The sequence below is a fragment of the Primulina eburnea genome, unplaced genomic scaffold (genome assembly GCF_022965805.1).
Source record: "Primulina eburnea isolate SZY01 unplaced genomic scaffold, ASM2296580v1 ctg561, whole genome shotgun sequence".
Taxonomy (NCBI): Eukaryota; Viridiplantae; Streptophyta; class Magnoliopsida; order Lamiales; family Gesneriaceae; genus Primulina; species Primulina eburnea.
The window spans coordinates 40498-110199 of record NW_027331349.1 but is presented as its reverse complement, the minus strand read 5'-3'; the positions used below and the strand labels follow the sequence as shown (position 1 = coordinate 110199).

Here is a 69702-nt window from a genome sequence, read left to right as displayed (position 1 = left end):
GCCAGGTTGTAGGCAATTCTCAGGTAGATTACTCCTACAATTTTTCCTGCGCGGAGCATTCTTGAGATAGTTCCAATTACTGAATCTTGTAGGTTCCCCATTCTTTTATCGCATATAGCAATATCAACGTGTGAATCTATTCCTTCTTAAAAGTAGCCTTTATCATAATCTAGATTGCTCCGATGTGAATCCAGGACATAGTCCGTGCTACTGCTATCTGGAGTTTTTGTAATTACTCCTTAATTTTTTCAGAAGAAATTAATTGCATTTCCATTCTATTTCCTGTAAGTTCCATTAGGATTGCCATTTCCCTTCTAAAAACTTTATAGATTAGATGATTCTTTCTGTTTCTTAGGCAAGGACTTCCTAAGAATTTTTTTACTTGTCTTGTAGAGAATCTTGATATATCTATAGACTAGAATTTTCTCTCATAATTTTTTGGACCATGTTATGTGATAGGATCGATTAACGTATCAAGAGTGTTTAGAAAGGGGGTTGAATAAACACTCACAATTAAAACTCATCTTTTCGAATTTTGAGTTCAGTTTGGTGACAAACTGATTTTCGGGAATCTTGGCTGGTCAATGACAATCAGTTAAACTAAAGTAGTTGCGGAAAGTAACTGACTGAAAGATAGGATACAAAACTGAAATAAAATACACAATGATTGTTTCTAGATGTTCGGAGATTTCAATTACTCCTACGTCACCCCTTCTATCTCAAGGATAGGATTTCCACTAAAAGACTTTGATCAAATACAAGATTTGTACTGACCCACTTCAGTTTGGAGTTATCACTGCCAAAAGCTGAAACTCTTAGTATTACAAAATGTTCTCAGTGCGTAACTGATCTTAGCACTATCGAATTTAACGATTATTACAAAGTGCTAATGAGCTCAAATTGTAGCCTTGACTGCTACGAATAAACCAAGTAAGAGTGAGCTAGGATTTTGGCAGAGTAACATCATGCTTTGAATAGAGTGATCTTCTTCTTATTCAGTTGTTCTTCTGTCATATTTATAAGCTTCCCTTACAACGGTAACTTGAGATATATTTGAATCTTTGTATCCGTTGATTGCCACTTCATTATTCCTTGGTCATTGTTTGCTTCATTTATTGTAATGCGGCGTCTTAACTGCTTTAGCCGAAATGCGTTGTTCTAAGCTGTATTGATTGAGGTTGCGGCTTTCATATTCAGTTACAGTCTCCACTTGTGCCTGGGACGGCCCCGGGCGCAACGTCCACGCCTGGTTGAGCCTCTCGTCTTAAGGCGGGAGGCGAGAGCCTTTGACAACTATGATTCAGACGAAGTAAAAATTCAAACAACTGAAAGATTCCCATAACATCAAAATCAAAAGCCCCAGTAGCTTTTCCTTGCTCCATTAGTATGAAGAATGAAAAAATGACTCATTCACATTTGAAACATGAAGGTTACAAGCATGAAATATATAAATAAACAACAACATGACATTAAGAAACTTGTATTTTTACATATTTGAAATTCACAAACGAACATGGACAACAAATATATAAAAAAGAAGGTTGGGCTTGCTTCGAACTTAGTCTAGGGCTCAATTACTAGAAACCCAAGGCTTAAGACCGAGCTTTCTAGCTGCGAATTAATCGTAAAATTCACCGGATAAGCTACGCGCAGAACGGAGCTCGTGCAATTACGGTTCAGGTTTGCCAAAATCGGTCTCAAATCAGACGATTCAAGTGGCAAACAGGGTCGTGAACTCTTGGGCTCAAGTTCACGGTGGTGGTTAAGCTTTGATGACGAGAATTCGGTGGGCATCACGGTGGTGGTGAAGCTTCGACGACGAGAAAATTAGTGGGCTAGGGATTGAGAAAAATGGGGATCAGTAATTTCCTCTTAGTGAATTAAAAAATGTGAAAAAGAAAGTGAAGGGGAAAAGAAAAATAGAGTATTCGCGATGAGCATCTAGAAGCATGGCGTAAACAAATTATTTGCAGCTAGCATCATAAGTATGCAGTGTTTTATTAAAACTATTCACGGCATGCATTAATAACACGTAAAAAGCGCCGGCGTGCATTTAATACACGTCTTTGTTTCTATAAGGTGTAACAATATTAACAGCACACGCTTCTACGCACGCCATAGAAAGTATTATCTGAAGCATGCCTTTAATGCACGCCGTTGATATCGCGCCACGAAAAACCATTTTTCTGTAGTGAATTTATTCTCCTTTTTTTTGAACACCAGATGGTGCCTTCAAGTAGCAAGAACATATGCTAACTATGAACTGACTCCGTCAATCTTTTCATGAAATTAGCTTGTACTTACTCCATCTTGGTGCAAATATGAAAGTTATTGGCTTGAATTTTCCCACCAATTTGAGTAACAGTAGCCACTTGAGACTTTTTAATATGCTCTAATTGAGTGAATATGTCAATCATTCCTCGAGATAAATCTGGCAGTTCTTTGAGCATCTTATCTTTAAAAGAGTCCAAAGCTTCCTAGTATTCAGATGGCTTCTTTTAATAACTGTGATGGAAGCAGAGATAGCTGTGAGGCTCGAATGAATCTGGTCCAAAGTGTTTTCATAAGATATATTCAGATCAAGAGAAGAAGTTTCTGTTCTAGGAAGTTTCTATGATACGGAAAGTGTCAAATCAGGATCCTGACTGCTTGAAGGACATGCCTGTTCAATCATCAAAAACCATAAGTTAGTATGACTAACTAATGCTTCAATATGAACCTCTTCAACCTTACTGATTTGCCCAGCATCAATTTCTGTAATATCTCGTTCAGCCATTGCAATTTCAACTACCTCCTGCTCTGTTCCTTGAAAAAATTCAGCTTCTTCAATTTCTACCATGAGTACATCCTCAGATAGGATGACTTTTACTTTAGAGATTACTGCATCAGTTTTTCAATTTCCTTGAGATGTAGATAGGAGTGTACTCAGAATAATTTCATCATCTCCATCAGTTTGTTTTTTTTGTACAATAGATTGTACAATTTCTTATACATTGGTCAAAGTGATTGCCTCAGGAAAGGAAAAGTGGCAATATCTAGCTGAATAGATAGTTTGACTTCTTTGGGAGCTGATTCAGTTGGGTTCTCAGAGACTGAGATGAAGATCCAACAACCTTCTTGTCCTTGGACTCCATTGGCTGAACAAATTATTATCATTTTCCCAAAATCATATTTTCATCTGTGGTATGACAAGATTCATATCAAGTTGATTGATCACTTGAATGTCATCAAAAGCTTTCGGACAGGTGAGATCATAGTTTGATCTTTTTTCAGCACAAACTATAGCCAACTTTTGAATCTTCAAAAGATCAATAAGGTACGCTTGGCGTTGAAGAGCTTCGGAGATGACCATAATCTCCGCCTGATTCAACACTAAACTCTCAAGTCTTATGTACTTTTCCAATACAACCTTCTTTTCCTATTTCTTTGCGAAGGTGACTGTCCGAAGCTCCGTCCATTCATCAAAAAATTTGATTTTTTTCTTCAGTAAATTCATTTACCTCGTCTATCAACAAGTCAATCTGCATCAGAACTGCTGATATAGATTCAGTTTCCTTAACCTCCACAACATTTTCTTTCCCTTTCCCTAAAGCTGTTGAGAGGGCAGAATCCAATCCCGATCTGGTTGATTATATTGGATCTCTATTATCAGTATTTTTGTTTCTATTGGAGAAGGAAGAGCTATTGGCATGCTTATTTCTTGGCGGAGCTGTCACAACTATCAGTTCCAATTTCTCTATTGGCTCTTCAGTAGCCTTGACTACTTGTACCTGAGAAATAGGTACAATCTTGATTGGTGTAGGCATTAGTCTGGTTTTTGTTATAATTGACTTCGAGGGGGTTGCCACTTAAGAATCACTGGATTGAAGAATTTGTTTCCTCTTTGGCTTAGGCACGGTGTCTTTACTGACATTCTTCTACATAGTTTTCTGCATTGTATCCATTTCATCTCCAATTTTTTCTTAATTGCCCACAGTCCTGCAGCAGCGATCTTCATTGCATGTACCTTAGGCCTACAAGCATAAGAGATAGTATGTTAGCTGTAGTGAGAGCCTTGAATTTATTTAGTGTCACATAATTGCTCAGCAAGGCTCCTGTATATTCAAACATCCGGCTCAAAGGGATGAAAAAACATGCTGATTGCTTCTCCTTTGAATAATTTCCTTCAGAATCTGAAACATAATGGACCGACCAGTTGATCTTCATTCTTGTGGCAATGGCTGTCATCGCCAATAACTTCTCGATGGTGAGGCATCAAAGGAACCTTCCTTTGCTAGAATAGTCTTGGAAACCACTTCAACCAGCAACTGATGCTCCAGCTTCAATTCATTCTTATTTCCCGATGGCTTTATTGGATCACTAGAAGCAAAGAATTCAACTTCATATCCTCAACTGCTTGCTGAGACACTTCAGAGACGTCAGTTAGTCCTTCAGAGGGCAATTGGAACAATGTTGAGAAGAAATATTGTTCAACCAACAAATTGTCTTCTCCCATAAGTATCAATATCTTCCAATTTTCCATAATTTTCCCTCTGACATAGAAACTCTTCAGATCAGCCACATAGATATTTAATGATGAACTAAGAAAAGTCTTGAGTCCAAATGAGTTGATCACTTTGAAAAGTTGAGTAATTTCAACATCTTCATGGAGTAAACCGATTCAAAATCGATTGCGAGTGCATTCATGATCTAGGAAGGAATTTTTGGTGCTGCCATTTATGAAATGAAATCTTGAATTCTGATGAAGAAACTCAGCTGATTAGTTCAACTGGACGATAGTGAAATAAGTTCAACTGAAGAGTAAACTGATTTCATCAGCCCAACTGAAGATCAGTTCAACTGACTAGTTCGAAGCATCTGTCAGAATCTTTCAGTTGTAGATGAAAACAAACTCTTTATGAGGATTCCAGCTATACACAAAGGTACAAAGTAATTGTCCAGTCAAAGGACAATAATGGACATTGCATCAGAGCATTAAAGACAAAAGGTTTCAGAAGGGCAGTTGGAAATTCGAGACACAAAGTCCAAGAAACGAATTCAAGATGCATCAGATACAATAATTGAGTCTCATTGTACGATCAGTTTTCCTGCCTATATAAAGAGAAGGTCAATGAAAACTCAACATACAGAGACAAGAAGCTTCAATGCAAATATGAGAGAAAAGAAAGGGCACACACATTGCACATCAGCTTTCAGAAGCAATCAGCCCAGAGAGAACTCTTCACAGTCATATAAGTTTAGATTAGAAGCTTATTTCCCTCATTGTGTGAGAACATATTTGTTCAATTTTCACACACAAAAACACTCTTTCCACCACTCAAATACAGTCTTGCACAAATACGTTAAACTTATGTATGTAGTATTTCACATAGACGTAAAAGAAGTCTTGGCTGGAAGGTGCTTCCTTCAGTCTAGACTAGGAGTTCAGTTAGGCAGTGGGTAGGTCCTAAGCTGAGTAGGTTTGTACAAGTATTTGTATAAATCAAAATCTTCTAGTGGATACTACCTGAGGTGGTAGAAGTGGTGACGTGAAGCAGTTGAAGTCTCCGAACATCCATAAACATATCTTGTTTATTTAATCGATTAACTGTTGTTTTCAAACAGTCTGGATCAGTTAGAGTATCCGTCAGTTTAGTTGTCACCATAAATGAATTGATGAATGCAAAACTAATCTACCTTTTTTTCAGTTATTCGGTTTACATAAGTTAAAATGTTTTCTAATATAGCAGTCTTCTTCATGAAGGATTACTTCGAGTTTCTTCTGCTTAGGTTTAAAACCAAACTCGATTTAATTCATCGATGTTAACATTCTTATAACACGAGCTATTGCAGCTCATTGGAGAATGTAGTGTTTGAAATGCCTTCGAAGGCACTAGCACACTCGATCCTTCAATTGGTATCAGAGCTAGTTGTTCTAAGAAGAACATTTGAATAAACTGTGTTTTAAAATTTATTAATTTAAAATAATGTTAAAATCTATTTAAAAGTATTTATACAATTTTCAAAAATATTTGAAAATATTTATATGTCGCTCTTTAGCAAAGAGTTGAGAGGATTGGTTCTGCAGCTAATGTTGTAGCCACTTCTCTAGATTCTTAGGTTTGGGGTTTTAATCAGCCTGCAGAGGACTGAGAATCATCTGCAAAGATGAACAGCTAAATTGCTCGATGAACAAGATTTCAGTTGCAAGCCTACCAGGTAAGCTGTTCTTCAGACGAAACTCATCCATGTTGGGATGTTGGTCGATTTATTCACCAGCTGAATTCCACGTGAGCCTAGTCAGAGTCTGCTCGACCAGTTGGGTAAGCACATGGGTTAAGTTCAAAGCAGTTTAACTTGTTTCTCTAGCAAATTGAACTCATGACCGATGCAGCATTTCAAGCAGTCAAGCAACTAGTTGATGTTATATCCAGTTCTGTCACATAAACCGACCGATATATGATGTTGTTTAAAATATGCTATTGTTGTAGCAAATTTTCTTTTTCAACTGATGTATGTACTCAGATGTATATACAAGGAAATCTATTTAAATAAACATGATGTTTATTCAGCTGTGTTTCGTTGTGACTGAATGGATATTTCTAGATTTCTTGTCTACGATGCTTGAATGATTATAACCTCTGAATCAATGATTAGCAAAGTATTTTTCAAATACGGGCTTTTACTCAGTCTCTGAAGGGGAGTTTTTCTTTTACCCTCAAACTGAAAAATCGTTTTTCAATCAGTTGTTAAAATTCAGTTGTTGAGAAGAATTCTTCCTTTTTCATCAACTGAAAAGTGTTTTATTAATTCTGTTTATTTTCAAAGAGGTTTTCAATTCAGTTTTGGAGAGGAAGTTTTTCTTTTATCATCTATCTCTAAATAGCTTTCAAAACTTCTTTAATTAAGTTCTTGAGGGAGATATTTTAATGATGTTTGAATGTACTAACCCTTAAACTGAATATATTGTGCTTAACTGCTCAAGTTTTGTAATCATAAAAAGGAGGAGATTGTTGGAACTTTTCAAGTTCTCAATCTTGATTTTGATGTTAACAAAACTTGTTAATTTGTGTTACTAATAATCTATCTTAATGTGTAGAAGCTAGTATCAGTCACGATCTGTTTACATCGCAAACTGAGGACTCAACTGATCGCACAAAATGAATCAGTCTAATTGTTAAGTCAATTGAGCCATCCAGCTGATTGTCCAGTTGATAGTTGGTTCAGCAGGAGAACCTCAAAAGCCTGGCTGGCCGAAGGATTGATCAACTGATGAAGAAACTCAGCTGATCAGTTCAACTGAACGAGAGTGAAATCAGTTCAACTGAAGAGTCAGCTGATTTCACCAGCCCAACTGAAGATCAGTTCAGCTGACTAGTTCGAAGCATCAGTCAGAATCTTTCAGCTGTAGATGAAGACAAACTCTTTATGAGGATTCCAGCTATACACATAGGTACAAAGTAATTGTCCAGTCAAAGGACAATAATGGACGTTGCATCAGAGCATTCAAGACAAAATGTTTCAGAAGAGCAGTTGGAAAGTCGAGACACAAAGTCCAAGAAACGAATTCGAGATGCAACGGATACAATAATTGAGTCTAAATGTACAATTTTCCCGCTTATATAAAGAGAAGATCAGTGAAGACTCAACATACAGAGACAAGAAGCTTCAACGCAAATACAAGAGAAAAGAAGGGCACACACATTGCACATCAGCTTTCAGAAGCAATCAGCCCAGAGAGAACTCTTCACAGCCATATCAGCTTAGATAAGAAGCTTATTTCCCTCAGTGTGTGAGAACATATTTGTTCAGTTCTCACACACACACACACAACACTCTCACCCCCACTCAATACAGTATTTCACAAAGACGTTAAACTTGTGTATATAGTATTTCTCACATAGACGTAAAAGAAGTGTTGGATGGAAGGTGTTGCCTTCAGTCTAAACTAGAAGTTCAGTTAGGCAGTAGGTAAGTCCTAAGCTGAGTGGGTTTTTACAAGTAGTTGTATAAATCAAAGTCTTCTAGTGGATCCTACCCGGGTTGGTAGAAGGGGTGATGTAGGAGCAGTTAAAGTCTCCGAACATTCATAAACATATCTTGTGTATTTAACTGATTAACTACTGTTTTAAACTGTTTGGATCAGTTAGAGTATCTGTCAGTTCAATTGTCACCATAACTGAACTAATGAATGCAAAAACTAATCTACCTTTTTTTTTTTTTTTCCAGTTATTCAGTTTACATAAGTTAAAATGTTTTATAATATAACAGTCTTCTTCACGAAGGATTACTTCGAGTTTCTTCTGCTTGGTTTTAAAACCAAACTCGATTTAATTCATCGATGTTAACATTCTTAGAACACGAGCTATTGCAGCTCATTGGAGAATGTAGTGTTTGAAATGCCTTCGAAGGCACTAGCACACTCAATCCTTCAAAATGAAATAAGCAAGTCGCACTTAATGGTTAACTAGCAACCGAGGCACACGCGTTGCGTGTGTCATGAATATATGAGTCTAATATATTAAACATTTATGATACTATAACATCATGCACCGTAATTTTTTGTATCATGAATATATATTTAAAATAAAAAAATTGAACATTTAAAATATGTATTAGCAAATCAATGTCATCAAACTTACCAAAAACATGTCAGATCCAAAGGTTGCAAGCCATAAAAAAACTCATAAAATAAAAACAAAGAGACAAAAAATTACACGAATTATGCGCTAAACTCATGAAAATAAGTTTAGTATAAAGTAAAAATTATATGTTTAAAACATGCATTAGCAAATCAATGTCATAAAAATTACTAAAAACATGTCTCATCCAAAGCATTCAAGCAATAAAAAAACCCTTTAATATAACAATAAAAAGACTGAAAATTACACTAATTATATTTTAAACTCAAGAAACCATGTTTAGTCTAAAGAAAAAATTGTAATTTTTAATTATGCATTAGCAAATCAATGTCATAAAAATTACCAAATACATGTCATGTCCAAAGCCTTCAAGCCATAAAAAACATATTAAGTAAAAATAAAAAGACAGAAAGTTACACAAATTAAACGCTAAACTCATTAAACCATGCTAAAGTCATACTAATATGTTAATCCATGATGTAAGAGTTGGAGTTAGAATTTGTCATGTCCTGCATAAAATTATAGACCAAAAGTCAATGGGTTAAGACACAACATAAATCTTAAGTCTTAACCTCAATCCGTTGCATATCTCACCTGGGTAGATAGCATTGTTCTCATGTAAGTTGAAAGGCCCTAGAAAAGAACAAACCATTAATCACTCTTGGCAGTTGGAAGGTAAGTCACCAAACTTGGAAAAGAAGGAAGTCAGTTAATTTCGAACCTGCAAAAAGTCTCATAATTGAAAGGGGGCATAATCAGGAGTCACGCTGCTTGGGAATCCCTGCATTGACACGATTTTAAACAAACAAATTCTAATTCTTAAGAAATCAGGCATATTCAGAAAGAATAATATAGTTTAAACTCACATGGTTCTTGGCATTAGCCTCTTTTACATTTGCTCGGATAAAGATCCAATTTTTTTAATATAAACACTTAAAGGTAATATTTTGTCTCCGAAAAAGACAATTCAAGGTTGAATTAGTAGGTTTTGATCCCAAAGGAACATGAAAAAAATAGATCAAAAGTTTAACACATTAATAGGAGTATAATTGCTAAACCATAGTAATTTAGAAGACTAAGGGGTTTAAGAGGGGAAGTTATGCAGAACAAAAGGAGGAGAGCTTGGAAAACAGAGAAGTTATAATTATTCGGCCTTCATCTTATTACTCAAATGTAACCACTAACACATAAAACAAATTGTAACCAAACTATGGCCTCAAAAACTACTTATAACTCAGAAAAGCTTATTTTCGTAACATGTTAATCGTTCATCTATATAGCCATCGAGGCACACGCGTTGCGTGTGTCATGAATATATTGAGCTAATATATTAAACATTCATGATATTACAATATGCTTAAATTACGATGCATGTGCGGTGTTGTGCATGAATATTAAGGATAACATGTCTAATAATAAGTATGCTAAAAGATAAAATTGTGCAAAGACTGAAGAAAGTTAAAATAGTAAGTTTATCTTGCGTCACAATTGAAACGACATAACTATTGATAACATTAAATCATACACAAAATAAAAATAATTTTCATCCAATTAGCTATGGTGGCCATCCAGCTGCAACCTGTTCTCCTTCTACGGCTTTAGGAATATTTGCCACTAAAGGAAAATTGTTAGCAGCTTCAGGGGCTTCTATTTTATTGTCATATTAATCATCTCTAACCCTTCTTGATCCGTTTACTTTTTTATCAATCAATGCAATTCTTACACTACGATTCTCCAAGTTCTCCTTCAGACTAAAGCTCTCATATCTTTTTGAGGAGATAGCTGGAGCCGCGCGTAATTCTGATTTTTTCCTAATCAATTCTCTTTGCTTAGGACTATCCTCACTGTCTATGTTTACTGAAGAAGCTTTACCACACACACAACCCATAGTTTTCACCAATAACAAACAAACCCCTCTCCCAAACTCTAAATAACAGTCAATTCACTGTATAATATCTTATATATTTCTCAGTTTTCAGAAACCCGTGAAGGAAATGGCATCCATCATATAATTCAAGTGAATCCAACCACATAAATCAAGACCCAATTCAATACAAAATCGAATACTCTCATGCAACAACCGACCGGAATTTGAAATGAAAAATCAGCTGCTTCGACAATTCAAAAACACAAACCAAGGAGCCATAATTTACGCCATAGCTTCACGCAAAACAATATATTGAAAAAGAAGCAAACTTTAAAACTAGGATCCAAAAAAATAAATTACCAGAATCTCGAACAAACTCAAATCGGGAAAAAAAATAATGCCTATTCCGAGAAATTATCAGACTGCATTCACCATTCCAATTCAGTTCCAAAAATATTGATATTAATAATGTAAAGGTAAGTTTATACAATAGCATGGAGCATTTAGATTCTAGTTAGGAGTCTAAAACCCACAACGCTGGATAAGAGCATTAAGTTGAAGCATAAGACAACCTGGAGGGCGCAGTAGTTGCTAAGAGAATGCAAGAATCCGTCGCTTGCATTTTCTGTAATCATTTTGGACATTGCGTCTGGATTGGGGTTTAGAAACTGCATAAATTCCAAATGCTAAACATTAGGAAACGTGTGAAGAGTCCATCCATGGTAATTTTTATCAGTATATGAACTTTTCAAATAGTGTTAAGTGACCTTATGAAAAAGGTTCAGCGGCAAAAATTTGCGGCAAGAGTTCACTAAATCAAATACCTGTCGTATGCAACCAACAATTCGGTCAAGTTCTAAATGTTTACCTCTACAATAGGATAGCAAATCAAATTCATGAAACTCCACCCGATCAAGTAAAGTTTTTTTCTGCCCTTCATAAATAGGTTGGCCATTCTCGTCTAAAGAATTAAAATATAGATTTATCCAAGAGATTTTTACTGGTCTTGGATTAATATCATTGTACCCAGTTAAGGAACATCATTTGCCATATTTATCAAGTTTCCAGAAAATATAAGATAAAAACCATTGTGCCTTAATTGGAGAAAACTTATATGAAAAAACTTGGGTATTATAAAAACAGGTAGTGTATCATCAAAGAATCCTTACCTTCAGGTGTGACCATTTTCCAGCAATAGCTATGGATATCCATCCATTTCCACTACCAAGCTCGGTTACAGTTTTGTACTTTAAAATAGAGTCCGGATGCCTGTTAAGTCCTTCAAAGAACGTGAAGGACCAATCATCTGGGACAAAGATATTGTGTATCACCATCATGGTAAGTTTCTTCCTCCTCTGAAATCCTGTAACATATATCATGTATTTAACGATTACTGTAAATATTCGTACATAATTTATTTTAAAAAATTTACAATAAAGAGAGTTGAATTACTTACACTTTATCATTCTCTATTAGGTAGCAATACCTCTTTGAAAACCACGTTTCTTGTGAATACACCATTTTGACGCTCTAAATTCCCGTCTTTTACCAAAATTTTTGTAGAATTTTGTGAGACTCCTCTCGAAAGTGCCACATATAACTGACCGTGGCTGAACACATGGTTACGCAAAAATATGCCAATATTTGGGATTGTTTGACCTTGTGCTTTGTTTATTGTCAGAGCAAAACTAAGCCTTATCGGAAATTGTCGACGTGTCAACTCAAATGGTAATCCAGAATTATCTTCACTTTTCAAGGGCATTCTATGTAGAAAGTATCTGTTACCCTTGTGAGGACCTGTTATGATCTCAGCATCTATAAAATTTCTACGAAGAATGCGACATATCAATCTTGTTCCATTGCATAGACCAAGTTCAGGTGCAACATTTCTCAAGAGCATGACAGGACTCCCTACTTTCAATATGATTTTATGGGGTGGCAAACCACTTGGACTAAGGGAATTCAAAAATTCTTCTTGAAAAAGGTTGTGATTGTCGTCTTCTACACTATCCCAAGATGTATACTCTTTTTCCTCTCCAGGAAACTTGAGAATGAGCATTTGATTAATATTGTCCACATCAACATTTTTTGGTGTGATGATTGCTCTATCAACCATATACTTTTCATCATTAACATGATTTATCATATTAGGAAAAACAGAATCAATCAACATCTGAATTGATTGTTCACCTTCCCATGGTATGATAATTGAATCTGGTAATTTTATGAAATCACGATTTACAGTATGTTGCAATCCATCACCTACGCGCAAGAGAAATTGCGAGAACTCAATATCTTGAGCAGATCTCATATTTTGTTGAAGGTGTATTATCTTTACGCAATTCCAGAATGTTGACCTTGAAATACTTGCAGCAATTTGTTCTGCCTTTGACCCTCGTTTAACAACGGGTAACACTTGTCGAAAATCGCCACCAAAAACCATTGTTTTCCCTCCAAATGGTATTTGATTTTCCATAATATCTTGGAAACTCTTACTGACAGATTCAAAAGCATATCGATTTGCCATTGGAGCCTCGTCCCATACTATAGCTGATGCACGTCTTATTAGATCTGCAAGTTCTGTCTGTTTTTTTAGTTTGCAAAGAGTTGATGCGGTTGGTCTAAGTGGAATTTGAAAACGTGAATGTGCAGTTCTTCCACCTGGCAACAATGTCGCAGCTATTCCAGATGTTGCTACCGCAATTATTATTTTACCCATTTTTCTTAAATGTGCCAACATTGAGCGGTATAAAAAAGTCTTACCAATGCCTCCAGGACCATCAATGAAGAAAAGTTTTGATTGGTTATGCGTAATACTTTCTATGATGGTGTCAAATGCAATCCTCTGTTGAGCATTCAAACGTTCAATAGATCTCAAATCATCATCAGAAATATGATAAGAAAGCTCATCCTCAATTATTCTCGGTAGTGGTGCGTCTTCTAAAAACTCAGCACTTATTGATGGCAAATCAAAATCATCAAGGTTGATTTTGTATTGATGCAACAACCTTCGTATCTCAACCAATAACTTATTGATGATGAAGTTACTTGATGAAATTTCTCTGCCATAATCTTCACACATGCTAGGATGGAACTCATCCCAGAGTTCTCGAACTGTTGTTGGTTGACAGAACACCAGTATCGATACAAATAACCTTCTCAATGAAGATGGCATTCTAACAGATCGTGCTTCTTCCAGACATTGTATTACATAATCATCCTGTCTGAGAAGTCCGCGCATTTGAGCAGACTCCTTAAATGTTGAATACGTTACCCCATTCACAGTCATCAGATCTTCAAAAGATGTCGGGCCCCTGACATGATTTAAAAGGATACAAAGATAAAACCTCTCACCTTCAGATGGCGACACCACATATACTCTTCCAACCACTTTATTGTTGCTTCTTCGACGAATCCATTTTTTCCCAGATTTTATCCATGTGTAAAATTGTGGAAATTCTCGATATAAATACTTTTCAGTCATGTCAGGTTCACAATTTAATTTGAAAAATTCTGTAAGCATAGTCTTAGAATTGTCATCATCTGCAAGTAGATCACTTACGCGTTGTTGGGGGTCAAAATAAATCAGATGTTGGTTCGGTGTATGTAATTGTAACCTAATGACTGAAGGATACATCCTACTGAACTCAAATGAGAAAATTCGCCACAATGCTTCGGGTGCAGAAATCCATCTTCCATCCACGTACTGTTGGATTTCATCACAATTTTGTCCATTTCGTAACTATAGTGCAACCCGATCAGGACCTTTATGGATGTACTTATATATGTACTTGACACACTTAATCCCTCCACATACTTCAACATTAATATGACAATCATATTTTAATAAAAGCCAGGGATTGTACGGGACAACCCAACCATTATCAATGAAAACATCGTCATTGTTGGGAATTGAAACTTGGCCACCTTCACGTCTTCGATACAAAGGGTATGAATCATTTCCTCGAGATGTGTATTCCACAAATGGCTTTGGAAAGTTCTTCTTGCATTTACCATTTACCATGCATGGACAATTAGGATTGATTGATCCACAGGGCCCATGTATCATATGGTGGACAACTGCTTTGTGTAGGTTGGGCTCTTCTATTTGTGAAGGTATTTCAGCACGTACAATAGAGTCAAAGTGGTCGGGAGTAGACAACTTGTCATTATTTTCAAATATGACCAACATATGAACGTGAGGAAGCCCTCTTTTCTGATACTCAATGACGTACGAATAAGAACGGACCTTACCTAAAACCCCTCTATCCACAATGTCTTTCTTAAATTCCTCAAATTTTGACCGAAATATCCTCGTAATCAAATCCGGACGGTCTTGAGGTGATTGCCCAGGAAATAGTTGATTTTTTATCTCATTCCAATTCGGATTGCATGTCATTGTAAGCATTAAATCTGGTTTTCCATATGTTTGTACCAAAGTCATGGCATCTTGATATCGTTGGTACATATCACGTGGGCTACCACCGAAAGATGATGGCAAAACAATTTTGGTACCAATATTTCCTGTATAATGTATTTGATAGATATGTATAAGATGTGAATTGTAACATATATGTGAAAATGATAATCAAATCATTAAGTTATTGTACAATATTCAAATCATTAAGTTATCGTACCTGCATGATTTTCACCTCCATGTAAACAATCTTGCAATCCTTGGTAAAGTTCTGAACATATATCGCGTTGATTTGAACGTATCCATCGTAGTCTCTGTGTTTCAATCTTTACGTAGTTGTCAACCACATATTGTTGAAGTAGGCGACCCCCTCTAAGAATCAAAGATGGTGAATTTTCTCGTATCTGGTTAAGAAGATAACTAACACTATATGAGAATTGATGTAAATTTAAGTTTAAAATTTTTCTATTTATTAAAAAAAAAGAATAAAGTAAAATATTTTTTTCACTAACCTGTAGCATATACGCATAGTAATTTAAGCATGTTAATCGGGTACCATTGATATTTCGGCTATTTAAGTCCCAACCATATGTACCATATGGCAGAAGGAGGGGATATTGTAAAGGATCATAATAGCCAACTACATCTTGAATGTTGATAAGGTTTCCACCGATTCCTTGTATGGTAATATCTCGATTGCTCAAAGTTTCTGCACACTCGTTGTCAACAATGACGGCTGCAACTTGAGATGTTGTAGGTAAACTATATTGATGTTCATTAGGTTTTTGCTGCCTGATGATGAGCCTACAGTTATGTATGTCTTGACATTTGCCAATTTGTCGAAAAACGTGCACAAATGGATTGTGTTGATCAAGAATGTTTTGTATCTTAAGCAGCAATTCTCGCCTTAGTTCTGGATTTTCATGAAGTCTGTTGTCTATATCATGATCTGTGTCTACAATCCACATCTGCATGTACCTTGGCCTACAATTCTCATTTGGTAGAAGACTTCCAATCGAGTGATATATTGATCCCTGGGCACGAAATGTGTAAATTCCATGTGTACCGGTTGTTAAGGACTCATCTATATTGACTCCCATCGATGTAAAAGAGAAAACATGATTGTATGCCCTTATTAACCGCCGAAAATGTCTGCCTTCCTCGTTATCTGCAGCATACAACTCTTGCAATTCAATGGGAGAAGGGATAGCATCCAAATTTGTGTTTCCATTTCTACAGCAGAATTGTGATGTTTCACCATGAAACAGTAGAGCTTGGCAATGTATACAAATTCTTGGGTCAGACAATTTCCACCGATAATTTATCTCACTTTCACTGAAATTTCTTGCTAGGTTACGATATCGACGTGGACGTGGATATCGTTGTATGTTAGTAATCACATTGTTTTCATTGAAAATGTTTCCTGCAAAAATTCGCAGATTAATATCGAAACTAACAATTTTAAAAATAGTTGTTGCTGGAAGTAAGTTATGTAGTGGAAAATTATTATTATAAACAATTTGTAAACTTTGTTTTTAAAATTAATCTAGTTTCCAAATATATGACGATGTATATTGCATATTGCAAAATTCCAGAATAATCGTTTCTCTCATATATGTTAATTGAATTTATGAAATGCATACATGGTCTGATAAAAAAGTCATTTATTTTCTAGTTTATGTTTGAAAAATTTACCATATTCTGAAATAATATTTATTTTATTTATATGAAGTTATGAAAAGTATGAGTAATTATTTTAAATAAATTAAATTTTGTTGTACAAAACTTTGAAAATAAGACATTAAAAAATGTACAATATGTTTGAATTATATTTACATGTTTTAGAATATAAATTTTTTAATGTAAGATGCTTCCTAGTTAATTTTTAAATCAACTTCTGAAACATTTAAAATAGTAAATATTTATTCAAAAAATATTGGCATTTAAAACAAAAAATAAAAATCAATGACCTGTTTGATCCACTCTTATTGAAGTCATTAAATATTAAACGTCGAATGTGAGAGAGTAAATTGAAAAAAGATACAGTAATTATTTTTTTTTAAAAAAAAGTACACATGTATGTCACAAATAGAATACCTTGAATAACAGAATTTGGCCTTGGTAGACACGTGCTAGAACTTCCACGTTCGTAATTTGATGTCAAAGTACGAAAAGATATTGGCTCTGAGCGACAGGTTTGTCGCACTGTAGTGACATCAACAACTGTCATGAACAACCAATGTGTAGCTTTTTTTAATTTGGTAGAAGTATTTGAAAATGAGAACTATTTGGGATGTTTTGTACAATACATCAAAGTTAATAAATGATTGTTTCGCCAGGAAAGTATTGTTCAACATTACATTGCGGATATAATTCCAAATATTGGAAAAGATACTTACGATTTTCATCGATGTTATGAGGCGATTGTTGAATCATTGTAGTTGGTGCAACAAAATTACTATTACCAAGATTAGACTCATCTGGAATTGATGATCTGTCGTTATCTTGTCTCCTTCGATAATTTGATCGACGTCGAGCAAGGTAAGATTGTCGTCGTTGTTGGGTCATAGAATGTATTCTTTCACGTTCGTTATGCGTTAGCATCTGTCGTCTTTCATTGATGTAAGAGCTAGAGTTAGAACTTCTCACGTTCTGCATAGAATTACAGACCAATAGTTAATGTTGTTATTAAAATAAGTAAATAATATTGGAATACATTTAAGGAAAATTTGAATGAATATTTTTTGTATCTTCGTACATGTCATTGTCGTCAACTATTTGAGGCAATATTTTACTCATAAGTCATCATTTTTGTCTAAATATGAAATATTAAAAATATATATATGATTGCTATTGTATCATGTTGATTGTTCATGAATGTAATTGCTTAGTAAAATATAAAAATATGTTGATTTTTTTTAAAATTTTCACAATACAACATTAAAATGTTGACTTGAAAATTTGCATTAAAAAAATTTCATACCTGCGTAGACCTTTGTTGTTGATGTGTGACGTTATTGTTGTTTGGTGTATGTTCTCCCGAACTCGTGGCTTCCATTTTCCAATGTGCAAATATCTGCTAGAGAAATGTATTCTCATTCCATCAAATTCGAGCCAAAGCGTCACCTAAAATACTGGATTTAAAACCAAATAGCTAAACTATTTAAAGAATTTTGAAAATGATGACACAAAAAATGATAAATTTAGTGCAAGTTGTTAAGAAGTATTAGTAAACAAACATTTTGAGAATTAGAAGATTAATGTCAATTTTTTTTTATAGGAAAATGTAAAAGACATATGCAAGGTAGAATCATGAATAATGGTCCAAAATTCGCGTAATTAATTGAAAGGTTAAGAAATAAAACTGCATTTAATTTTCCTGCAATAATTTAAAAAATGTAAGTATATCCATAATCCAACAGCTATAAATAAGAATTAATTCATATGTTTAACTTTTTAATCGAGAATAAAATTACAGATAGTAGCTTCCGTGTAAGATTTTATGGTCCTTTTTAAATAAGTTTTTTAAGTTTCTGTTGCAATTTATTCTCTACTTTATTTTTGCCGAATTAAACTCATTTTTTTTAGGGAAAAAAAAAACAAAGTATCTCCTTTTTACAAATAAAAATAAAAAATTCAATCTTGAAAGATCAACATAGAAAATTAAATAAAAAAAATAAAATATATCCGTAGTTACGCCAAGTAACGTGGGTAGGCAAAGAGAAAAAAAGAAACGTATGGAAAAGAAATTAATATACCTACGATAATTGAAAGGCACAATTCCGGCGACGATATTCCGGCGATCTTCAAGAACATAGGCATGGCGAGGTCGAAATGGGTCCTCGGGGGGTTGCACCACCCGCCATTGTCGTTGGGCAGAGCGTAGTTGGGAGGAAAGAAATTTGTGGCCGTCACGAAAATGGAAGGGCTTCCTGCGTGACACCACTGCTTCTCGTTGGCGCTCTTGATCTCGAATAATTTATGAGTACTTGCAAACTGAATACAAACAATCACATGGCTACTATAAATCATGTTAGCCACTCAAACACATACACTTTTGAATAATTGAAACTCTTGCGACAATACATACACGAAATGCTTTCAGAAAGCATGTAAGAATTGAAATGGAATTTGTCAGAACAAATGAATTTCACAAACCCAATAGAATTTACCGACTCCCAAAACAAATGAATTTCACAAACCCAATTTGAATTTCCCGTAAAAAATTTGGTGTTTGAAACAAAAACAGTTGAATTTTCCGAAACCCAAATTCCGGAATCGGTATTTGGATACGAAACAGAAATTTTAATAGAATTCAAAATTTTGACGATGCCAATGATGGCTCCACCATCGTAATCGAAAATATGACTTTTTTTTACCACGACGGGGAAGGTTTTATGGTTGCTTGATGAGATTATCACATTCTGGTTATCAGAGAAAAAGAAGTTTGTTAACTTTTCGCATTTGTTGCAGTTATCATCCTAGCCATCTTTGTGTCTAACTCCCAAATTTGTCGAGAAAAGGAAAACACAGATAGCCACATACATACAAAAGGAACGAAAATTGCGAAAAGACGGAATTTGATTTCAATCTTTCTCGATTTACCAGTGAGCATGAGAATGGAAGATTCTGGAGACTGGAACTTTTTGATGAAGAGATATCTCATGCACTTAGACAGAAATTTGGGAGTTAGGATTGTAAAATGAATTGACTATTTGTTCCATTCTTTCACTTGCTGCGGAGATGGTTGAACAGCTTCATTTTATGAAGTGGATGTCCTGTTGTGTGCCGCTTTAAGCAGTGGGAGAAAATAAATAAAGCAGCGGGTGTTTGGTTTGTTGAGGAAGTGGAGGAGGAAGCAACAACCATGAAGATTTGCGGGTGTGTTGTTATAGAAAATCTGTTTCTGGATTTTTTGTTTCTGAAATTATTTGTTTTGTGAGTTGGATTTGAGGGAAGAAGAGAGGAACGTGGGATTTCAAAAAATCTGATATGCTTTGATTTGATTGAAGAAGAAAGGAAAGTGGGGAGAAATTAAAAGGAGATGCGGGGCATTTTTGGGTTTTCAAAAACAGACCAAATACAATTACTATAAGACTCTTAGCTTTAATAAATAGTAAAAGATTCAGTAGATTTACTGAAGTCGAGCCCAGCATTGGCAGATTTGCCAGTGGTTTGCGAGTTTGCAGATGTTTTTCCTGATGAGATTCCAGGGTTGCCTCCAGTTCGAGAGGTTGATTTCAGCATAGATCTTATGCCCGGTTCTGTTCCTATTTCGAGAGCTCCGTATAGGATGGCGCCGATAGAGCTGAAAGAGTTGAAAGCACAGTTGGAGGATCTTCTGTCCAAGGGATATATCAGACCCAGTGTATCACTTTGGGGTGCTCCGGTGCTTTTCGTTAGAAAGAAAGATGGTTCGATGCGACTGTGTATTGATTATAGACAGTTGAACAAGGCAACAGTGAAGAACAAATATCCTTTGCCTCGCATCGACGATCTGTTTGATCAGTTACAGGGATCTTCGGTATATTCGAAGATTGATTGAGATCAGGGTATCATCAGCTCAGAGTTATAGACGTTGATATTCCGAAAACTGCATTCCGAACCAGGTATAGACATTACGAGTTTGTTGTTATGCCTTTCGGTTTGACGAATGCACCAGCGGTGTTTATGAGTTTGATGAACCGCATTTTTCAGAGATATTTAGATGATTTTGTGATTGTATTTATCGATGACATTTTGGTGTATTCGAAGAATTTGACTGAGCATGCAGATCACCTGAGGATTGTATTGAAGACTTTGAGAAATGAGCGGTTGTATGCCAAACTGTCCAAGTGTGAATTCTGGCTGAGACAGGTTGTCTTCTTGGGGCATATTATATCTGGAGATGGTATTGCGGTAGATCCGAGTAAAGTTGAAGCTATGGTCAGTTGGCCGAGACCGACTTCTGTGCCTGAGATACGCAGTTTCATGGGTCTAGCCGGGTATTATCGTCGTTTTATTCGAGATTTCTCCAGTATAGCGAAGCCTATCACCCAGTTGACACAGAAGAATATACCATTTGTGTGGTCTGAAGATTGTGAAGCCAGTTTTGTAGAGCTGAAGAAGAGGCTGACTAGTGCGCCTGTCTTGACGATTCCTGCAGGTACAGGTGAGTTCGTTGTATACTGTGACGCATCTCACAGAGGGTTTGGATGTGTTCTTATGCAGCGAGGGCACGTGATAGCATACGCCTCTAGACAGCTGAAGCCGCACGAGACTCGTTATCCGATTCATGATCTTGAATTGGCGGCGATTGTGTTTGCACTTAAGATCTGGCGTCATTATCTATATGGCGAGAAATTTGAGATCTACTCCGATCATAAGAGCTTGAAGTATCTCTTTTCTCAGTCCGAATTGAACATGAGGCAGCGACGATGGCTTGATCTGCTGAAAGATTTTTATTGCGAGATCAAGTACCATCCAGGAAAGTCGAATGCAGCGGCAGACGCTTTGAGTCGAAAGGTATGTGCTCTTTCCTTGTCGACTGTAGGTGTATCGAGTTTAGTAGAAGATTGTTGCTTGTCTGGATTGACATTTAATACAGAGAGTAGACCGTTGCGACTTGCTGCGATTCAGATTGAGCCAGATCTGATTTCGAGGATCAAAGAAGCACAAAGAACCGATCCTAATGTGCAGAGATCGATTGATATGGTCAGAGCTGGTCATATCTCAGAATATCAGGTCAGAGATTCTGTTCTGTATGTGAATAACCGCTTAGTGGTGCCAGAGATTTCAGATTTGAGACGACAGATCATGTCGGAGGCACACTGTAGTCGGTTCAGCATTCATCCTGGTGGCAGGAAGATGTATAACGACTTGAAGACACAATTCTGGTGGAAACAGATGAAGACAGACATTGCAGAATTCGTGTCTAGATGCCTGAATTGCCAGCGGGTGAAGGCAGAAAGAAAGAAGCCCGGAGGGTTACTTCAGAGTTTGTCTGTTCCTGAATGGAAATGGGACCACATTTCCATGGACTTCGTGACGAAGTTACCTCGATCTTCACGGGGCTGTGACGCGATTTGGGTTGTGATAGACAGACTGACCAAATCAGCGTGCTTTATTCCGTACAGGATGACTTATCGACATGATCAGATGGCAGCGTTGTATGTCAGAGAGGTCGTCAGACTGCATGGTGTGCCGAAGTCGATCGTATCAGATCGGGATCCACGATTCACTTCTCACTTTTGGCACAGCTTGCAGCAGGCTTTGGGTACGACTTTACACCTGAGCACTGCTTATCATCCCCAGACGGACGGACAGTCAGAGCGGACTATCCAGACTTTAGAGGATATGCTGAGAGCTGTAGTACTAGATTTTGGTACTAGTTGGCAAGATTCATTGCCATTGTGTGAGTTTTCATACAACAACAGCTATCAGACGAGCATAGAGATGGCACCGTTCGAAGCTTTATACGGAAAGAAGTGCAGATCTCCGTTGTACTGGGATGATATTTCTGAGGTACCAGTGTTGGGGCCTGATATGATTCGTGAGATGACAGAAAAAGTGAAGATCATTCAGAAACGAATGAAGACGGCACAGGATAGGCAAGCGAAGTACGCCAATATTAGACGCAGACCGCTAGTATTCGAACAGGGAGACAGAGTATTTTTGAAAATTTCATCTTTCAGAGGCGTTGTCAGATTTGGCAAGCGTGGGAAGTTGTCCCCTAGATACATCGGTCCGTATGAGATTTTTGAAAAGATTGGCGATCGAGCTTACAGACTTGCTCTTCCTCCTTCACTGTCCGGTATACATGATGTTTTTCATGTATCGATGTTGCGCAGATACATGCCGGATGATTCTCATGTCATTCAACCTGAAGAAGCCGAGTTAGATCAGACTTTGAGCTACGTCGAGCAACCGATACAGATTTTGGATCGGAAGGAAAAGAAGCTTAGAACCAAGACTATTCCGCTGGTGAAGGTTCAATGGAATCGTCATGGCATCGAGGAAGCAACTTGGGAGACAGAGTCTGAGATGAGACAGAGGCATCCCGAGCTATTTGTATGATGTGAGTTTTCTTTCAGTTCTAATGTCATTTCTTCCTTTACTATGATTGATTAAGTTGTTTGCGAGTTCGAGGACGAACTCCTGTCTAAGAGGGGGAGAAATGTAAGGCTCGAGAATTATCGATATTATTGATGTTGGAATTGTAGAGATAAGAATGCACAATTATGAGATTTTGAGCAGCAGGGCCGAAGCCACACCGCACCCGCGGTGCTAAGACTACCGCACCCGCGGTGTAGGTGACAGAAATTGGTGAATTTGTGCGAACAGACACCGCACCCGCGGTGCTAGCACGACCGCACCCGCGGTGTGAGACCGCACCCGCGGTCATGTAAGGACCGCCCCCGCGGTCTAGGTGCAACATTTTTGGATGGACTCGCCGTGAGCACAGCGCACCCGCGATGCAAGAGGAGCGCACCCGCGGTGCTGCATGCGAGAGATCCACCTCCTTTTCTTAGCTTGACACATGGCATGTATATATATACAAAATGGCTGAATCTTCATCCTTCATTTCAGCTGCTAAGAGCACCGAGAGTTCCTTTTTCCTTCTTCTAAGTTTCTTCATGATAGAATTGAGATTATGCAACAACTAGCTATCCGATTTTAATTCCGAGGTAAGATTTGTGTTCCTTGCATTGACGGCTACAAAGTGACGTAAGTTTGATATAATTCCAGCATGATTCAGATTGTGGATGTTGGGGAACTTATGATTTTGTTGCGAATATATGTTCTTGATATATAGAGCATCGTATATTTGTTATCAGATCGATTTTCGGACACCGTATACGAGCCTTGCGAATTTCCAGCATGTATATTGATATTGATTGGAAGAATTGAGCATATTATATTGTGTTGATGAGTATATTATGAAGATTATGAGTGGTGGCTATGGTATATATTGTTTGTTGAGATTGAGTTGATCGGTATTGCGAGAATACGCTGTTATGCCGTAGATTTGTACCGAGATTTATTATTGATTGGCATATATGTTGCTTTGAGTTAGAGATTGATATTGAGTGTCTACACATTGCCGTTTCAGATTTGAGGTGACAGGTTTGACATTGAATTCGAGATCTCGACAGACGATTCGACAAGAAAGGTATAATTCATGTGGTCACGGGATTGCACAACTCGATTCAGATTTGATACGAGTTTCCCTAAATCACATACTAGATTGTTATTACATTGATTATGTAATGCCTTGTTTATTGATTTATATTCGAGTCCTAAGATAGGAGAGATTGGCAGACTTGCCAAAACTAGACGTTTCGGTGTATCGACGCATAGGAGCAGATTTGCTATATGTGTAGACCCTCGATACAGAGTTGACCGAAGTCTAGGAATAAGACGTACCGTTGCCCCGAGTGGTTGGGTAGGTAACAGACCGTCTTATTCACACCGAGATCCCTAGATTAGAAAAGAGTCGAGTCAAGATTTGAATTGTCGAATACAGATTTGTATTCTACTACATGTTTAGATGTATATTCATGTTACTTGATTTATGTTATGCATTTGTACATGATTTATTACATTGCATGCATCCATGTTTTATACTGGGATATGTTCTCACCGGAGTTATCCGGCTGTTGTCGTGTCTGTATGTGTGCATGGCAACAGGTGGGGCAGGATCAGGGTCACGACGAGGAAGAGAGAGTTGATAGCGTGGAGATCTCGGGCGTGGAAGATTCCTAGTGTTTTCTACTAGACTTGTGGCAATTATGTTTGTAGTTGTCATTGAACACTAGTGTATGGTTGTACTAGACAGACTTGTATGTACATTACGTTGTTTAATTTCAGTTAACGACATGTTATGCTTTATCTATACATTTGAATAAATGTTAAAAGCAAAATTTTGATCCACATTTTCGAACAAAGATCCCATTTAAATCCCAAAAGAATAGAGTTAGAGCCCGGGTCCCCACATCTATTGACAACTTCAGTTTGTCCATCCGTTTGAGGATGACAAGTAGTAGAAAACAACAATTTTGTTCCAAGTTTAGCCCATAAAGTCTTCCAAAAGTAACCCAAGAATTTTACATCGCGACCAGAAACAATAGTCCTGGGCATGCCATGCAACATAACGACTTCTCTAAAGAACAAATCCGCAATGTTTGAAGCATCATCGGTTTTATGACAAGCTATAAAATGTGCCATCTTAGAGAATCTATCCACAACAACAAAAATAGAATCTCTCCCCTTCTTAGTCCTAGGCAACTACAAAATAAAGTCCATAGAAATTTCAATCCAAGTTTTTTTGAATAATAGCACGCAAAAGTGTTCCCAAAGTTCTATTGACAACTTCAGTTTGTCCATCCGTTTGAGGATGACAAGTAGTAGAAAACAAAAATTTTGTGCCAAGTTTAGCCCATAAAGTTTTCCAAAAGTAACTCAAGAATTTAACATCGCGACCAGAAACAATAGTCTTAGGCATTCCATGCAATGTAACGACTTCTCTAAAGAACAAATCCGCAATGTTTGAAGCATCATCGGTTTTTTGACAAGCTATAAAATGTGCCATCTTAGAGAATCTATCCACTACAACAAAAATAGAATCCCTCCCCTTTTTAGTACTAGGCAACCCCAAAATAAAGTCAATAGAAATTTCAATCCAAGTTCTTTTTAAGAATGGCACGCAAAAGTGTTCCCAAAGTTCTATTGACAACTTCAGTTTGTCCATCCGTTTGAGGATGACAAGTAGTAGAAAACAACAATTTTGTTCCAAGTTTAGCCCATAAAGTCTTCCAAAAGTAACCCAAGAATTTTACATCGCGACGAGAAACAATAGTCCTAGGCATGCCATGCAACATAACGACTTCTCTAAAGAACAAATCCGCAATGTTTGAAGCATCATCGGTTTTATGACAAGCTATAAAATGTGCCATCTTAGAGAATCTATCCACAACAACAAAAATAGAATCTCTCCCCTTCTTAGTCCTAGGCAACTACAAAATAAAGTCCATAGAAATTTCAATCCAAGTTTTTTTGAATAATAGCACGCAAAAGTGTTCCCAAAGTTCTATTGACAACTTCAGTTTGTCCATCCGTTTGAGGATGACAAGTAGTAGAAAACAAAAATTTTGTGGCAAGTTTAGCCCATAAAGTTTTCCAAAAGTAACCCAAGAATTTTACATCGCGACCAGAAACAATAGTCCTAGGCATGCCATGCAACATAACGACTTCTCTAAAGAACAAATCCGCAATGTTTGAAGCATCATCGGTTTTATGACAAGCTATAAAATGTGCCATCTTAGAGAATCTATCCACAACAACAAAAATAGAATCTCTCCCCTTCTTAGTCCTAGGGAACTACAAAATAAAGTCCATAGAAATTTCAATCCAAGTTTTTTTGAATAATAGCACGCAAAAGTGTTCCCAAAGTTCTATTGACAACTTCAGTTTGTCCATCCGTTTGAGGATGACAAGTAGTAGAAAACAAAAATTTTGTGCCAAGTTTAGCCCATAAAGTCTTCCAAAAGTAACTCAAGAATTTTACATCGCGACCAGAAACAATAGTCCTAGGCATGCCATGCAACATAACGACTTCTCTTAAGAACAAATCCGCAATGTTTGAAGCATCATCGGTTTTATGACAAGCTATAAAATGTGCCATCTTAGAGAATCTATCCACAACAACAAAAATAGAATCCCTCCTCTTCTTAGTACTAGGCAACCCCAAAATAAAGTCAATAGAAATTTCAATCCAAGTTCTTTTTAAGAATGGCACGCAAAAGTGTTCCCAAAGTTCTATTGACAACTTCAGTTTATCCATCCGTTTGACGATGACAAGTAGTAGAAAACAAAAATTTTGTGCCAAGTTTAGCCTATAAAGTCTTCCAAAAGTAACTCAAGAATTTTACATCGCGACCAGAAATAATAGTCCTAGGCATGCCATGCAACATAACGACTTCTCTAAAGAACAAATCCGCAATGTTTGAAGCATCATCGGTTTTATGACAAGCTATAAAATGTGCCATCTTAGAGAATCTATCCACAACAACAAAAATAGAATCTCTCCCCTTCTTAGTCCTAGGCAACGACAAAATAAAGTCCATAGAAATTTCAATCCAAGTTTTTTTGAATAATAGCACGCAAAACTGTTCCCAAAGTTCTATTGACAACTTCAGTTTGTCCATCCGTTTGAGGATGACAAGTAGTAGAAAACAAAAATTTTGTGCCAAGTTTAGCCCATAAAGTTTTCCAAAAGTAACTCAAGAATTTAACATCGCGACCAGAAACAATAGTCTTAGGCATTCCATGCAACGTAACGACTTCTCTAAAGAACAAATCCGCAATGTTTGAAGCATCATCGGTTTTTTGACAAGCTATAAAATGTGCCATCTTAGAGAATCTATCCACTACAACAAAAATAGAATCACTCCCCTTCTTAGTACTAGGCAACCCCAAAATAAAGTCAATAGAAATTTCAATCCAAGTTCTTTTTAAGAATGGCACGCAAAAGTGTTACCAAAGTTCTATTGACAACTTCAGTTTGTCCATCCGTTTGAGGATGACAAGTAGTAAAAAACAACAATTTTGTGCCAAGTTTAGCCCATAAAGTCTTCCAAAAGTAACTCAAGAATTTTACATCGCGACCAGAAACAATAGTCCTAGGCATGCCATGCAACATAACGACTTCTCTAAAGAACAAATCCGCAATGTTTGAAGCATCATCGGTTTTATGACAAGCTATAAAATGTGCCATCTTAGAGAATCTATCCACAACAACAAAAATAGAATCCCTCCTCTTCTTAGTCCTAGGCAACCCCAAAATAAAGTCAATAGAAATTTCAATCCAAGTTCTTTTTAAGAATGGCACGCAAAAGTGTTCCCAAAGTTTTATTGACAACTTCAGTTTGTCCATCCGTTTGACGATGACAAGAAGTAGAAAACAAAAATTTTGTGCCAAGTTTAGCCCATAAAGTCTTCCAAAAGTAACTCAAGAATTTAACATCGCGACCAGAAACAATAGTCCTAGACATTCCATGCAACGTAACGACTTCTCTAAAGAACAAATCCGCAATGTTTGAAGCATCATCGGTTTTATGACAAGCTATAAAATGTGCCACCTTAGAGAATCTATTCACTACAACAAAAATAGAATCCCTCCCCTTCTTAGTACTAGGCAACCCCAAAATAAAGTCAATAGAAATGTCAATCCAAGTTCTTTTGAAGAATGGCACGCAAAAGTGTTCCCAAAGTTCTATTGACAACTTCAGTTTGTCCATCCGTTTGAGGATGACAAGTAGTAGAAAACAACAATTTTGTTCCAAGTTTAGCCCATAAAGTCTTCCAAAAGTAACCCAAGAATTTTACATCGCGACCAGAAACAATAGTCCTAGGCATGCCATGCAACATAACGACTTCTCTAAAGAACAAATCCGCAATGTTTGAAGCATCATCGGTTTTATGACAAGCTATAAAATGTGCCATCTTAGAGAATCTATCCACAACAACAAAAATAGAATCTCTCCCCTTCTTAGTCCTAGGCAACTACAAAATAAAGTCCATAGAAATTTCAATCCAAGTTTTTTTGAATAATAGCACGCAAAAGTGTTCCCAAAGTTCTATTGACAACTTCAGTTTGTCAATCCGTTTGAGGATGACAAGTAGTAGAAAACAAAAATTTTGTGCCAAGTTTAGCCCATAAAGTTTTCCAAAAGTAACTCAAGAATTTAACATCGCGACCAGAAACAATAGTCTTAGGCATTCCATGCAACGTAACGACTTCTCTAAAGAACAAATCCGCAATGTTTGAAGCATCATCGGTTTTTTGACAAGCTATAAAATGTGCCATCTTAGAGAATCTATCCACTACAACAAAAATAGAATCACTCCCCTTCTTAGTACTAGGCAACCCCAAAATAAAGTCAATAGAAATTTCAATCCAAGTTCTTTTTAAGAATGGCACGCAAAAGTGTTACCAAAGTTCTATTGACAACTTCAGTTTGTCCATCCGTTTGAGGATGACAAGTAGTAGAAAACAACAATTTTGTGCCAAGTTTAGCCCATAAAGTCTTCCAAAAGTAACTCAAGAATTTTACATCGCGACCAGAAACAATAGTCCTAGGCATGCCATGCAACATAACGACTTCTCTAAAGAACAAATCCGCAATGTTTGAAGCATCATCGGTTTTATGACAAGCTATAAAATGTGCCATCTTAGAGAATCTATCCACAACAACAAAAATAGAATCCCTCCTCTTCTTAGTCCTAGGCAACCCCAAAATAAAGTCAATAGAAATTTCAATCCAAGTTCTTTTTAAGAATGGCACGCAAAAGTGTTCCCAAAGTTTTATTGACAACTTCAGTTTGTCCATCCGTTTGACGATGACAAGAAGTAGAAAACAAAAATTTTGTGCCAAGTTTAGCCCATAAAGTCTTCCAAAAGTAACTCAAGAATTTAACATCGCGACCAGAAACAATAGTCCTAGACATTCCATGCAACGTAACGACTTCTCTAAAGAACAAATCCGCAATGTTTGAAGCATCATCGGTTTTATGACAAGCTATAAAATGTGCCACCTTAGAGAATCTATTCACTACAACAAAAATAGAATCCCTCCCCTTCTTAGTACTAGGCAACCCCAAAATAAAGTCAATAGAAATGTCAATCCAAGTTCTTTTTAAGAATGGCACGCAAAAGTGTTCCCAAAGTTCTATTGACAACTTCAGTTTATCCATCCGTTTGACGATGACAAGTAGTAGAAAACAAAAATTTTGTGCCAAGTTTAGCCTATAAAGTCTTCCAAAAGTAACTCAAGAATTTTACATCGCGACCAGAAATAATAGTCCTAGGCATGCCATGCAACATAACGACTTCTCTAAAGAACAAATCCGCAATGTTTGAAGCATCATCGGTTTTATGACAAGCTATAAAATGTGCCATCTTAGAGAATCTATCCACAACAACAAAAATAGAATCTCTCCCCTTCTTAGTCCTAGGCAACGACAAAATAAAGTCCATAGAAATTTCAATCCAAGTTTTTTTGAATAATAGCACGCAAAACTGTTCCCAAAGTTCTATTGACAACTTCAGTTTGTCCATCCGTTTGAGGATGACAAGTAGTAGAAAACAAAAATTTTGTGCCAAGTTTAGCCCATAAAGTTTTCCAAAAGTAACTCAAGAATTTAACATCGCGACCAGAAACAATAGTCTTAGGCATTCCATGCAACGTAACGACTTCTCTAAAGAACAAATCCGCAATGTTTGAAGCATCATCGGTTTTTTGACAAGCTATAAAATGTGCCATCTTAGAGAATCTATCCACTACAACAAAAATAGAATCACTCCCCTTCTTAGTACTAGGCAACCCCAAAATAAAGTCAATAGAAATTTCAATCCAAGTTCTTTTTAAGAATGGCACGCAAAAGTGTTACCAAAGTTCTATTGACAACTTCAGTTTGTCCATCCGTTTGAGGATGACAAGTAGTAAAAAACAACAATTTTGTGCCAAGTTTAGCCCATAAAGTCTTCCAAAAGTAACTCAAGAATTTTACATCGCGACCAGAAACAATAGTCCTAGGCATGCCATGCAACATAACGACTTCTCTAAAGAACAAATCCGCAATGTTTGAAGCATCATCGGTTTTATGACAAGCTATAAAATGTGCCATCTTAGAGAATCTATCCACAACAACAAAAATAGAATCCCTCCTCTTCTTAGTCCTAGGCAACCCCAAAATAAAGTCAATAGAAATTTCAATCCAAGTTCTTTTTAAGAATGGCACGCAAAAGTGTTCCCAAAGTTTTATTGACAACTTCAGTTTGTCCATCCGTTTGACGATGACAAGAAGTAGAAAACAAAAATTTTGTGCCAAGTTTAGCCCATAAAGTCTTCCAAAAGTAACTCAAGAATTTAACATCGCGACCAGAAACAATAGTCCTAGACATTCCATGCAACGTAACGACTTCTCTAAAGAACAAATCCGCAATGTTTGAAGCATCATCGGTTTTATGACAAGCTATAAAATGTGCCACCTTAGAGAATCTATTCACTACAACAAAAATAGAATCCCTCCCCTTCTTAGTACTAGGCAACCCCAAAATAAAGTCAATAGAAATGTCAATCCAAGTTCTTTTGAAGAATGGCACGCAAAAGTGTTCCCAAAGTTCTATTGACAACTTCAGTTTGTCCATCCGTTTGAGGATGACAAGTAGTAGAAAACAACAATTTTGTTCCAAGTTTAGCCCATAAAGTCTTCCAAAAGTAACCCAAGAATTTTACATCGCGACCAGAAACAATAGTCCTAGGCATGCCATGCAACATAACGACTTCTCTAAAGAACAAATCCGCAATGTTTGAAGCATCATCGGTTTTATGACAAGCTATAAAATGTGCCATCTTAGAGAATCTATCCACAACAACAAAAATAGAATCTCTCCCCTTCTTAGTCCTAGGCAACTACAAAATAAAGTCCATAGAAATTTCAATCCAAGTTTTTTTGAATAATAGCACGCAAAAGTGTTCCCAAAGTTCTATTGACAACTTCAGTTTGTCAATCCGTTTGAGGATGACAAGTAGTAGAAAACAAAAATTTTGTGCCAAGTTTAGCCCATAAAGTTTTCCAAAAGTAACTCAAGAATTTAACATCGCGACCAGAAACAATAGTCTTAGGCATTCCATGCAATGTAACGACTTCTCTAAAGAACAAATCCGCAATGTTTGAAGCATCATCGGTTTTTTGACAAGCTATAAAATGTGCCATCTTAGAGAATCTATCCACTACAACAAAAATAGAATCCCTCCCCTTCTTAGTACTAGGCAACCCCAAAATAAAGTCAATAGAAATTTCAATCCAAGTTATTTTTAAGAATGGCACGCAAAAGTGTTCCCAAAGTTCTATTGACAACTTCAGTTTGTCAATCCGTTTGAGGATGACAAGTAGTAGAAAACAACAATTTTGTTCCAAGTTTAGCCCATAAAGTCTTCCAAAAGTAACCCAAGAATTTTACATCGCGACTAGATGAAAGGGGATCGGTTACGGTGACCGGAAGCGCAACGGAAGTTAAAAATTTTTAATTTTTCATACAAAAATTCGGCCACCACAATGTTTTGTGCAACAAATACAATAAACACCAAAATGTCATACATAGGGTGTTTTAGAAGATATTACCTATCAACCTCTTGAGGTTGATGATGGCTCCAACTTTGTTGTCAAGCAACAAAGCTCTTGAATGGCATGAAGATCTACAAGCTCTCCAAGATCTTGAATCTTTCCTTCAAATTAGGCCCACCACCAACTAGCTAGAACCCTTCATATTTTGCACTAGAAAAATATGAAGATTTTTCAAAGAGAAGTGTATATTTTCTCCTCAACAATTGAAGAAGAAAAATGAGAGAAAACTTGAGAGAGAAAGGGGAGGAATTTCGGCCATGAGGATGCAAGAATGAGGGAGGGGAGACTTGTCTTGGTAGTGGAAAAAGTTGTCCCAAAAAGTTGCATGCCATGCCTTGAAAACTCAAAAAGTAGTCTCCCAACCTTTCACCTCCCATGCATGCATATTATATGGTTTTTAATCAAATTAAAAACCATGGACTAAATTTAATTATCTCAAACACATTTGAGACTAATTAAACATTACTTGAATTTACTCAAGTCACACTAGTTAAATAATTATTTTAATTGAGCTCTTCAAGACTCAATATTATTTAATTAATTCAACACTTGGATTAATTTAATTATTTGGACTCTACTAGGTCCACTAGTGTTTAATTAATTCAACACTTGAATTAATTTAATTTAGTCCATAATAATGTTTATGAAAATCACAATTTTCAATTACATTATTCACTTGGCCAATTTTAATTTAGGAACACTTCCTTAAATTAAAATTTACATTTCTCTCATAGAAGTCATACTTCTATTTTTCTTTACACTTATAAACTCATTTATAAGTCGTTCAACGCATTGAACTATTTTCTCCTTTATAGAAGTCATACTTCTAATTTTCCCTACGCTTATAAACTCCTTTATAAGCCGTTCAACACATTGAACTATTTTTACTTCTCAACGGGATCTAGAAAGCTAGCACTTGTGTGGCCCTCAATGGTTCATTGATACGACTAGCCGTGGGTTCACATCTCCATGTGATTCGGACTAAACATGTCCTTATGCGAGCATACCCCAATTGCCCCATTCTTACTTATCAACACCTTGATAACAAGAACGTCAGAACTCAAGTCTGATAGTACCCAACCAATCATGTTAAACGCCTAGCAGCATCGCTTACATGATTCCCTAGGTATCAAATGATAGTGCCTGCAAGAACCATTCAATTATGGTTAGCGTACAGTACGGTCCCTTCAACTCATATATCCCGATCGATTCGACAACCATTGGTTTATCGAGAGTTGTCAATGAATCGATACTATGTGTCATGTCGTAGTTGCATCGATGGTGTAATCTATGAAACCCCTTTCATAATTACCACCATACTCTGATCAGAGATTTCAACCCACATATACATGAAAAACACATAGGATATCCATACCCGTAGGTAAGCGGTGAATCCCCGACTACAATGCATCGACTCCTATATGTTTCGCCGTAACACCCAACCTTGCCACCTAATGACCCCATAAGAGTCGGTAAACAAGTCAAAGTGAAACGCTAGCACATAGAGTCTCAATGTTGTCCCGGGTCATAAGGACTAATTCTGTACAACCATAAACCAGGACTTTTCCACTCGATAAGTGAGAACCACTTGGAAAGTCCTTTTATGGAGGGTTGTTCAGTGCACTCTACAAGGAGCACCTATCTGCATGTTCGGACATCACAATGTCCCCTACCAATGAAACATGGTACTCACATCGCAGATACTAGTCTCTAACTCGAGCGGCCTATATCCTTCTTAGTGGCGGCTGAATCGACTAGGAACCGTTTAGAATATACAGTATTACAAATATGAGTTTCATGATACTCATCATATGAGCATCTCATATTCTTTCTACTATTTGTATATTCAAGGGCTTTATCTATGCAGCTAGCATGGGTATACAGATAAAGATTTGCCAAAATAATAATTTCAAATATTATTAAAATAAAGACTGCTTATACATAGAGTTTCATTGTGAACACTCGGCCAACACTTGGCTCGACGGGCACCTACTCTAACAATCTCCCACTTGCACTAGAGCCAACTACCCATATGCATAAAACCCATTGATTCGCGATGCTTGTCGAATAATGGTCCAGGTAAAGGCTTAGCTAGTGGATCAACAACATAATCTGCGGAGCCGACTTTGTCAATAGACACTACTCTTCTTTCCACAATCTCTCCGAGGATGTGGTACTTTCTCAATACTAGTTTAGATTTCTGATGAGACCTTGGTTCCTTTGCTTGAGCTAAAGCTCCCGTGTTGTCACACAACACCGGGACAGGAGCAACTCCATTAGGAATGACGCCCAACTCTTGGACGAAATTCCTTATCCAAACACCCTCCCTTGCTGCATCTGATGCAGCAATGTATTCGGCCTCTGTGCTGGAATCCGTGATATTGTCTCGCTTGGAACTCTTCCAAGAGACAGCAGCACCATAGAGCATGAATACAAAACCAGATGTTGACTTCGAGTCATCGATATCGCTTTGGAAGCTAGAGTCGGTATAGCCTTCCAATTTTAGTTCTCCACCCCATAGACCAAGAACAATTTATTGGTCCTTCTCAACTACTTGAGGATGTCTTTCACAGCTTTCCAGTGTGAAAGACCAGGGTTCGATTGATATCTACTCACTACACTTAGTGCGAAAGCCACGCCAAGACGTGTAGATATCATCCCATACATGATGCTACCAATTTCCGAAGCATACGGAATGCGTGTCATCGCCACTATCTCTGCATCAGTCTTGGAAGACAGACTTGGATAGGGACACGCCATGACACATTGGTAGGTGTCCTCCCTTGGACTCATCCATCGAGAACGGCTTCACGATGGTATCAATGTATGTGGACTGGGTGAGACTAAGCAATCTTCTCGATCTATCTCTATAGATCTGTATTCCCAATACAAAAGATGCTTCACCCAAGTCCTGCATCGAGAACTTACTCGCTAACAATATCTTCGTTGATTGCAACATTCCTACATCATTCCCAATGAGTAGAATGTCATCAATATACAACACCAGGAATGTCTCAACACTCCCACTGACCTTCTTATACACACAGGGTCCCTCAGGATTCTTATAAATCAAACTCTTTGATTGTACTATCGAATCTAAGGTTCCAACTCCTTGATGCCTTCTTTAGACCATAAATAGATCTCTGAAGTTTGCATACCATATGCTCACTTCCGATAGATGTAAACCCTTCAGGTTAAGACATGTAAATAACTTTCTTAAAATCCCCATTAAGAAAGTTTGTCTTGTCATCCATCTGCCATATCTCACAGTCATACCATGCAGCTATGGCTAGCAAAATCCTTATGGACTTGAACATTGTGACTGGGAAAAGGCTTCCTCAAAGTCAACTCCTTGTCTTTGAGTACATCTTTTTGCCACCAATCGCGCCTTGAAGGTCAATACCTTCCCATCCGCCCCAAGTCCCTATGGGAACAGTTCCCTCAGGTGGATCCACAAGATCCTACACTTGGTTCGAATGCATGGAATTCATCTCAGATTCCATTGCTTCAAGCCACTTGGATGAATCGGCATCAGATAACGCTTCCTTGAAGGTCCTTGGATCACATCCATGGGTAGGCTCATCATGGCTCTCTTCAAGAAGCAGACCATACCTCATAGGTGGTCTCGAGACTCTCTCGGATCTTCTAGGAGCTTGTATCTCCTCTCTTGGCTCTTCGGGTGTGGGTTCTATAATTGTGGGTTTCTCTCGAACCTCTTCGAGTTCTATCATTTCCCCTTTTCTATCCAATAGAAAATTCCTTTTCCAAAAAGGTTGCATTCCTAGAAACAAACACCTTTGTTTCTTTGGGATGATAGAAATGATATCCAACTTAATTCCTTGGATATCCCACAAAGTAATATAAAATGGATCAACTATCCAATTTATCTCCCACTACCTGCTTCATAAGCAGGGTACCCCCATATTCTAAAATAAGAATACTTACGAGGCTTACCCATCCATATCTCATATGGTGTGTGCCTTTTAATGGACATTTAGTGGAATATCTTTTAATTTAAGTTATAGAGATCGTTTTCAAGTTCATTAGTACCAATCAAACATTCATTCATGTAAATGTTGCAAACACCTTTGCAAAATAAACAAGAATATCCATCTTTATCACCATAGAAATGGAAACAATGTTTTTTACAAAATTAGGTACAAACAAAACATCTCATAAAATTAACTTAAACTTTTGTTCAATAATAAGTAAACATATTCAATAGCCTTGGCAGCAACTCTTGCTCCATTGCCCATCCTCTAGAAGGTCACACCTTCCTTAAGCATTCTACTTCTTCCCATCACCTGTAACCCATTACAGAGATGTGAATCACAACCGGTATCTAATACCCAAGAAGTAGAGTTAATTGAAATGTTTACTTAAATTCAGAACATACCGTTTCCAGAACACTTCTGGGCCAGATATTCCTTGCAATTTCGCCTCCAATGTCCAGGCATCTTGCAGTGATGACAAACATCAGTAGTCTTGTCAGCCCTAACTGGTGTGGCTGCCACAACGGGATTCGGAGATTGCCTCAACAAGGGCACGTTCTTCTTGGGACGTTGGAAAGAACGCTTCTTTCCATTCCCATGTGAATCAATCTTCGTACCAGATGAAGAACCCACATAAAGAACCAACTTCTCTTTCTTGATGGTGGATTCAAACGTAACAAGCATGTTTACCAACTCCTCAAGGGTTGGTTCCATCTTGTTTATGTTGAAGTTCACCACAAAAGGATCAAATGAGCTAGGCAATGATAACAGCAACACGTCGGTGGTCAACTCCGAAGGCAAGATCAAATCCATGCCAACGAGCTTGTCCACGAGCCCGATCACTTTTAGGCCATGCTCATGGACCGAGGCCCCATCTCGCATGCGCAAAGTGATCAGCTCCTTGACGGTAGCATGCCTGAGAGGACGCGTTTGCTCACCAAAGAGCTCTTTGAGGTGCAAATGAATGTCAGCAGCATTCTTTGCACCCTCAAAACGCCTCTGCAGCTCATCGTTCATAGAAGTCAGCATATAACACCTGGCTATCAAGTCATGGTCACACCATTCCTTGTAAGCCTGCAATTCCTCAGGAGTGCAGTCAGTCGGAGCCTCAACAGGGGGCGACTGAGTCAGTGTATATGTTACCCTTTCCGAATTCAAGACTATTTTCAAATTTCTTAGCCAAGTGAGGTAATTAGGTCCAGTTAATATGTGTTTGTCGAGTATTACAGATATCGAATTGCGCATCGAAGACATTGTTGATTTGTACTGAAAAGTAAAACAGATAAATGTTGATGACTATTTTAAATATTTAGTAAGATATGAAGTTTGGACTTTTACTTCATAAATATTTGCTCCCACTGTTTTGACATCTTTCACTACCCTCTAGTGAAAACGGGAAACTCCTTTCCTCAGTAGGTACGTAAGGTCCAATTAGCGAATTATGATCCCGAATAATATCAGCCAATCACAATTCCTAAAAGGTAGTTTCCAATTGCATCACAATGCAACCCTCTACGTAAACGTTTGTCTCACGTTTGATTAGGACCCAATAATATGACGTCGTTCATCTTTACGTGTCAAGCCTAACCCATCGATATTGAACCTTAATGGACGGTCGCCATGAGTTCCCTCAATAATATGAGCCGAAATCATGGGAGTTCCACGTAGTTCACATCACTATGTCAATGGATGTCACAGCTTTCCGGCACTAGGGGCCCCCCCAATAATATGAGCCGAGCCCCGAGTACGGGTAGCGTTCATCATGAACCCATTGTCGATGGAAGACAAGGAAATTATAACCAATTTTATAATTCCCCTTTTCGGGCTTGATATTAATTTTGAATCTTATTCAAAATGAGGATTTTTAGTTTTGAAAGGTCTCATCATTAATTTTATTTTAAAAGCTCGCCATGTTTGATCGTATGTTTGCCGGATTCATGCAACTTTGTTATTATCATAATAATAACGCACATACTCATTATTTATAACATATCATGCATATATTATAAACAGTAAACAAACAAGGATGATCAATCGCCCCAATACTAATGGACCGTGTGAGCTAAACACGGGCCTAGGTCCAATCCTAGGGTAAATGCACGGGATGCAAATGCAACTATTACATTAGCTTCCAATATTTACATGTCTTCGATCTTCATAATCATCATGGCCACCATCTTCCAATCTTGATCACCCACTATACTAATATTTACAAATAAATATCCATGGCAAATAGGGATACATCTCATGGGGTGGGAACGGGCCATAAACCAAGCCCACTTTAAATTTGATAATTATTACAATCATTCAACATCAAATATCCTAGCATACACCTAGCAAATTGGGCTTGGGCTTTTGATCATCCTTCATGCATAATATCACATATCATACACCATCAATTAATTATCACAATAATTAATTGATCCAATATTATATATCTTGATCCAATCACTAACCGCCACGATTATAAACTAAATTAACAAAGTATACAAACACCTTTGTCTACTTTCAAATTAATTTATTTATAACCGAATTTCTTGTAAATCACCATTTACTATAAATAATTAAAGTCCAACTTAAATTATTTATTTCATGAGAAAAATTTGCAACTTTTGTAATTTTAAACTTAAGGGCCCAAAAACTTATTTTTCACCAAAAACATTTTGGCCCATTTAAAATCACAAACATGTTAGCCATCCCATGGCCCAACAACTCAAGGCCCATGACACTTTGATATTCCAAAATACTTTTGGAAACCCTAGCCGTCATCGCCGTCGCCGGAGCTCCGTCGCCGGATTCCGGCCAACTTACCCAAAATTTTTTTTTTATTTAAAATGTTGGGGCTGTTCGGGCAGCCCCTTGGGCTGCCCTAGCTGCCCGTTTCGGGCAGCCCCTCGGGCAGCCCAAGCTGCCCGAAATGGGCAGCAACTAGCTGCCCAAAAACAGCCCCGAAAATGCCTTGAATCGTTGCAAAAATTTTGTTCTCATGCGGTTAGAAATCGATCTCAACATAATATCTTGTATTTGCTACACAAAAACGTAACCATAGCTCGGATACCACTTGAAAGGGGATCGGTTACGGTGACCGGAAGCGCAACGGAAGTTAAAAATTTTTAATTTTTCATACAAAAATTCGGCCACCACAATGTTTTGTGCAACAAATACAATAAACACCAAAATGTCATACATAGGGTGTTTTAGAAGATATTACCTATCAACCTCTTGAGGTTGATGATGGCTCCAACTTTGTTGTCAAGCAACAAAGCTCTTGAATGGCATGAAGATCTACAAGCTCTCCAAGATCTTGAATCTTTCCTTCAAATTAGGCCCACCACCAACTAGCTAGAACCCTTCATATTTTGCACTAGAAAAATATGAAGATTTTTCAAAGAGAAGTGTATATTTTCTCCTCAACAATTGAAGAAGAAAAATGAGAGAAAACTTGAGAGAGAAAGGGGAGGAATTTCGGCCATGAGGATGCAAGAATGAGGGAGGGGAGACTTGTCTTGGTAGTGGAAAAAGTTGTCCCAAAAAGTTGCATGCCATGCCTTGAAAACTCAAAAAGTAGTCTCCCAACCTTTCACCTCCCATGCATGCATATTATATGGTTTTTAATCAAATTAAAAACCATGGACTAAATTTAATTATCTCAAACACATTTGAGACTAATTAAACATTACTTGAATTTACTCAAGTCACACTAGTTAAATAATTATTTTAATTGAGCTCTTCAAGACTCAATATTATTTAATTAATTCAACACTTGGATTAATTTAATTATTTGGACTCTACTAGGTCCACTAGTGTTTAATTAATTCAACACTTGAATTAATTTAATTTAGTCCATAATAATGTTTATGAAAATCACAATTTTCAATTACATTATTCACTTGGCCAATTTTAATTTAGGAACACTTCCTTAAATTAAAATTTACATTTCTCTCATAGAAGTCATACTTCTATTTTTCTTTACACTTATAAACTCATTTATAAGTCGTTCAACGCATTGAACTATTTTCTCCTTTATAGAAGTCATACTTCTAATTTTCCCTACGCTTATAAACTCCTTTATAAGCCGTTCAACACATTGAACTATTTTTACTTCTCAACGGGATCTAGAAAGCTAGCACTTGTGTGGCCCTCAATGGTTCATTGATACGACTAGCCGTGGGTTCACATCTCCATGTGATTCGGACTAAACATGTCCTTATGCGAGCATACCCCAATTGCCCCATTCTTACTTATCAACACCTTGATAACAAGAACGTCAGAACTCAAGTCTGATAGTACCCAACCAATCATGTTAAACGCCTAGCAGCATCGCTTACATGATTCCCTAGGTATCAAATGATAGTGCCTGCAAGAACCATTCAATTATGGTTAGCGTACAGTACGGTCCCTTCAACTCATATATCCCGATCGATTCGACAACCATTGGTTTATCGAGAGTTGTCAATGAATCGATACTATGTGTCATGTCGTAGTTGCATCGATGGTGTAATCTATGAAACCCCTTTCATAATTACCACCATACTCTGATCAGAGATTTCAACCCACATATACATGAAAAACACATAGGATATCCATACCCGTAGGTAAGCGGTGAATCCCCGACTACAATGCATCGACTCCTATATGTTTCGCCGTAACACCCAACCTTGCCACCTAATGACCCCATAAGAGTCGGTAAACAAGTCAAAGTGAACGCTAGCACATAGAGTCTCTCCAGGTTGTCTTATGCTTCAACTTAATGCTCTTATCCAGCGTTGTGGGTTTTAGACTCCTAACTAGAATCTAAATGCTCCATGCTATTGTATAAACTTACCTTTACATTATTAATATCAATATTTTTGGAATGAATTGGAATGGTGAATGCAGTCTGATATTCTCGGAATAGGCATTATTTTTTTTCCCGATTTGAGTTTGTTCGAGATTCTGGTAATTTATTTTTTTGGAACTAGTTTTAAAGTTTGCCTCTTTTTCAATATATTGTTTTGCGTGAAGCTATGGCGTAAATTATGGTCCTTGGTTTGTGTTTTTGAATTGTCGAAGCAGCTGATTTTTCATTTCAAATTCCGGTCGGTGTTGCATGAGAGTATTCGATTTTGTATTGAATTGGGTCTTGATTTATGTGGTTGGACTCACTTGAATTATATGATGGATGCCATTTCCTTCACGGGTTTCTGAAAACTGAGAAATATATAAGATATTATACAGTGAAGACTGTTATTTAGAGTTTGGGAGAGGGGTTTGTTTGTTATGGTGTGAAACTATGGGTTGTGTGTGTGGTAAAGCTTCTTCAGTAAACATAGAAAGTGAGGATAGTCCTAAGCAAAGAGAATTGATAGGAAAAAATCAGAATTACGCGCGGCTCCAGCTATCTCCTCAAAAAGATATGAGAGCTTTAGTCTGAAGGAGAACTTGGAGAATCGTAGTGTAAGAATTGCATTGATTGATAAAAAAGTAAAAGGATCAAGAAGGGTTAGAGATGATTAATATGACAATAAAATAGAAGCCCCTGAAGCTGCTAACAATTTTCCTTTAGTGGCAAATATTCCTAAAGCCGTAGAAGGAGAACGGTTGCAGCTGGATGGCCACCATAGCTAATTGGATGAAAATTATTTTTATTTGTGTATGATTTAATGTTATCAATAGTTATGTCGTTTCAATTGTGAGCAAGATAAACTTACTATTTTAACTTTCTTCAGTCTTTGCACAATTTACTTTAGCATACTTATTATTAGACATGGTATCCTTAATATTCGTGCACAACACCGCACATGCATCGTAATTTAAGCATATTGTAATATCATGAATGTTTAATATATTAGCTCAATATATTCATGACACAGCAACGCGTGTGCCTCGATGGCTATATGATGAACGATTAACATGTTACGAAAAAATAGATTTTCTGAGTTATAGTAGTTTTTGAGGCCATAGTTTGGTACAATTTGTTTTATGTGTTAGTGGTTACATTTGAGTAATAAGATGAAGGCCGAATAATATAACTTCTCTGTTTTCCAAGCTCTCCTCCTTTTGTTCTGCATAACTTCCCCCTTTAAACCCCTTAGTTTCTAAATTACTATGGTTTAGCAATTATACTCCTATTAATGTGTTAAAATTTGATCTATTTTTTTCATGTTCCTTTGGGATCAAAACCTACTAATTCAACCTGAATTGTCTTTTTCGGAGACAAAATATTACCTTTAAGTGTTTATATTAAAAAAATTGGATCTTTTGAAAGCGGACCGGTTACGGTGGCCGGAAACGCAACGGAAGCATAAAAATAAATTTTAAGGGAAATTCGGCCACCATTAGAGTGTGCAATATTTACAAAAATCTCAAAAACATACATAGGATGTTAGAAAATTACCTATCAACTTCAAAGTTGATGGTTGGCTCCAACTTTGTTGTCAAACAACAAAGCTCTTCAAGGCATGAAGATCTACAAGCTCCTCCAAGCCTCCTTTTTCCTTCAAAATCAAGCCCACCACTAACTGGAAGATCACTCTTAATTGCACTAGAAAAATTAAGAGGATTTTCAAAAGAAGTGTTTTTGATCTCCAACAATTGAAGAACAAAAGAGAGAAAAATGGAGGAGAGGAATATCACAAAAATCGGCCATGTAGGATGAGGGGAGGGAAGAGTGACCTTGGTTGTCCAAAAAGTGATCCCATGCTTTTTCAATATTTATTCAAAAGTATTCCAAGCCTCTTCACCTCCCAAGCATGCAAACCTAGCATACTTTGCAGTGGCTTGTAACTATTACAAGCCCATGGACTTTTAATTGTCTCAAAACATTTTGAGCCCAATTAGAATTTACTTGATTTAATCAAGCCCACTAGTTAAATAATTATTTCCAATTGGGCTCTACAAGGCCCAATGTTATTAATTATCCAACACTTAATAATTTAATTATTTGGCTCTACTAGGCCCACTAGTGTTTAATTATTCAACCCTTGAATTAATTTAATTTAGTCCATAATAATGTTTATGAAAATCACAATTTTCAAACATTATCACTTGGCCAAATTTAATCTAGGAACACTTCCATAAATTAAAATTTATATTTCTCTCATAGAAGTCATACTTCTATTTTTCTTTACGCTATAAACACATTTATAAGCGTTCAACACATTGAACTATTTTTACCTCAACGGGATCTAGAAAGCTAGTACTTGTGTGGCCCTCAATGGTTCATTGATACAACTAGCGTGGGGTCACATCTCCATGTGATTCGGACTAAACATGTCCTTATTCGAGCATACCCCAATTGCTCCATTCTTACTTATCAACCCTTGATATAAGAAAGTCAGAACTCAAGTCTGTATAGTACCCAACCAATCACGTTAAACGCCTAGCAGCATCGCTTACTGATTCCCTAGGTATCACATGATAGTGCCTGCAAGAAACCATTCAATTATGGTTAGCGTACAGTACGGTCCCTTCAACTCATATATCCCGATCGATTCGACAACCATTGGTTTATCGAGAGTTGTCAATGAATCGATACTATGTGTCATGTCGTAGTTGCATCGAGGTGTAATCTATGAAACCCTTTCATAATTACAACCATACTCTGGCCAGAGATTTCATCTACATACACATGAAAACACATAGGATATCCATACCCGAAGGTAAGCGGTGAATCCCCGACTACAATGCATCGACTCCTATGTGTTTCGACAGAACACCCAACCTTGCCACCTAATGACCCCATGAGAGTCGGTAAACAAGTCAAAGTGTAATTCTAGCACATAGAGTCTCAATGTTGTCCCGGGTCATAAGGAATAATCTGTACAACCATAAACCAGGACTTTTCACTCGATAAGTGAGAAACACTTGGAAAGTCCTTTTATGGAGGGTTGTTCAGTGCACTCTACAAGGAGCACTATCTGCATGTTGGACATCACAATGTCCCCTACCAATGAAACATGGTACTCACATCGCAGATACTAGTCTCTAACTCGAGCGGCCTATATCCTTCTTAGTGCGGCTGAATCGACTAGGAACCGTTTAGAATATACAGTATTACAAATATGAGTTTCATGATACTATCATATGAGCATCTTATATTCTTCTACTATTTGTATATTCAAGGGCTTTATCATGCAGCTAGCATGGGTATACAGATAAAGATTTTCAAAATAATAATTTCAAATATTATTAAAATAAAGATTGCTATACATAGAGTTTCATTGTGAACACTCGGCCAACACTTGGCTCGACGGGCACCTACTCTAACAATCTCCCCCTTGCACTAGAGACACTACCATATGCTAAAAACCCATGATTCGCGATGCTGTCGAACAATGGTCCAGGTAAAGGCTTAGCTAGTGGATCAACAACATAATCTGTGGAGCCGACTTTGTCAATACACAATCTCTTCTTCCACAATCTCTCGAGGATGTGGTGCTTTCTCAATACGAGTTTGGATTTCTGATGAGACCTTGGCTCCTTTGCTTGAGCTATAGCTCCCGTGTTGTCACACAACACCGGGATAGGGCAATTCTATTAGGAATGACGTCCAACTCTTGGACGAATTCTTATCCAAACAGCCTCTCTTGCTGCATCTGATGCAGCATGTATTCGGCCTCTGTGTGGAATCCGTATTATTGTCTGCTTGGAACTCTTCCAAGAGACAGCAGCACCGTTGAGCATGAATACAAAACTAGAGGTTGACTTCGGGTATCGATATCGCTTTGGAAGCTAGAGTCGGTATAGCCTTCCAATTTCAGTTCTCTACCCCCATAGACCAAGAACAACTTATTGATCCTTCTCAACAACTTGAGGATGCTTTCACAGCTTTCTAGTTGTGGAAGACCGGGGTTCGATTGATATCTTTTCACTACACATAGTGAAAACGCCACGTCAGGACGTGTAGATATCATCCCATACATGATGTTACCAATTGCCGAAGCATACGGAATGCGTGTCATCGCACTATTCTGCATCAGTCTCGGAGACAGACTGGATAGGGACACGCCATGACACATTGGTAGATGTCTCTCAAGGACGCATCCATCGAGAACCGCTCACGATGGGATCATGTATGTGGACTGGGTGAGACCAAGCCATCTTTTCGATCTATCTCTAAGATATGTATCCCAATACAAAAGATGCTTCACCCAAGTCCTGCATCGAGAACTTACTCGCTAACCATATCTTTGTTGATTGCAACATTCCTACATCATTCCCAATGATTGAATGTCATCAACATAAACACCAGGAATGTCACAACACTCACTGACCTTCTTATACACATAGGGTCCCTCAGATTCATAGTAAATCAACAACTATTTGATTGTACTGTCGAACTGAGGTTCCAACTCCTTGATGCCTGCTTTAGATCATAAATAGATCTCTGAAGTTTGCATACCATATGCTCACTTCCGATAGATGTAAACCCTTCAGGTTTAGACATGTAAATAACTTTCTTAAAATCCCCATTTAGAAAGTTTGTCTGACATCATCTGCCATATTTCATAGTCATACATGCAGCTATGGCTAATAAAATCCTTATGGACTTGAACATTGCGATTGGGAAAAGGTTCTCAAAGTCAACTCCTTGTTTGAGTACATCCTTTTGCCACCAATCGCGCCTGAAGGTCAACACCTTCCCATCCTCCCCAAGTCCCTGTGGGAACAGTTCCACAGGTGGATCCACAAGATCCTACACTTGGTTCGAATGCATGGAATTCAACTCAGATTCCATTTCTTCAAGTCACTTGGATGAATTGGCATCAGATAACGCTTCCTTGAAGGTCCATGGATCACATCCATGGTTAGGCTCATCATGGCCTTCTTCAAGAAGCTGACCATACCTCATAGGTGGTCTCGAGACTTTCCGATCTGCTAGGAGCTTGTATCTCCTCTCTGGCTCATCGGATGTGGGTTCTATAATGTGGGTTTCTCTCGAACCTCTTCGAGTTCTATCATCTGCCTTTTTCTATCCAATAGAAAATCCTTTCCAAAAAGGTTGCATTCCTAGAAACAAACATTTTGTTTCTTGGGGATGATAGAAATGATATCCAATAATTCCTTGGATATCCCACAAAAAGAACATAAAATGGATCAACAATCCAATTATCTCCCACTACTGTTCACATAAGCAGGGCTCCCCATATTCTAAGATAAGAATATTTGGGAGGCTTACCCATCCATATCTATATGGTATCTGCCTTTGAATGGACATTTAGTAGAATATCTTTTATTTTAAGTTATAGAGATCGTTTTTCAAGTTCTCAGTACCAATTAAACATTCATTCTGTAAATGTTGCAAACACCTTTGCTAATAAAACAAGAATATCCATTTTTATCACATAGAAATGGAAACAATGTTTTACAAACAGTACAAACAAAACATCTCTTAAAATTAACTTAAAGTCATTGTTCAACAATAAGTAACACCTTAATAGCTTGGCAGCAACTCTTGCTCCATTGCCCATTCTCAAGAAGGTCACACCTTCCTTAAGCTTCCTACTTCTTCCCATCACCTGTAACCCATTACAAAGATGTGAGTCACAACCGGTATCTAATACCCAAGAAGTAGAGTTATTAAAATGTTTACTTAAATTTAGAACATACCGTTTCCAGAACACTTCTGGGCAGATATTCCTTGCAATTTCGTTCCAATGTCCAGGCTTCTTGCAGTGATGACAAACATCACCAGTCTTGTCAGCCCTTAACTGGTGTGGCTGCCCAACAGGGTTCGGAGATTGCCTCAACAGGGGCACGTTCTTCTTGGGACGTTGGAAAGAACCTTCTTTCCATTCCCATGTGGATCAATCTTCGTACCAGATGAAGAACCCACATAAAGAACCAACTTCTCTTCTTGATGGTGGATTCAAAAGTAACAAGCATGTTCACCAACTCCTCAAGGGTGGTTCCATCTTGTTCATGTTGAAGTTCACCACAAAAGGATCAAATGAGCTAGGCAGTGATAACAGCAACCAGTCGGTGGTTACCTGAAGGCAAGATCAGAATCCATGCCAACGAGCTTGTCCACGAGCCGATCACCTTAGGCCATGCTCATGGACCGAGGACTGCGATGCGAAAGTGATCAGTCTTGACGGTAGCATGCCTAAGAGGACGCGTTTGCTCTCCAAAGAGCTCTTTGAGATGCAAATGAATGTCAGCAGCACTCTTTGCATCTCAAAACGCCTCTGAGCTCATCGTTCATAGAAGTCAGCATATAACACCTGGCTATCAAGTCATGGTCACACCATTCCTTGAAGCCTGCAATTCCTAGGATGCAGTCAGTCGGAGCCTCAACAGGGGGCGACTGAGTTAGTGTATATGTTACCCTTTCCGAATTTAAGACTATTTTCAAATTTCTTAGCCAAGTGAGGTAATTAGGTCCAGAGTATATGTGTTTGTCGAGTATTATAGATATCGAATTGGCATCGAAGACATTGTCGATTTGTACTGAAAGTAAAAACAGATAAAGATGATGACTATTTTAAATATTTAGTAAGATATGAAGTTTGGACTTTACTTCATAAATATTGCTCCCACTGTTTTGACATCTTTCACTACCTCTAGTGAAAACGGGAAACTCCTTTCCTCAGTAGGTAGTAAGGTCCAATTAGCGAATTGATCCCGAATAATATCAGCCAATCACAATTCCTAAAAGGTAGTTTCCAATTGCATCACAATGCAACCCTCTACGTAAACTTTTGTCTCACGTTTGATTAGGACCCAATAATATGACGTCGTTCATCTTCACGTGTCAAGCTTACCCATCGATGTTGAACCTTAATGGACGGTCGCCATGAGTTCCCTCAATAATATGAGCCGAAATCATGGGAGTTCCACGTAGTTCACATCACCATGTCAATGGATGTCACAAGCTTTCCGGCACCCAAAACTCCCCAATAATATGAGCCGAGCCCCGAGTACGGGTAGCGTTCATCATGCACCCATTGTCGATGGAAGACAAGGAAATTATAAACAAATTTATAATTCCCCTTTTCGGTGCTGATATTAATTTTGAATCTTATCAAAATGAGGGTTTTTAATTTTGAAAGGTCTCATCATTAATTTTATTTAAAAGCTCGCCATGTTTGATCGTATGTTTGCCGGATTCATGCAACTTTGTTATTATCAAATAATAACGCACATAATATTATTTATAACATATCATGCATATATTATAAACAGTAAACAAGACAAGGATGATCAATCGCCCCAATACTAATGGCCGTGTGAGCTAAACACGGGCCTAGGTCCAATCCTAGGGAAATGCAAGGGATGCAAATGCAACTATTACATGGCTTCCAATTTTACATGTCTTCGATCTTCATATCATCATGGCCACCATCTTCCAATCTGATCATCCACTATACTAATATTTACAAATAATATTGAAGATTATGGCAGAGAAATTTCATCAAGTAACTTCATCATCAATAAGTTATTGGTTGAGATACGAAGGTTGTTGCATCAATACAAAATCAACCTTGATGATTTTGATTTGCCATCAATAAGTGCTGAGTTTTTAGAAGACGCACCACTACCGAGAATAATTGAGGATGAGCTTTCTTATCATATTTCTGATGATGATTTGAGATCTATTGAACGTTTGAATGCTCAACAGAGGATTGCATTTGACACCATCATAGAAAGTATTACGCATAACCAATCAAAACTTTTCTTCATTGATGGTCCTGGAGGCATTGGTAAGACTTTTTTATACCGCTCAATGTTGGCACATTTAAGAAAAATGGGTAAAATAATAATTGCGGTAGCAACATCTGGAATAGCTGCGACATTGTTGCCAGGTGGAAGAACTGCACATTCACGTTTTCAAATTCCACTTAGACCAACCGCATCAACTCTTTGCAAACTAAAAAAACAGACAGAACTTGCAGATCTAATAAGACGTGCATCAGCTATAGTATGGGACGAGGCTCCAATGGCAAATCGATATGTTTTTGAATCTGTCAGTAAGAGTTTCCAAGATATTATGGAAAATCAAATACCATTTGGAGGGAAAACAATGGTTTTTGGTGGCGATTTTCGACAAGTGTTACCCGTTGTTAAACGAGGGTCAAAGGCAGAACAAATTGCTGCAAGTATTTCAAGGTCAACATTCTGGAATTGCGTAAAGATAATACACCTTCAACAAAATATGAGATCTGCTCAAGATATTGAGTTCTCGCAATTTCTCTTGCGCGTAGGTGATGGATTGCAACATACTGTAAATCGTGATTTCATAAAATTACCAGATTCAATTATCATACCATGGGAAGGTGAACAATCAATTCAGATGTTGATTGATTCTGTTTTTCCCAATATGATAAATCATGTTAATGATGAAAAGTATATGGTTGATAGAGCAATCATCACACCAAAAAATGTTGATGTGGACAATATTAATCAAATGCTCATTCTCAAGTTTCCTGGAGAGGAAAAAGAGTATACATCTTGGGATAGTGTAGAAGACGACAATCACAACCTTTTTCAAGAAGAATTTTTGAATTCCCTTAGTCCAAGTGGTTTGCCACCCCATAAAATCATATTGAAAGTAGGGAGTCCTGTCATGCTCTTGAGAAATGTTGCACCTGAACTTGGTCTATGCAATGGAACAAGATTGATATGTCGCATTCTTCGTAGAAATTTTATAGATGCTGAGATCATAACAGGTCCTCACAAGGGTAACAGATACTTTCTACATAGAATGCCCTTGAAAAGTGAAGATAATTCTGGATTACCATTTGAGTTGACACGTCGACAATTTCCGATAAGGCTTAGTTTTGCTCTGACAATAAACAAAGCACAAGGTCAAACAATCCCAAATATTGGCATATTTTTGCGTAACCATGTGTTCAGCCACGGTCAGTTATATGTGGCACTTTCGAGAGGAGTCTCACGAAATTCTACAAAAATTTTGGTAAAAGACGGGAATTTAGAGCGTCAAAATGGTGTATTCACAAGAAACGTGGTTTTCAAAGAGGTATTGCTACCTAATAGAGAATGATAAAGTGTAAGTAATTCAACTCTCTTTATTGTAAATTTTTTAAAATAAATTATGTACGAATATTTACAGTAATCGTTAAATACATGATATATGTTACAGGATTTCAGAGGAGGAAGAAACTTACCATGATGGTGATACACAATATCTTTGTCCCAGATGATTGGTCCTTCACGTTCTTTGAAGGACTTAACAGGCATCCGGACTCTATTTTAAAGTACAAAACTGTAACCGAGCTTGGTAGTGGAAATGGATGGATATCCATAGCTATTGCTGGAAAATGGTCACACCTGAAGGTAAGGATTCTTTGATGATACACTACCTGTTTTTATAATACCCAAGTTTTTTCATATAAGTTTTCTCCAATTAAGGCACAATGGTTTTTATCTTATATTTTCTGGAAACTTGATAAATATGGCAAATGATGTTCCTTAACTGGGTACAATGATATTAATCCAAGACCAGTAAAAATCTCTTGGATAAATCTATATTTTAATTCTTTAGACGAGAATGGCCAACCTATTTATGAAGGGCAGAAAAAAACTTTACTTGATCGGGTGGAGTTTCATGAATTTGATTTGCTATCCTATTGTAGAGGTAAACATTTAGAACTTGACCGAATTGTTGGTTGCATACGACAGGTATTTGATTTAGTGAACTCTTGCCGCAAATTTTTGCCGCTGAACCTTTTTCATAAGGTCACTTAACACTATTTGAAAAGTTCATATACTGATAAAAATTACCATGGATGGACTCTTCACACGTTTCCTAATGTTTAGCATTTGGAATTTATGCAGTTTCTAAACCCCAATCCAGACGCAATGTCCAAAATGATTACAGAAAATGCAAGCGACGGATTCTTGCATTCTCTTAGCAACTACTGCGCCCTCCAGGTTGTCTTATGCTTCAACTTAATGCTCTTATCCAGCGTTGTGGGTTTTAGACTCCTAACTAGAATCTAAATGCTCCATGCTATTGTATAAACTTACCTTTACATTATTAATATCAATATTTTTGGAACTGAATTGGAATGGTGAATGCAGTCTGATAATTTCTCGGAATAGGCATTATTTTTTTTCCCGATTTGAGTTTGTTCGAGATTCTGGTAATTTATTTTTTTGGAACTAGTTTTAAAGTTTGCTTCTTTTTCAATATATTGTTTTGCGTGAAGCTATGGCGTAAATTATGGCTCCTTGGTTTGTGTTTTTGAATTGTCGAAGCAGCTGATTTTTCATTTCAAATTCCGGTCGGTTGTTGCATGAGAGTATTCGATTTTGTATTGAATTGGGTCTTGATTTATGTGGTTGGACTCACTTGAATTATATGATGGATGCCATTTCCTTCACGGGTTTCTGAAAACTGAGAAATATATAAGATATTATACAGTGAATTGACTGTTATTTAGAGTTTGGGAGAGGGGTTTGTTTGTTATTGGTGAAAACTATGGGTTGTGTGTGTGGTAAAGCTTCTTCAGTAAACATAGACAGTGAGGATAGTCCTAAGCAAAGAGAATTGATTAGGAAAAAATCAGAATTACGCGCGGCTCCAGCTATCTCCTCAAAAAGATATGAGAGCTTTAGTCTGAAGGAGAACTTGGAGAATCGTAGTGTAAGAATTGCATTGATTGATAAAAAAGTAAACGGATCAAGAAGGGTTAGAGATGATTAATATGACAATAAAATAGAAGCCCCTGAAGCTGCTAACAATTTTCCTTTAGTGGCAAATATTCCTAAAGCCGTAGAAGGAGAACAGGTTGCAGCTGGATGGCCACCATAGCTAATTGGATGAAAATTATTTTTATTTTGTGTATGATTTAATGTTATCAATAGTTATGTCGTTTCAATTGTGACGCAAGATAAACTTACTATTTTAACTTTCTTCAGTCTTTGCACAATTTTATCTTTTAGCATACTTATTATTAGACATGTTATCCTTAATATTCGTGCACAACACCGCACATGCATCGTAATTTAAGCATATTGTAATATCATGAATGTTTAATATATTAGCTCAATATATTCATGACACACGCAACGCGTGTGCCTCGATGGCTATATAGATGAACGATTAACATGTTACGAAAATAAGCTTTTCTGAGTTATAAGTAGTTTTTGAGGCCATAGTTTGGTTACAATTTGTTTTATGTGTTAGTGGTTACATTTGAGTAATAAGATGAAGGCCGAATAATTATAACTTCTCTGTTTTCCAAGCTCTCCTCCTTTTGTTCTGCATAACTTCCCCTCTTAAACCCCTTAGTCTTCTAAATTACTATGGTTTAGCAATTATACTCCTATTAATGTGTTAAACTTTTGATCTATTTTTTTCATGTTCCTTTGGGATCAAAACCTACTAATTCAACCTTGAATTGTCTTTTTCGGAGACAAAATATTACCTTTAAGTGTTTATATTAAAAAAATTGGATCTTTTGAAAGCGGACCGGTTACGGTGGCCGGAAACGCAACGGAAGCATAAAAATCAAATTTTTAAGGGAAAATTTCGGCCACCATTAGAAGTTGTGCAATATTTACAAAAATCTCAAAAACATACATAGGATGTTAAGAAAATATACCTATCAACTTCAAAAGTTGATGTTTGGCTCCAACTTTGTTGTCAAACAACAAAGCTCTTCAAGGCATGAAGATCTACAAGCTCCTCCAAGCCTCCTTCTTTCCTTCAAAATCAAGCCCACCACTAACTAGGAAGATCCACTCTTAATTTGCACTAGAAAAATTAAGAGGATTTTTCAAAAAGAAGTGTTTTTGATCTCCAACAATTGAAGAACAAAAGAGAGAAAAATGGAGGAGAGGAATATCACAAAAATCGGCCATGTAGTGAATGAGGGAGGGAAGAGTGACCTTGGTTGTCCAAAAAGTGATCCCATGCTTTTTCAATATTTTATTCAAAAGTATTCCAAGCCTCTTCACCTCCCAAGCATGCAAACCCTAGCATACTTTGCATGTGGGCTTGTAACTATTACAAGGCCCATGGACTTTTAATTGTCTCAAACATATTTGAGCCCAATTAGACTTTACTTGATTTTAATCAAGCCCACTAGTTAAATAATTATTTCCAATTGGGCTCTACAAGGCCCAATGTTATTTAATTAATCCAACACTTAATTAATTTAATTATTTGGGCTCTACTAGGCCCACTAGTGTTTAATTATTTCAACACTTGAATTAATTTAATTTAGTCCATAATAATGTTTATGAAAATCACAATTTTCAAAAACATTAGTCACTTGGCCAAATTTTAATCTAGGAACACTTCCATAAATTAAAATTTATATTTCTCTCATAGAAGTCATACTTCTATTTTTCTTTACGCTTATAAACACATTTATAAGCCGTTCAACACATTGAACTATTTTTACTTCTCAACGGGATCTAGAAAGCTAGTACTTGTGTGGCCCTCAATGGTTCATTGATACAACTAGCCGTGGGTTCACATCTCCATGTGATTCGGACTAAACATGTCCTTATTCGAGCATACCCCAATTGCTCCATTCTTACTTATCAACTCCTTGATAGTAAGAACGTCAGAACTCAAGTCTGATAGTACCCAACCAATCACGTTAAACGCCTAGCAGCATCGCTTACGTGATTCCCTAGGTATCACATGATAGTGCCTGCAAGAACCATTCAATTATGGTTAGCGTACAGTACGGTCCCTTCAACTCATATATCCCGATCGATTCGACAACCATTGGTTTATCGAGAGTTGTCAATGAATCGATACTATGTGTCATGTCGTAGTTGCATCGATGGTGTAATCTATGAAACACCTTTCATAATTACAACCATACTCTGGCCAGAGATTTCGATCTACATACACATGAAAACACATAGGATATCCATACCCGAAGGTAAGCGGTGAATCCCCGACTACAATGCATCGACTCCTATGTGTTTCGACAGAACACCCAACCTTGCCACCTAATGACCCCATGAGAGTCGGTAAACAAGTCAAAGTGTAATTCTAGCACATAGAGTCTCAATGTTGTCCCGGGTCATAAGGACTAATTCTGTACAACCATAAACCAGGACTTTTCCACTCGATAAGTGAGAACCACTTGGAAAGTCCTTTTATGGAGGGTTGTTCAGTGCACTCTACAAGGAGCACCTATCTGCATGTTCGGACATCACAATGTCCCCTACCAATGAAACATGGTACTCACATCGCAGATACTAGTCTCTAACTCGAGCGGCCTATATCCTTCTTAGTGGCGGCTGAATCGACTAGGAACCGTTTAGAATATACAGTATTACAAATATGAGTTTCATGATACTCATCATATGAGCATCTCATATTCTTTCTACTATTTGTATATTCAAGGGCTTTATCTATGCAGCTAGCATGGGTATACAGATAAAGATTTGCCAAAAATAATAATTTCAAATATTATTAAAATAAAGATTGCTTATACATAGAGTTTCATTGTGAACACTCGGCCAACACTTGGCTCGACGGGCACCTACTCTAACAATCTCCCACTTGCACTAGAGCCAACTACCTATATGCATAAAACCCATTGATTCGCGATGCTAGTCGAACAATGGTCCAGGTAAAGGCTTAGCTAGTGGATCAACAACATAATCTGTGGAGCCGACTTTGTCAATACACACATCTCTTCTTTCCACAATCTCTACGAGGATGTGGTGCTTTCTCAATACGAGTTTGGATTTCTGATGAGACCTTGGCTCCTTTGCTTGAGCTATAGCTCCCGTGTTGTCACACAACACCGGGATAGGAGCAATTCTATTAGGAATGACGTCCAACTCTTGGACGAAATTCCTTATCCAAACAGCCTCTCTTGCTGCATCTGATGCAGCAATGTATTCGGCCTCTGTGCTGGAATCCGTATTATTGTCTTGCTTGGAACTCTTCCAAGAGACAGCAGCACCGTTGAGCATGAATACAAAACTAGAGGTTGACTTCGAGTTATCGATATCGCTTTGGAAGCTAGAGTCGGTATAGCCTTCCAATTTCAGTTCTCTACCCCCATAGACCAAGAACAACTTATTGATCCTTCTCAACAACTTGAGGATGTCTTTCACAGCTTTCTAGTTGTGGAAGACCGGGGTTCGATTGATATCTTTTCACTACACATAGTGAAAACGCCACGTCAGGACGTGTAGATATCATCCCATACATGATGTTACCAATTGCCGAAGCATACGGAATGCGTGTCATCGTCACTATCTCTGCATCAGTCTCAGGAGACAGACTTGGATAGGGACACGCCATGACACATTGGTAGATGTCCTCTCAAGGACGCATCCATCGAGAACCGCTTCACGATGGTATCATGTATGTGGACTGGGTGAGACCAAGCCATCTTTTCGATCTATCTCTATAGATATGTATCCCAATACAAAAGATGCTTCACCCAAGTCCTGCATCGAGAACTTACTCGCTAACCATATCTTTGTTGATTGCAACATTCCTACATCATTCCCAATGATTAGAATGTCATCAACATAAAGCACCAGGAATGTCACAACACTCCCACTGACCTTCTTATACACATAGGGTCCCTCATGATTCATAGTAAATCAAACTATTTGATTGTACTGTCGAATCTGAGGTTCCAACTCCTAGATGCCTGCTTTAGATCATAAATAGATCTCTGAAGTTTGCATACCATATGCTCACTTCCGATAGATGTAAACCCTTCAGGTTTAGACATGTAAATAACTTTCTTAAAATCCCCATTTAAGAAAGTTTGTCTTGACATCATCTGCCATATCTCATAGTCATACTATGCAGCTATGGCTAATAAAATCCTTATGGACTTGAACATTGCGATTGGGAAAAAGTTTCCTCAAAGTCAACTCCTTGTCTTTGAGTACATCCTTTTGCCACCAATCGCGCCTTGAAGGTCAACACCTTCCCATCCTCCCCAAGTCCCTGTGGGAACAGTTCCCACAGGTGGATCCACAAGATCCTACACTTGGTTCGAATGCATGGAATTCAACTCAGATTCCATTTCTTCAAGTCACTTGGATGAATTGGCATCAGATAACGCTTCCTTGAAGGTCCATGGATCACATCCATGGTTAGGCTCATCATGGCCTTCTTCAAGAAGCTGACCATACCTCATAGGTGGTCTCGAGACTTTCTCGTATCTGCTAGGAGCTTGTATCTCCTCTCTTGGCTCATCGGATGTGGGTTCTATAATTGTGGGTTTCTCTCGAACCTCTTCGAGTTCTATCATCTGCCTTTTTCTATCCAATAGAAAATCCCTTTCCAAAAAGGTTGCATTCCTAGAAACAAACACTTTTGTTTCTTGGGGATGATAGAAATGATATCCAACCTAATTCCTTGGATATCCCACAAAGTAACATAAAATGGATCAACAATCCAATTTATCTCCCACTTACCTGCTTCACATAAGCAGGGCTCCCCATATTCTAAGATAAGAATATTTGGGAGGCTTACCCATCCATATCTCATATGGTATCTGCCTTTGAATGGACATTTAGTAGAATATCTTTTACTTTTAAGTTATAGAGATCGTTTTTCAAGTTCTCAAGTACCAATTAAACATTCATTCTTGTAAATGTTGCAAACACCTTTGCTAAATAAACAAGAATATCCATTTTTATCACAATAGAAATGGAAACAATGTTTTACACCAAACAGGTACAAACAAAACATCTCTTAAAATTAACTTAAAGTCATTGTTCAACAATAAGTAAACATCCTTAATAGCCTTGGCAGCAACTCTTGCTCCATTGCCCATTCTCAAGAAGGTCACACCTTCCTTAAGCTTCCTACTTCTTCCCATCACCTGTAACCCATTACAAAGATGTGAGTCACAACCGGTATCTAATACCCAAGAAGTAGAGTTAATTAAAATGTTTACTTAAATTTAGAACATACCGTTTCCAGAACACTTCTGGGCAAGATATTCCTTGCAATTTCGCTTCCAATGTCCAGGCTTCTTGCAGTGATGACAAACATCACCAGTCTTGTCAGCCTTAACTGGTCTGGCTGCCTCAACAGGGTTCGGAGATTGCCTCAACAGGGGCACGTTCTTCTTGGGACGTTGGAAAGAACTCTTCTTTCCATTCCCATGTGGATCAATCTTCGTACCAGATGAAGAACCCACATAAAGAACCAACTTCTCTTGCTTGATGGTGGATTCAAACGTAACAAGCATGTTCACCAACTCCTCAAGGGTCGGTTCCATCTTGTTCATGTTGAAGTTCACCACAAAAGGATCAAATGAGCTAGGCAGTGATAACAGCAACACGTCGGTGGTCAACTCTGAAGGCAAGATCAGATCCATGCCAACGAGCTTGTCCACGAGCTCGATCACCTTTAGGCCATGCTCATGGACCGAGGCCCCATCTCGCATGCGCAAAGTGATCAGCTCCTTGACGGTAGCATGCCTAAGAGGACGCGTTTGCTCTCCAAAGAGCTCTTTGAGATGCAAATGAATGTCAGCAGCACTCTTTGCATTCTCAAAACGCCTCTGTAGCTCATCGTTCATAGAAGTCAGCATATAACACCTGGCTATCAAGTCATGGTCACACCATTCCTTGTAAGCCTGCAATTCCTCAGGATTGCAGTCAGTCGGAGCCTCAACAGGGGGCGACTGAGTTAGTGTATATGTTACCCTTTCCGAATTTAAGACTATTTTCAAATTTCTTAGCCAAGTGAGGTAATTAGGTCCAGTTAATATGTGTTTGTCGAGTATTATAGATATCGAATTGCGCATCGAAGACATTGTCGATTTGTACTGAAAAGTAAAAACAGATAAAAGATGATGACTATTTTAAATATTTAGTAAGATATGAAGTTTGGACTTATACTTCATAAATATTTGCTCCCACTGTTTTGACATCTTTCACTACCCTCTAGTGAAAACGGGAAACTCCTTTCCTCAGTAGGTACGTAAGGTCCAATTAGCGAATTGTGATCCCGAATAATATCAGCCAATCACAATTCCTAAAAGGTAGTTTCCAATTGCATCACAATGCAACCCTCTACGTAAACTTTTGTCTCACGTTTGATTAGGACCCAATAATATGACGTCGTTCATCTTCACGTGTCAAGCCTTACCCATCGATGTTGAACCTTAATGGACGGTCGCCATGAGTTCCCTCAATAATATGAGCCGAAATCATGGGAGTTCCACGTAGTTCACATCACCATGTCAATGGATGTCACAGCTTTCCGGCACCCAAAACTCCCCCAATAATATGAGCCGAGCCCCGAGTACGGGTAGCGTTCATCATGCACCCATTGTCGATGGAAGACAAGGAAATTATAAACAAATTTATAATTCCCCTTTTCGGGCTTGATATTAATTTTGAATCTTATTCAAAATGAGGGTTTTTAATTTTGAAAGGTCTCATCATTAATTTTATTTTAAAAGCTCGCCATGTTTGATCGTATGTTTGCCGGATTCATGCAACTTTGTTATTATCATAATAATAACGCACATACTCATTATTTATAACATATCATGCATATATTATAAACAGTAAACAAGACAAGGATGATCAATCGCCCCAATACTAATGGCCCGTGTGAGCTAAACACGGGCCTAGGTCCAATCCTAGGGAAATGCACGGGATGCAAATGCAACTATTACATTGGCTTCCAATATTTACATGTCTTCGATCTTCATAATCATCATGGCCACCATCTTCCAATCTTGATCATCCACTATACTAATATTTACAAATAAATATCCATGGCAAATAGGGATACATCTCATGGGGTGGGAACGGGCCATAAACCAAGCCCACTTTAAATTTGATAATTATTACAATCATTCAACACAAAATATCCTAGCATACACCTAGCAAATTGGGCTTGGGCTTTTGATCATCCTTCATGCATAATATCACATATCATACACCATCAATTAATTATCACAATAATTAATTGATCCAATATTATATATCTTGATCCAATCACTAACCGCCACGATTATAAACTAAATTAACAAAGTATACAAACACCTTTGTCTACTTTCAAATTAATTTATTTATAACCGAATTTCTTGTAAATCACCATTTACTATAAATATTTAAAGTCCAACTTAAAATATTTATTTCATGAGAAAATATTTGCAACTTTTGTAATTTTAAACTTAAGGGCCCAAAAACAAACTCATTTTTCACTAAAAATATTTTGGCCCATTTAAAATCACAAATGTGTTGGCCATCCTATGGCCCAACAACTCAAGGCCCATGACACTTTGATATTCCAAAACACTTTTGGAAACCCTAGCCGTCATCGCCGTCGCCGGAGCTCCGTCGCCGGATTCCGGCCGACTTAAAATTTTTTTTTTATTTTAAAAAACTGCCTCGGCTGCCCGAAATTTTCGGGCAGCCCCTTTCGGGCAGCCCCTCGGCTGCCCGGAAAAACATTTTTTTTTTTTTTTTTGTTTTCTTCAAAAATTCGGCCTTGATGATTTTCTTGCACAAAAAATCTCAAACGGTTAGAAATCGATCTCAACATAATATTATGCAAATATTACACAAAATCCGTAACCTAAGCTCTGATACCACTTGAAAGCGGACCGGTTACGGTGGCCGGAAACGCAACGGAAGCATAAAAATCAAATTTTTAAGGGAAAATTTCGGCCACCATTAGAAGTTGTGCAATATTTACAAAAATCTCAAAAACATACATAGGATGTTAAGAAAATATACCTATCAACTTCAAAAGTTGATGTTTGGCTCCAACTTTGTTGTCAAACAACAAAGCTCTTCAAGGCATGAAGATCTACAAGCTCCTCCAAGCCTCCTTCTTTCCTTCAAAATCAAGCCCACCACTAACTAGGAAGATCCACTCTTAATTTGCACTAGAAAAATTAAGAGGATTTTTCAAAAAGAAGTGTTTTTGATCTCCAACAATTGAAGAACAAAAGAGAGAAAAATGGAGGAGAGGAATATCACAAAAATCGGCCATGTAGTGAATGAGGGAGGGAAGAGTGACCTTGGTTGTCCAAAAAGTGATCCCATGCTTTTTCAATATTTTATTCAAAAGTATTCCAAGCCTCTTCACCTCCCAAGCATGCAAACCCTAGCATACTTTGCATGTGGGCTTGTAACTATTACAAGGCCCATGGACTTTTAATTGTCTCAAACATATTTGAGCCCAATTAGACTTTACTTGATTTTAATCAAGCCCACTAGTTAAATAATTATTTCCAATTGGGCTCTACAAGGCCCAATGTTATTTAATTAATCCAACACTTAATTAATTTAATTATTTGGGCTCTACTAGGCCCACTAGTGTTTAATTAATTCAACACTTGAATTAATTTAATTTAGTCCATAATAATGTTTATGAAAATCACAATTTTCAAAAACATTAGTCACTTGGCCAAATTTTAATCTAGGAACACTTCCATAAATTAAAATTTATATTTCTCTCATAGAAGTCATACTTCTATTTTTCTTTACGCTTATAAACACATTTATAAGCCGTTCAACACATTGAACTATTTTTACTTCTCAACGGGATCTAGAAAGCTAGTACTTGTGTGGCCCTCAATGGTTCATTGATACAACTAGCCGTGGGTTCACATCTCCATGTGATTCGGACTAAACATGTCCTTATTCGAGCATACCCCAATTGCTCCATTCTTACTTATCAACTCCTTGATAGTAAGAACGTCAGAACTCAAGTCTGATAGTACCCAACCAATCACGTTAAACGCCTAGCAGCATCGCTTACGTGATTCCCTAGGTATCACATGATAGTGCCTGCAAGAACCATTCAATTATGGTTAGCGTACAGTACGGTCCCTTCAACTCATATATCCCGATCGATTCGACAACCATTGGTTTATCGAGAGTTGTCAATGAATCGATACTATGTGTCATGTCGTAGTTGCATCGATGGTGTAATCTATGAAACACCTTTCATAATTACAACCATACTCTGGCCAGAGATTTCGATCTACATACACATGAAAACACATAGGATATCCATACCCGAAGGTAAGCGGTGAATCCCCGACTACAATGCATCGACTCCTATGTGTTTCGACAGAACACCCAACCTTGCCACCTAATGACCCCATGAGAGTCGGTAAACAAGTCAAAGTGTAATTCTAGCACATAGAGTCTCAATGTTGTCCCGGGTCATAAGGACTAATTCTGTACAACCATAAACCAGGACTTTTCCACTCGATAAGTGAGAACCACTTGGAAAGTCCTTTTATGGAGGGTTGTTCAGTGCACTCTACAAGGAGCACCTATCTGCATGTTCGGACATCACAATGTCCCCTACCAATGAAACATGGTACTCACATCGCAGATACTAGTCTCTAACTCGAGCGGCCTATATCCTTCTTAGTGGCGGCTGAATCGACTAGGAACCGTTTAGAATATACAGTATTACAAATATGAGTTTCATGATACTCATCATATGAGCATCTCATATTCTTTCTACTATTTGTATATTCAAGGGCTTTATCTATGCAGCTAGCATGGGTATACAGATAAAGATTTGCCAAAAATAATAATTTCAAATATTATTAAAATAAAGATTGCTTATACATAGAGTTTCATTGTGAACACTCGGCCAACACTTGGCTCGACGGGCACCTACTCTAACATCTTTATCCGAGCAAATGTAAAAGAGGCTAATGCCAAGAACCATGTGAGTTTAAACTATATTATTCTTTCTGAATATGCCTGATTTCTTAAGAATTAGAATTTGTTTGTTTAAAATCGTGTCAATGCAGGGATTCCCAAGCAGCGTGACTCCTGATTATGCCCCCTTTCAATTATGAGACTTTTTGCAGGTTCGAAATTAACTGACTTCCTTCTTTTCCAAGTTTGGTGACTTACCTTCCAACTGCCAAGAGTGATTAATGGTTTGTTCTTTTCTAGGGCCTTTCAACTTACATGAGAACAATGCTATCTACCCAGGTGAGATATGCAACGGATTGAGGTTAAGACTTAAGATTTATGTTGTGTCTTAACCCATTGACTTTTGGTCTATAATTTTATGCAGGACATGACAAATTCTAACTCCAACTCTTACATCATGGATTAACATATTAGTATGACTTTAGCATGGTTTAATGAGTTTAGCGTTTAATTTGTGTAACTTTCTGTCTTTTTATTTTTACTTAATATGTTTTTTATGGCTTGAAGGCTTTGGACATGACATGTATTTGGTAATTTTTATGACATTGATTTGCTAATGCATAATTTAAAATTACAATTTTTTCTTTAGACTAAACATGGTTTCTTGAGTTTAAAATATAATTAGTGTAATTTTCTGTCTTTTTATTGTTATATTAGAGGGTTTTTTTTATTGCTTGAATGCTTTGGATGAGACATGTTTTTAGTAATTTTTATGACATTGATTTGCTAATGCATGTTTTAAACATATAATTTTTACTTTATACTAAACTTATTTTCATGAGTTTAGCGCATAATTCGTGTAATTTTTTGTCTCTTTGTTTTTATTTTATGAGTTTTTTTATGGCTTGCAACCTTTGGATCTCACATGTTTTGGTAAGTTTTATGACATTGATTTGCTAATACATATTTTAAATGTTCAATTTTTTTATTTTAAATATATATTCATGATACAAAAAATTACGGTGCATGATGTTATAGTATCATAAATGTTTAATATATTAGACTCATATATTCATGACACACGCAACGCGTGTGCCTCGGTTGCTAGTATACAAGAAAGCCCTCTGCTCCTCTCTGAAGCAATCTACTCATAGTCAGAGCAGATACTAAGGGAATCCGAGATCTGGAACCCTTGCCGTAAAATTTCCACTCGTCTGTCATTTCGGGTCTGAATCTGACAATCTTGTGGAAACAATCTACAGTGGCCCTGTACTTGGTCAACATGTCTATGCCAACTATACAGTCAAAATCAGCTAAACCAAGTACTACACAATCAAGATCAATCTCATACCCCTCAAACTGAAGCATACAGTGTCTAACAGTAGTCTACAGATATCAAACCACTTCCCAACGGAGAAGCTATAGATACTACTGTCGACATCGACTCAACAGGCAATGAATGTCTCAATGCAAAATGTTCAGATATAAATGTATGAGATGCCCCTGTGTCTATCAACACATATGCAGGATAACCGCAAAGAAAACAGTTACCTGCAATGACGTCATCTGGCGCCTCCTGCGCCTGTTCCTCTGTCAGGGCAAAAACACGTGCCTGCTGTCTGGGAGGCTGACTCACCGTCTGACTACCTCCTGGTCTCTGCTGGGTCTGTATAGAGGGTGGCTGGAAGGAGTGTACAGAAGATACCTGTCTCTCCATCTGTGGCGCTGGTGCTGATGATCCGGTGCTCTGGAATCGTTGTGCACGCCTCTGGGGACAAACTCTGGCGAAATGTCCCTGTTGCCTACAGATGTTGCAGCGTCCCAGAACTCCTTGACACTGCTCCGTAGCATGTCGCCCTCCGCATGAACCACAGTATACACCACTATACTCTGACCCCTGACCTCTCTATCGAGATCCACTCGAACTCGATGAACTACTCCCAGATTTCTTAAACTGTTTGCCTTTAGCCTTTAGAAATTCCTTCTTACCACTACCACTAGCTCCGCTGTCAAAACGAGGAGGAGGTGATGGAAACTGTACGGTAGTAGGCTGTGGCGGTCTCTGCCCCTGAACACCGTAGGATGCCCCTCGCTGCCTGATCAAGCCAGCCTCGGCTCCCTTCGCTCGGTTCAGTGCCTCTGAAAAAGTACTAGGCCGGCCCGTGTTCACCAAAGTAAAGACATCGGGATTCAGCCCGTTGATGAACTGATCGGCCACTGCCTCGTCGTTTCCGGCCACATGCGGTGCAAATCGTAGCAATGCAGAAAATTTAGCAACATACTCCTCGATGTTCCACTGTCCCTGCTTCAGATTCGCAAATTCAGCTCCCTTATCTTTCCGGTAGGAGACGGGAAAGAAGCGCTGATAGAACTCATTTTTAAAAACTTTCCACGTGATATCAATGCCTCGGTGCTCCAAGGCTCTCTTTGTAGTCAACCACCAGCTCTTTGCAACCTCCTGCATCTGATGCCCTATCAGCTTCACACGTCGCTCATCAGTGTAAGCCAAAGACTCAAACAACATCTCGATATCATCGAGCCAGCTCTCGCACTCTACTGCACTCTCTGTGCCCTTCAGGGTAGGCGGATGGAAAGACTGGAATCTCTTCAATAAAGTCTCCATCGGTGTAGCGGTAACATCCATCTGTACACCTGATGTGCTACCCTGCTCTGGCTGTGGCACTCGTCTAGGCGGCATAAATCTGATTATCAAACTGATTAGTACATAATCAATGTCATCTGTCTCAGCCCTCCTCTGATCGAGAATCGGTTCTGATTCAGGCTTGAAATGCTGTAAATCAATTCAGATAATACACACAACATATAATAGGGAAAGCAATAAAGCATGCTAGCATCTCAAAAGCAAGGAAGATGACTCGATCTACCCCGCTCATTCTATTCTAATTCAGTCTACAGAACCTACTGCTCTGATACCACCTGTTGTGGGGACCCGGGCTCTAACTCTATTCTTTTGGGATTTAAATGGGATCTTTGTTCGAAAATGTGGGTCAAAATTTTGCTTTTAACATTTATTCAAATGTATAGATAAAGCATAACATGTCGTTAACTGAAATTAAACAACGTAATGTACATACAAGTCTGTCTAGTACAACCATACACTAGTGTTCAATGACAACTACAAACATAATTGCCACAAGTCTAGTAGAAAACACTAGGAATCTTCCACGCCCGAGATCTCCACGCTATCAACTCTCTCTTCCTCGTCGTGACCCTGATCCTGCCCCACCTGTTGCCATGCACACATACAGACACGACAACAGCCGGATAACTCCGGTGAGAACATATCCCAGTATAAAACATGGATGCATGCAATGTAATAAATCATGTACAAATGCATAACATAAATCAAGTAACATGAATATACATCTAAACATGTAGTAGAATACAAATCTGTATTCGACAATTCAAATCTTGACTCGACTCTTTTCTAATCTAGGGATCCCGGTGTGAATAAGACGGTCTGTTACCTACCCAACCACTCGGGGCAACGGTACGTCTTATTCCTAGACTTCGGTCAACTCTGTATCGAGGGTCTACACATATAGCAAATCTGCTCCTATGCGTCGATACACCGAAACGTCTAGTTTTGGCAAGTCTGCCAATCTCTCCTATCTCAGGACTCGAATATAAATCAATAAACAAGGCATTACATAATCAATGTAATAACAATCTAGTATGTGATTTAGGGAAACTCGTATCAAATCTGAATCGAGTTGTGCAATCCCGTGACCACATGAATTATACCTTTCTTGTCGAATCGTCTGTCGAGATCTCGAATTCAATGTCAAACCTGTCACCTCAAATCTGAAACGGCAATGTGTAGACACTCAATATCAATCTCTAACTCAAAGCAACATATATGCCAATCAATAATAAATCTCGGTACAAATCTACGGCATAACAGCGTATTCTCGCAATACCGATCAACTCAATCTCAACAAACAATATATACCATAGCCACCACTCATAATCTTCATAATATACTCATCAACACAATATAATATGCTCAATTCTTCCAATCAATATCAATATACATGCTGGAAATTCGCAAGGCTCGTATACGGTGTCCGAAAATCGATCTGATAACAAATATACGATGCTCTATATATCAAGAACATATATTCGCAACAAAATCATAAGTTCCCCAACATCCACAATCTGAATCATGCTGGAATTATATCAAACTTACGTCACTTTGTAGCCGTCAATGCAAGGAACACAAATCTTACCTCGGAATTAAAATCGGATAGCTAGTTGTTGCATAATCTCAATTCTATCATGAAGAAACTTAGAAGAAGGAAAAAGGAACTCTCGGTGCTCTTAGCAGCTGAAATGAAGGATGAAGATTCAGCCATTTTGTATATATATACATGCCATGTGTCAAGCTAAGAAAATGAGGTGGATCTCTCGCATGCAGCACCGCGGGTGCGCTCCTCTTGCATCACGGGTGCGCTGTGCTCACGGCGAGTCCATCCAAAAATGTTGCACCTAGACCGCGGGGGCGGTCCTTACATGACCGCGGGTGCGGTCTCACACCGCGGGTGCGGTCGTGCTAGCACCGCGGGTGCGGTCGTGCTAGCACCGCGGGTGCGGTGTCTGTTCGCACAAATTCACCAATTTCTGTCACCTACACCGCGGGTGCGGTAGTCTTAGCACCGCGGGTGCGGTGTGGCTTCGGCCCTGCTGCTCAAAATCTCATAATTGTGCATTCTTATCTCTACAATTCCAACATCAATAATATCGATAATTCTCGAGCCTTACAATAGAACTTTGGGAACACTTTTGCGTGTCATTCTTAAAAAGAACTTGGATTGAAATTTCTATTGACTTTATTTTGGGGTTGCCTAGTACTAAGAAGGGGAGGGATTCTATTTTTGTTGTAGTGGATAGATTCTCTAAGGTGGCACATTTTATAGCTTGTCATAAAACCGATGATGCTTCAAACATTGCAGATTTGTTCTTTAGAGAAGTCGTTACGTTGCATGGAATGCCTAGGACTATTGTTTCTGGTCGCGATGTTAAATTCTTGAGTTACTTTTGGAAGACTTTATGGGCTAAACTTGGCACAAAATTTTTGTTTTCTACTACTTGTCATCCTCAAACGGATGGACAAACTGAAGTTGTCAATAGAACTTTGGGAACACTTTTGCGTGCTATTCTTCAAAAGAACTTGGATTGACATTTCTATGGACTTTATTTTGTAGTTGCCTAGGACTAAGAAGGGGAGAGATTCTATTTTTGTTGTTGTGGATAGATTCTCTAAGATGGCACATTTTATAGCTTGTCATAAAACCGATGATGCTTCAAACATTGCGGATTTGTTCTTTAGAGAAGTCGTTATGTTGCATGGAATGCCTAGGACTATTGTTTCTGGTCGCGATGTTAAATTCTTGAGTTACTTTTGGAAGACTTTATGGGCTAAACTTGGCACAAAATTTTTGTTTTCTACTACTTGTCATCCTCAAACGGATGGACAAACTGAAGTTGTCAATAGAACTTTGGGAACACTTTTGCGTGCTATTCTTCAAAAGAACTTGGATTGACATTTCTATGGACTTTATTTTGTAGTTGCCTAGGACTAAGAAGGGGAGAGATTCTATTTTTGTTGTTGTGGATAGATTCTCTAAGATGGCACATTTTATAGCTTGTCATAAAACCGATGATGCTTCAAACATTGCGGATTTGTTCTTTAGAGAAGTCGTTATGTTGCATGGCATGCCTAGGACTATTGTTTCTGGTCGCGATGTAAAATTCTTGAGTTACTTTTGGAAGACTTTATGGGCTAAACTTGGCACAAAATTGTTGTTTTCTACTACTTGTCATCCTCAAACGGATGGACAAACTGAAGTTGTCAATAGAACTTTGGGAACACTTTTGCGTGCCATTCTTAAAAAGAACTTGGATTGAAATTTCTATTGACTTTATTTTGGGGTTGCCTAGTACTAAGAAGGGGAGGGATTCTATTTTTGTTGTTGTGGATAGATTCTCTAAGATGGCACATTTATAGCTTGTCATAAAACCGATGATGCTTCAAACATTGCGGATTTGTTCTTTAGAGAAGTCGTTACGTTGCATGGAATGCCTAGGACTATTGTTTCTGGTCGCGATGTTAAATTCTTGAGTTACTTTTGGAAGACTTTATGGGCTAAACTTGGCACAAAATTTTTGTTTTCTACTACTTGTCATCCTCAAACGGATGGACAAACTGAAGTTGTCAATAGAACTTTGGGAACACTTTTGCGTGCTATTCTTCAAAAGAACTTGGATTGACATTTCTATGGACTTTATTTTGTAGTTGCCTAGGACTAAGAAGGGGAGAGATTCTATTTTTGTTGTTGTGGATAGATTCTCTAAGATGGCACATTTTATAGCTTGTCATAAAACCGATGATGCTTCAAACATTGCGGATTTGTTCTTTAGAGAAGTCGTTATGTTGCATGGCATGCCTAGGACTATTGTTTCTGGTCGCGATGTAAAATTCTTGAGTTACTTTTGGAAGACTTTATGGGCTAAACTTGGCACAAAATTGTTGTTTTCTACTACTTGTCATCCTCAAACGGATGGACAAACTGAAGTTGTCAATAGAACTTTGGGAACACTTTTGCGTGCCATTCTTAAAAAGAACTTGGATTGAAATTTCTATTGACTTTATTTTGGGGTTGCCTAGTACTAAGAAGGGGAGGGATTCTATTTTTGTTGTTGTGGATAGATTCTCTAAGATGGCACATTTATAGCTTGTCATAAAACCGATGATGCTTCAAACATTGCGGATTTGTTCTTTAGAGAAGTCGTTACGTTGCATGGAATGCCTAGGACTATTGTTTCTGGTCGCGATGTTAAATTCTTGAGTTACTTTTGGAAGACTTTATGGGCTAAACTTGGCACAAAATTTTTGTTTTCTACTACTTGTCATCCTCAAACGGATGGACAAACTGAAGTTGTCAATAGAACTTTGGGAACACTTTTGCGTGCTATTCTTCAAAAGAACTTGGATTGACATTTCTATGGACTTTATTTTGTAGTTGCCTAGGACTAAGAAGGGGAGAGATTCTATTTTTGTTGTTGTGGATAGATTCTCTAAGATGGCACATTTTATAGCTTGTCATAAAACCGATGATGCTTCAAACATTGCGGATTTGTTCTTTAGAGAAGTCGTTATGTTGCATGGCATGCCTAGGACTATTGTTTCTGGTCGCGATGTAAAATTCTTGAGTTACTTTTGGAAGACTTTATGGGCTAAACTTGGCACAAAATTGTTGTTTTCTACTACTTGTCATCCTCAAACGGATGGACAAACTGAAGTTGTCAATAGAACTTTGGGAACACTTTTGCGTGCCATTCTTAAAAAGAACTTGGATTGAAATTTCTATTGACTTTATTTTGGGGTTGCCTAGTACTAAGAAGGGGAGGGATTCTATTTTTGTTGTAGTGGATAGATTCTCTAAGATGGCACATTTTATAGCTTGTCATAAAACCGATGATGCTTCAAACATTGCGGATTTGTTCTTTAGAGAAGTCGTTACGTTGCATGGAATGCCTAGGACTATTGTTTCTGGTCGCGATGTTAAATTCTTGAGTTACTTTTGGAAGACTTTATGGGCTAAACTTGGCACAAAATTTTTGTTTTCTACTACTTGTCATCGTCAAACGGATGGACAAACTGAAGTTGTCAATAGAACTTTGGGAACACTTTTGCGTGCTATTCTTCAAAAGAACTTGGATTGACATTTCTATGGACTTTATTTTGTAGTTGCCTAGGACTAAGAAGGGGAGAGATTCTATTTTTGTTGTTGTGGATAGATTCTCTAAGATGGCACATTTTATAGCTTGTCATAAAACCGATGATGCTTCAAACATTGCGGATTTGTTCTTTAGAGAAGTCGTTATGTTGCATGGCATGCCTAGGACTATTGTTTCTGGTCGCGATGTAAAATTCTTGAGTTACTTTTGGAAGACTTTATGGGCTAAACTTGGCACAAAATTGTTGTTTTCTACTACTTGTCATCCTCAAACGGATGGACAAACTGAAGTTGTCAATAGAACTTTGGGAACACTTTTGCGTGCCAT

General features: G+C 37.8%; 3 protein-coding genes across 14 annotated transcripts; 2 read left to right on the top strand and 1 right to left on the bottom strand.

The window, feature by feature from the left end:
- Positions 1 to 8963: 8963 nt before the first annotated feature.
- Positions 8964 to 19906, bottom strand: LOC140821408 (uncharacterized). Of its 10 annotated transcripts, XR_012115730.1 has the most exons (12): positions 18664 to 19906; positions 17889 to 17981; positions 17305 to 17557; positions 17003 to 17128; positions 15418 to 16328; positions 15126 to 15309; positions 11658 to 11851; positions 11256 to 11312; positions 11061 to 11156; positions 9343 to 9402; positions 9216 to 9254; positions 8964 to 9130 (listed from the first exon to the last, which is right to left on the bottom strand). XR_012115730.1 is itself a non-coding variant. In XM_073181893.1 (11 exons), exons 2-10 carry the CDS (start codon positions 17961 to 17963, stop codon positions 9355 to 9357), a joined length of 1944 nt encoding a protein of 647 aa, XP_073037994.1. In that variant the 5' UTR covers positions 17964 to 17981; positions 18664 to 19906; the 3' UTR covers positions 8964 to 9254; positions 9343 to 9354. The 10 variants fall into 10 exon arrangements, 7 of the variants coding, with proteins under 7 accessions (XP_073037994.1, XP_073037995.1, XP_073037993.1 ...); XR_012115731.1 differs by lacking the exon at positions 11256 to 11312; XM_073181893.1 differs by having other exon boundaries at positions 8964 to 9254.
- Positions 19907 to 48470: 28564 nt separating this feature from the next.
- Positions 48471 to 62209, top strand: LOC140821407 (methionine S-methyltransferase-like). Of its 3 annotated transcripts, XR_012115728.1 has the most exons (7): positions 48471 to 50056; positions 50150 to 50343; positions 50689 to 50745; positions 50845 to 50940; positions 61767 to 61826; positions 61915 to 61953; positions 62039 to 62209. XR_012115728.1 is itself a non-coding variant. In XM_073181886.1 (6 exons), exons 2-5 carry the CDS (start codon positions 50176 to 50178, stop codon positions 61812 to 61814), a joined length of 369 nt encoding a protein of 122 aa, XP_073037987.1. In that variant the 5' UTR covers positions 48471 to 50056; positions 50150 to 50175; the 3' UTR covers positions 61815 to 61826; positions 61915 to 62209. The 3 variants fall into 3 exon arrangements, 1 of the variants encoding a protein (XP_073037987.1); XR_012115729.1 differs by lacking the exon at positions 50689 to 50745; XM_073181886.1 differs by having other exon boundaries at positions 61915 to 62209.
- LOC140821406 (uncharacterized) lies at positions 48794 to 50050 on the top strand. Its single transcript, XM_073181885.1, has one exon. The coding sequence runs from the start codon at positions 48794 to 48796 to the stop codon at positions 50048 to 50050; it is 1257 nt and encodes a 418-aa protein (XP_073037986.1).
- Positions 62210 to 69702: the final 7493 nt, after the last annotated feature.

Coding starts and splice junctions, on each gene's coding strand:
- LOC140821406 (XM_073181885.1), top strand. CDS start 48,794: ATGGGTAAAATAATAATTGCGGTAGCAACATCTGGAATAGCTGCGACA.
- LOC140821408 (XM_073181888.1), bottom strand. CDS start 17,963: ATGGAAGCCACGAGTTCGGGAGAACATACACCAAACAACAATAACGTC. Junction 17,129..17,304: donor TCATAACATCGATGAAAATC/GTAAGTATCTTT, acceptor TGTTCATGACAG/TTGTTGATGTCACTACAGTG. Junction 15,310..15,417: donor ACTATGCGTATATGCTACAG/GTTAGTGAAAAA, acceptor CTTCTTAACCAG/ATACGAGAAAATTCACCATC.
- LOC140821407 (XM_073181886.1), top strand. CDS start 50,176: ATGATGGTGATACACAATATCTTTGTCCCAGATGATTGGTCCTTCACG. Junction 50,746..50,844: donor CGCTGAACCTTTTTCATAAG/GTCACTTAACAC, acceptor GAATTTATGCAG/TTTCTAAACCCCAATCCAGA. Junction 50,941..61,766: donor GCAACTACTGCGCCCTCCAG/GTTGTCTTATGC, acceptor GTGTCAATGCAG/GGATTCCCAAGCAGCGTGAC.